This window comes from Pantherophis guttatus, chromosome 10 (assembly GCF_059756535.1).
Source record: "Pantherophis guttatus breed Tessera chromosome 10, ASM5975653v1, whole genome shotgun sequence".
In the NCBI taxonomy this organism is placed as follows: domain Eukaryota; kingdom Metazoa; phylum Chordata; class Lepidosauria; order Squamata; family Colubridae; genus Pantherophis; species Pantherophis guttatus.
In genome coordinates this window covers 28312228-28378938 of record NC_142072.1, presented here as the reverse complement: position 1 = coordinate 28378938, position 66711 = coordinate 28312228, and the positions used below count along the sequence as shown (strand labels likewise).

Below are 66711 nucleotides of genomic sequence, written 5' to 3'. Positions count from 1 at the left end.
TAAGTCAAGGAATACCTGTAATGATTTGCAAACTTGTAGCCTGAAAATATAAATCACTCTCTCACACATACACACACTAAAGTCTTTGTTGACAAGGTTACCTGCTAGACAAGCTGCTTATTTCAGACTATCCAAGGTTAACTACACCTGTCCTCTACCCGGTTCTCAGAAGCTCCAACTCTGAGGATCCCATTTTCCTTACAGGATCCTAGGGTTGGAAATTAGAGCTCATCGAGTCCAACCCCCTGCCCAGCTCAGGAATCCTTACACTATTTTTATTTATTAAACTTATTTGCGGCCCACCCCAACCACCTGGTGATTATCCGGGACATTTGAAACACTCCAGGGATGGAGCCATCTCATAATTTGGACAAAGAATCCCTCCTAATTTCAGACATGGGTCTCCCTTCTGCAAAGGGCAGGGAATCAGGTCGAGTTTGGCCTTTCCCTGAGGACAGCCAAATTCACGTAGCTTCTTTCCTGATTTCTCCATGGCCTGCTCAGTTGATGAGACCCTGGAGCATGTGTGAAACTCCTAGGCAAAGAGATGCAAGAAGGCTGGGCCACCACCAATTGTCCTAAAGGAGAATGGCCCCCAAGGAACCTTGGAGGCCATGTAGTCCAACTCCAGGACAGTGCAAATCAGCACTGTGGGTGAAGGCTGGTGCTTGATTGGGACCCTTCCTCTCAAGCATAGCCAGAGGTCAGAGCAGTGGTGAAATTCAGCCAGTTCTATCCGGATCGGGCTAACCGGTAGCACTGGTGGTGGGAGGCTCCGCCCACCCACCCGGACATCATCATGTCCCATTTTTGACCCTCTGCACATGCGCAGAAGGCTCTGCGCATGTGAGGGGGAGGCGCACATGCTCACATTTGTGAACTGGTAGCGAAGGTAAGGGAATTTCATCCCTGGTTCAGAGGGTGTTTCTAGGCTGGCAGGTACCTCCAGAGTAGGCCAAAAAGAGAGGGGAGGAGGTCACTTCACAGCATGGATTACAGCACGCAGCTCATCCTGTGGATGTTGCGGGGGCAAAGTGGGAGAAGTGGGGAGAAGTGAAAAGCCATCAGCTAGACTAAAGGATTTTAGTATTTCAAATCCGCTGCATCAGATCCTTCTCTGATGATGGCAACAAGGTTCTCATAACAACCGGGAATGGTTGAATAGAGAAGTGGGACTGGGTACTGCAGTTTCATTACACTTCTGGGAAATGCAATAATTTTAAAAAAAAATAAAACTTGTATTGACCCAGAATCTCTCTCTAACAGTCCAACTGAATTCTCAATCACCACAAGTAAAAAATTTGAGAATGCAGCTCTTCTATTGAAATTCCATGCATCCAAACTACCCTGAAATTATATTTGCTTATTGTATGATAGTAAACAATTTATTATCCTGGTGAATAATAAATAATAAATGAAGGCGCTTCTTGGATGAGAAGCGAAACGTCTTCAAAGAAAAACCATAAAGTTCAGTTGCCTCTTGAAAAAAGCACTTTTGGGACAACCGTGACCTGGAGGACGGAGAATCTCCATAGATTTCCTGGTGAATTTTCAGCTCTGGATTCATGGCTCAGCTTGGCTTGAAATTGGCTAGTCTCTCTGAGAGATAGGTTAGATTAGGATTGAAGCCATTAGAACAGTTGATTACCATCTGTCAGTGAGGATGCAAATTCTCTTTTACACCACTGGGCAGTTCAAAATATGTGCCTTATTATCTCCTTGCATTTAAGCAGCCCTTTCTCTATCACACTTCATAGTCTTGAAAGTGATCCGGAAGATGAACATTGATTGATTAGTAATTGTCTTTTCTTAGTTTTTGTTACAATTTCTGTTTTGTTAACAGGAAAAAGTATCTTAAAATTTTGTTTTATCATCTCTGTTGCAAGTCGCTTCTGAATCATATGGCCTCGAGTTATGAATCAACTACTCATTATAGGTAAGGTGAGTAGACTTAATCCATGAGTTCCAGTCTGTGGAAAACCAACTGGATGACTTTGGGCCAATTACTCTTTCTCAGCCCAGCCCATCTCACAGGGTTGTTGCCATGGGGAAAATAAGAGAAGGAAGGTATGTTGAATATGTTCACCACCTTGAGTTCTTTGTAAAAATAAGAAAGATACACATAAATTTATTTATAATCCTGGGGCCACAATCCAGAAGTCAACATATTAAAACATCCTCTACTGTCATCGTGTCACAGGGATAAAAAGGCTTGGATGAAGATCAGCTTTTATTACCAAAAGGACTCGAGGATGCAAAACACTAAGGCTGAATGAAAAGTAATGCCTCCACCTTCAGAAATTTAGTTTAAATAGGAATATTTCGGTAAATAAAGCAGGAAAATAATCATTGAACTGAGCTCTTTGGTCACCTGTATTAACTTCTCCATTTAATTACCATCATTTGCTACACATTTGCAAACAATGGATGAGCTTTTAAGTCATCATGAAAGAGCAAACTTGATCTCTTCAGCCAGCTCCTGGTAGTCTTTTCCACGTCTTCATTTGAGTCAAACATCTCTTCAGTATTTCTTCAAATAAAAGGAATTCACATGGTGCCAAGTCTGGATGGTGGGATCCAACTTCACAATTACTTCAGACTTGTGAGGTCTGAGGGGCCTAGCATTATGTTGTAGCAAATTTCTATTTCCTTCTTGTGCTTCCAAGTTCTGCTTAATTGCGCTTCTAACTTTTGAGAGTTGGAGTGTAGCTTTCTGATAGTGGTGCCAGGTTCAAAGAAATCCAAATGAATCCATTTGTGTCTCAAAAGGTTAATTATTAGTCTTCCTGCTAAAGCCAGCATTGATTTGTTTTTTGCAGGTTTTGTGATGTCATTCCACAGGTGATGCTTTGTTTCTAGCTCATAATAATGATGTCACATTACTGCAAAGACATTTCTTTCTTTTTGTGCGATGATTTTTGGAAAATTTAAACACTTGCCGCTTTTATCTCTCCTGTCAGCATATGAAGAACTCATTTTGCACAACCTTTCAATATCAAAGAACATCACTAATGTGACCTACATATTTTTGTAGAATACCAGACTTGACAACTTCTTTTTGCATGATCTGATTATTTATATTCAGTTCATTAACCTTTTTCATGTGAAACTCATCAGTTGCTCTCACAGATAATTTCTGATCTCACAAATCCAATGTTCTGGATTCACCATTGTTACATTTTTAGGGACTTTTTTGTCAATCAAAAATTCTGTCATGGTATGTTGCTGAAAGTGCACTGAGAAGTGCTCACTACAAACTTAGACACTTTATTTAATATGTCATGTCTACAATCCATGAATTGTAATAAGGGTGAGCTTTCTCAATATTAATAGCCTGGTGGTTAAAAACAAATGAGACGTCTTTGCTTTTGGTGATTCAGACATAATTAGCAAAATGATTAGAATCTAACCTCAAATACTGCAAGGGGTATCACTCAGTACTGTTTAGTTACCTGTATGGATGTTTTACAACCACAGGAAAACAATATTTTCTCACAGCAACTTCCTGTGAGGTAAGTGAAAAAACAGTTGCTAAAAAACATGTCAGAGTTTCTAATGCATCAATGCTGCCATCTGTTGGCAATTTTTGATGGCATTACTTTTCATTCAGCCTCTGAATATTCAAAGTCCACTGAAGGTTCATTAGTCATAGTGTCAATTGGAGAGATGGAAATTTCCATGTGACTTTCAATTGATCACTGGCCCTTTCTTTTCTACTGGACTTGCTAAGGAATTTGCTGGTAGATACAACTGAACTGCAAGAGAGCAGATATAAAACTTAACATGTGGCTTCTTAAAACATAAGATGAAACAAGAGAAGTACAAACCAGTTGGAGATTGCAGATGAATAAGAAAACTGCAGTAACTGATTTTATTAAAGGATAGTAAGCTTTTGGTTGTTTTTATTCTTATCTTGCTAATGTTGGACTTCTTTGTAAACAAATATTGTTTGCCCAGGGTTACATACATCATTTTCCACAGGTCTCTCCTATGAAGCTGTTTAGATAGTGTCATGGATGTTTTAATCCTCTGCGGGTAAGCATCAACTTGAAAAATAATTTATGAAACAGTGTGCTGCAATCAATGTGGCGTCAACTGTGGGAAATAATAAGTGTTCTAATTATAAGTTAAAGCACAGTTAGGGTTTGATGTTTGAATGCCAAAAACAGAATCACATAATGACTGGGTTCACATACCACACTGACATAAATAAATTAGAATTGCCTGGTTTTATACAAATCTCTATTTTGTAAACCAGGCAACGTCATTAGGGTGTAGTGTGTGGTATTCATCTTCTCTTCGTCCTTGTTGTAAGTACAGTTTGGCCATCAAGAACCTGTGGGTCTGCTTTTTTGAAGCAGGAACTTAAATGTTGTCTCTTTGTCCAACTGAGCACCAATGACTAAGTATCTGAAATTTGAAAATAATCCTGTTTGTAGATGTTGCTGCTAGGGTACCGTGTGAGCCAAGCAATGGAGTTTCCAAGCAGAGGATGGACAGAAGCAAGCTAGAACTAAGGAGAAATTTCCTGACAGAACAATAAACTTGTGGAATCGCTTGCCTCCAAAAGTTGTGGGTGCACCATCATTGGAGGCTTTAAAGAAGAGACACTGGACAGCCATTTGTCCAGAATGGTGTAGGGCCGTGATGGCGAACCTATGGGATGCGTGCCGTAGGTGGCACACAGAGTCATATTGGTGGGCACGCGAGTGTTTCTCTAGCTCAGCTCCAGCATGCATGCATGCACTGGCCAGCTGATTTTCGGGCCTTCTGGGCCCACTGGAAGTCAGTAAATGGGCTGTTTCTGGCCTCCGGAGGGCCTCCGGGGGATGGGGAAAGCTGTTTTCACCCACCCCAGGCTCCTAAAAAGCCTCTGGAGGCTGGGGAGGGCGAAAAATGAGTCTACCGGGTCCACTGTGCCATCACATGCCAAAAAAGGGAGGAGCACGGTGTGTGTGTGTCACATGTGCATGCGCGGGGGGGGCAGGGTGCATAAATTATGGGTGTGGGCACACGCGTGCGGGACCACCCCACATTCCCCCGCTTTTGGCACGCAATGGCAAAAAGGTTAGCCATCACTGGTGTATGGTTTCCTGCTTTAGGTGGTGATTACTAAAATCTTCCAACTCTCTTATTCTGTTCTGTTATTCAAGCACATTTCTTGTTTTATATTTGTTACATTTACAAGTAGCAGAACAATTTTAATGTAGGATTTTGTTTACTCTATATTATTATGCCTAATTGGAAAATCACTCAAAGCTGAAATATTTCATTTCTCACTTGTGAAATTATTTTACCAGTTCTGTGTATCAACTTTTTAAAGCTATTCAATTGTTACAAGTATTCTAGGGAGGAAAAATATCCCCATTTTGTGGGTGTATTTTTGTTGTGAGCTAAATGTTTTGTCTGCTGACCTTATAAATGCTCACTTAATGCGGTTCGGTAAAGACCTTTCTTAAATAATGCAGAGGCTGTTTGCAGCCCTCTTGTATTTTGCTCTGTCCCTCCAAACCTTCCTTCCCAGTTATGTAATATATAGTTCTTTCTTTACCAGTGTGTGCTCATAATGCATTCCTGCTTCTTTAAATCGGTTGCCCCAGTGAATCTGGGGGCTGGTTTTCATAGATTGAAAATCCCCTCTCTGAAGCACTGAAGTTGCTTTGGGCTAGCATTATTTATCCCTGGTTGTCGTTCTCTAATAGCATGTACTGCTCCATCCTTGAAATGTGCAATTACAGGAGCTAATGACAGAAAGTGCAGCACCAGCTTCTTTCCCTTTGATGCTGGCAGGAGGCTGTGTGTAGGCTGAGTGAGCTGCAAAGCTTTTGCCTCCCCATTTTCTCTTCCAATGAGGCTGGGAAGAGAGCTGCACAAGGGCCTGCTGTTAAGTGTGGGCAGGGTTTTTGCAAACTCCATTTGGTTCGTTCTCTACACCTCTGCATTGGCTGCATGAGGTCCTGGAAATCCTGCTCCTGTTCAAAGTGGGAGGGGGCTGGGAGAACTATTGACAGAGGGTCCCTTTGATTCCAGTCCTTCTTAGTGGGGGTTACATCTTTGGAGAGAATAGAATATAGAACATAGAACAGAACTCTAATTTGTGGTAAGGTTTCAAACCTGAAATGGCCAAGTGAAGGGTACTCAAGCAGAATAGAGCTGGAAGGCACTTTGAAGGTCTTCTAGTCCAACTCCCTGCTCAAGCAGAAGACCCTGGAGCCTAGACCATTTCAGACAAGTGGCTGTCCAGTCTCTCCTTAAAAACCTCCAGTGATGAAGCACCCACAACTTCTGAAGTCAAGCTGTTCCATTGGTTAATTGTTCTCACTGTTTGGAAGTTTCTCCTAAATTCCAGGTTGCTTCTCTCCTTGGTTAGTTTCCATCCATCACTTCTTGTCTTGCCTTCAGGTACTTTGGAAAACAAGTTGATCCCCTCTTCTTTATGGTTGCCCCTCAAATCCTGGACTACTGCTATCATGTCACCCAGTGGTGAAATCCAAATTTTTTTACCACCGGTTCTGTGGGCGTGGCTTGGTGGGCATGGCAGGGGAAGGATCCTGCAAAATCCCCATTCCCTCCCCACTCCTGGGGGAAGGATATTGCAAAATCCCCATTCCCTCCCCACTCCTGGGGGAAGGATATTGCAAAATCCCCATTCCCACCCCACTCTGGTTCCCCGAACTACTCAAAATTTCCACTCCTGGTTCTCTGAACTGCTCAAAATTTCTGCTACCAGTTCTCCAGAACCTGTCAGAACCTGCTGGATTTCACCCCTGAAGGACCCCTAGTCCTTCTTTTGCTTGTCATACTCAATTTCTGCAACTGTTCTTCATATGGTTTTGTCTCCAGGCCTTTAATCTTCTTAATTGCTCTTCTTTGCACTTTTTCCCATGTAACCTAAGGAAGTAAATCTAATCTAATCAGGTTTAATATTAATCCTAATTTAATCCAGTGTTGAGTATTCTGCCTCCAGACCTCTCCACATTTTAACAAATCCTGGATGGGGTTTTCCAGTGCTGTTACTCTAGTTTCTTAAGAGTAAAGGTACATCTGAGAGCCGGTTTGGTGTTGTGGTTAAAGGACCCAAGCTAGAAACGAAGACATTCTGACTTTCACTTCTCTCTTAAGTGCAAACTCAACAGAATGACCTTGAGCCAGTCATTCTCTCTCTCAGCTCTAGGAAGAAGGTAATGGCAAGCCGCTTCTGGAAAACCATGCCAAGAAAACCACAAGGATTATATACACATTCAGCTGTTCTTCCATGCCTCTTTTTGCTCCTTGCTTCTAACTTTGAGGAACCCAACCCAAATTGAAAATGGCTGCACAGTTGGCTGGACGACACCTTCTCAGGATTCCAGGCTTAGTAAATACTGAATGTTTGCAATTAAAAATGAATTCTTCCTTAAGGATAGAGATATCTGGGGAAGGGAGGTTTTACAACATTATGAAATGGTTGTTGTTCCCTCTTTATTAGTGGCTACTTCTGAAAAAATGTTTCCCATGCAGCAATGAAGTTTTAAATTGGCTTTCATTTGCTTGTTGTTTAATCAAGAGAACATGTTTAAGGGTTAGGCTAAGATAAAAATGGGAAATGGGTGGAGGAATTCTGAGCCAAGGAGAAGGATTAGGAAAGCTTGGGGAGATATCTAGATCAGTATTTCGCAATCTCAGCCATTTTAAGATGTGTCGACTTCACCTCCCAGAATTCCTCAGCCTTAATTATCCAAACAAAGGCCTCTCCCTTTAAAGGAAGTTCACAAGTGCCACTGAATCACCCTGAAGAAATTAAACAGGGCCAAATGCCCAGGTTCTTGCTACTCAGGATTTGACAATGGAAGAATGCACCTCTCAGATATTTCCAGGAGCAACCTAGAGCCAAGCATTTAGCCCCTCCCTCCAAAATGTGCCCTTATATTGAGCATTAATTCAGTGCTACCAATTAGCTATGTTCATGGCCAAACTAAGTCATAAATGGATATAGAAACCACAACTGATGCACTAAGCCTGCCTTCCTTGGGGACCTGTATACTGCATGGATCAAAGAAAAAAAGGCTGAGAAAATCTCTGCAGATCCCTCACCTCCTGAACATAAACTGGCTCAGCTTCCCCCCTCGGGACACCACTGTAGGGCATTGCCTGCCAAAACAACCAGATACAAAGACAGTTTTCCCCCCTGTGCCATCACTCTGCTGAACACCTAATTCTCACCGTCTAAAGATGTAGTACCCATGTAGTAGGGCTATATTACTGTTATCCTTCTCATCTTTCCTACTACCTTCTACTATTGGATTATATTACTTTGTTGTTTGTATGTACAGGTAGTCCTTGATTTACAACAGTTCATTTAGTGACTGTTTGAAGTTACAATGGTGCCAAAAAAAGTTACGTGAAGAGAAAATAAAGAGAAAACCAGCCCCTCGTTCCTCTCTGGCCGAGGGAAAAAGCTTTCCTGCTTCTAACCACACCTGCATCCGCTGAGTTGCACCTGGAAAAATGGCAGGAATGTTATTGATAAGCATATCCTGTGAGTGCCGCATGGGGGTTACAGGATACCCACTGCCTTGACCTGGAAATAAATGTACTTCTCGAAGGTCATTTATTGGGCCTTAATGCTGCTCCAACTGATGCAACCCTCGACTTACAACAGTTCATTTAGTGACCATCCAAAGTTACAACGGCACTAAAAACATGACATAGGACCTTTTTTCACACTTATGACCATTGCAGCATCCTCAGGGTCATGTGATCAAAATTCTGACGCTTGGCAAATGACTCATATTTATGACGGTTGTGGTGTCCCAAGGTCATGTGATCTCCTTTTCCGACCTTCTGACGAGCAAAATCAATGGCAAAGCCAGATTCACTTAACAACCGGGTTACTAACTTAATTGCAGTGATTCATTTAGTAACTGTGGCAAGAAAGGTCTTAAAATGGGGCAAAACTCACTTAACAAATGTTTCACTTAGCAACATAAATTTTGGGCTCAATTGTGGTCATAATTTGAGGATTACCTGTATGCACTGGAGACAAATTCCTTGTGTGTTCAATGACACTTGGCCAATAAAGCTATTCTGTCCTGTCCTGTCCTGTCCTGTCCTGTCCTGTCCTGTCCTATCCTATCCTAATCCTATTTTATCCTACCCTACCCTACCCTACCCTATCTTTTATCCTATCCCGTCCTTCCAAAACTAAATGAAGCCAGCTAAGTGATTTACACCCTAGTGCAATCTATGAATCTGCCCTCTTGAGTCTCTTTGGTTGTTGCCTGTCCATAATTGAGGTGGAGAGAGAGAGAGGGAGAGAGAGAGAGGAAGGGAGAGAGAGGAAGAGAGAGAGGGTGGGGGAGAGGAAGAGAGGATATTGTTGTAGCCTAACGTAAACAATTCCAAGCTTGTGAGGGCTGAGCTACTCAAGGAAGTACCCCAATTGATATGCAGCTAATCCTGTAGGTTCATCATTGACATTAATTTCCTTCCCCACCTGATCTGCCAGCTGAAATGGTACAATCCAAGAACTCCATTATACATGCCACATGTGAAAAAGGTCTCAAAAGTAGCACTTTGGTGCATATTATTAATTGAGACATAAGGTTTAGAACAGTGGTGGGATTCAATTTTTTTTACTACCAGTTCTGTGGGCATGGCTTGGTGGCTGTGGCATGGTTTGATGGACGTAGCTTGGTGGGTGTTGCAGGGGAAGGATACTTTAAAATCTCCATTCCCTCCCCACTCCAAGGGAAGGATACTTTAAAATCTCCATTCCCTCCCCACTCCAGGGGAAGGTTACTGCAAAATCCCCATTTCCTCCCGATCCACTGGGACTCGGGAGACAGAGAATAGATGGGGGCAGGGCCAGTCAGAGGTGGTATTTACTGGTTCTCCGAACTACTCAAAATTCCCACTACTGGTTCTCCAGAACTGGTCAGAACTTGCTGAATATCGCCTCTGGTTTAGAATAATTGCTAAGAATAATTCCTTCCCCTATAGTTATTTAAACCCTGCTACAGCATGCTTTCCTAAGTCCAGCTTGGGGGATAAGTGATCTTTTTAATAACTGATACGTATTTCCATTCAAATGAGATCACCCTTTCAATGTATTTTTAAAAATATGGTTTATTGCTTAAATTGTTATCACAGGTAACAACTATGTCCCAAGCCAAACAACTTGTTCCGAGCCTCCTTTTTGGTGAGTGCTGAACAGAGCAAAGCGTGTAATGGGTTGCCCCATAAATGCTGGTACCTTGTTTGGAATTTGATGTAGTAGGACCTCATTTCAAAAGGGACTCCCTCAATCTGGTGCTCTCCAGGCATCTTGGAATTGCAACTCAGAAGGGCCATCTGACATGGCCAGCACAAGGAGCATGAGGAGTAGGGAAAACTATGTCTCAAGCCTGACTCACTATTTTAGTTACCTACAAAAGTGATGCTGCTTTGCTCATTAGGACCCTCTGGATGTAACTCCCATAGCTGAAAACTGGCCAAGACAGAAATGCTGTCATGAGAGTTTCATTATGAAGATATTTCACATGTTATCATGAAACCATCTCTACTGATACTATCTAGCACTATAGCCTCTTCTGTGTGGTGTATCAGAGCAATTTACTTGGGGAAAATCCATCTAAGAAAGTTAAAAGGAAAGGTTAGAGAAGCCTAAAAAGTGCCATGTTGGGACATCTGGAGAAAGAAATGGCAGACTGAAGAGATCCACGAAACATTGTGTTGACACGACCACCATGAGGAGCAGAGAGCCCCGAGTGGGCCAGCTCTTTGTACCTCTCTAAACAAGGATTCTCTGGACTTGGGATTGCCCACAAATGCTTGTGAAGAGATCACAAGATAGCAGACCCTTCCCTAGAGCCCTGACAACTTGTTCAAACCATGGTCGGCACCTTTGAAAGGACACTAAATTTACCTCTTTTCAGCTATTAAGAACCTTTGCATTGACAAGTTTGACAGCACCTGCTAAATTTCCCTTCAATTGTTGTTGTAAACTCCCCAAAGTCACTTAGGTGATGAAATGGGCTGTGTAGAAATTTAATAAATAATACTAAATAAATTCTTGGCAAAAGAGATTTTAAGGACAAATTTAAGAACGTATTTTGGGGAGGGGGATAAACAGCAAAAAGGAGATTAAAATGTTGATTTTAGAAAGTTATAAACAGGCTAAGGTTCCAGATAAATTTGAATAAGATTTTGGAATTAAAAGGAATCCTTATGGGAAAATGCTTTTGTTTTGTGAGATATATATAATTTTAATAATTGGACATTAGAGGGAACTAAAGATTACAATTAAAGAACACATAAACTCTAATAATTACAGACTTGAGCAATATGCTAATATTAGACACTCTGAAGGATATTTTTGAAGAATGGATTCATAAATTAATTGTGTTAGCAGTGACACCTGCCTCTATGGAAAGACATCTAAAAGATGTTATTGAAGAAGAACAAATTTTACCTGACAAGGTCAAGACTGAGTTGAAAGTCAATGTAACAAATGACAGGCTACAAGAATGATATGGAATAAGATATATTGATCATACAAAAGAAACTGGCTGATGTTGTAATAATTAAAAGGCAAGTACAAACAATAAACCAAGGGGTTTATTGGGAAATTTTTTTGGATTATTTTCTTATTTTAGATTTACAAAAGAGGTTTGTTAACATTTTGAAGATTTTTTTTAAAAAGGGAAAAGAAAAAAGAAAAAAAAATCAAACTCTATAACATTATTTGATGAAATAAAGATTAGGATTGTTAGAAGTAAAAGGAAGGAATACAAAGCTAATTTATTTAATCAAGGTTAAAATAGATGTGCCATTATCTCTGGTAATCTTTAATTGACTTTTGCTGACAGAACTGAAATGATGAGGCTTTATAGATTTGTTTATAGCTAAGAGATGGGATATGTGGGGCACCGTGGCCTAGTAGTTAAGATGTGGGGCTTGCCAATCAGGAGGTTGGCCATTTGAGACTCAAATACTGCATGATGGGTGAGCATCTGTTCTACCTAGCAGTTTGAAAACATGTAAATGTGAGTAGATAAATAGGTACCCCTTCAGTTGGAAGGTAACATTTGTTGCCTTCTAAGAGGAGGTGATAAGTTACTAAAATTGTTTATACTTGTGATGAAGGGAGAACCCATTTTAGATATATATATATTCTTTTTTACAAAATTCTCCTTTATTTTTTCTTTCTTTTCTATTTCTCCATTTTTTCTTTTCTGCGCCTTCCATTCTTTTATTTTTATACTTTTTTAGTTTGTAGTAGCTTCCCTTTGTAAATACAACCTTTAATAACATTACTATTAAAAAAAGAGCCCTGTTGGATTATGATGTCCTGTCAATGTCCAGCATTGATCAGTCACCTGTTCCTGAAGGAGGTCAAGAAGTATTTCTTCAACCATTCCTCCCTGTCCATTGGCATCCGGTACATCAGGCTTCACCTTCCCACTGAGACACCTATCACAGGAGAGCATCTTAAGTAAAGTGAGCAGATTCATACAGTGCATGAAACCGTATTGCTGGAATTCTCATTACAATAGGTCAAAACTTAACAAATGGCATTATGGCTCAAGGGAACATATAAAGTGAGCACCAAGTCTGAGTCTGAGATAAAATTTAGTCAAAGATCTCAACCATCTCAGCATTTCATATTCTCTGCCACTTGTGCTTTTAGCAAAGGAACATACTGTAAACCCAGGGCTATATTAGTATGGAATGGAAGAACCAGCTGTTTGGAGCAGCATGGAAGCAGCTTAAATAATGCTGGAAAAAATAATTAGTTTGTGCATAGGTCCTCTGGAACACAACTTACGCTCCGCAATTAATGAGCAGCATTGGGTCTCCCAGGCCTTCTTTAAAATGGGGGCTTGGAAATGTGAGGCTGATTTAGTTTTACCTACCGAGATTCACAGAGATGGTTTCAAACCTGCTTCACACCATCGTTTTGGAAGGAAGAGGGGAAAACCCAACTCTTCCCCAAATACAAGGGAATGGCTTCAGGGAGCAGCATGCCTACACCTGATGAGGAAGGGCAATTCCTTTCTTAATGGGCTGCCTGTTCTTTCTGCATATATATCCCTTCATGCAGGGATCTGTTTTTAGCTGCACTAGTGCAGAAAAACAGTTGCAAACTCCCTTGAATTTTCAATATATTTCTGCATAAGAATGACCTAAAACATGAAATGCTTAGTTGCAGTTACTACTACATAAGGCAGGCACACCAGTTATTGAAAGCAAAGGTTTGCCTACTTTTGCTACACATAAATATGTAGCTTTGGATCAGTGGTGAAATGTAAAATTTGTTACTACCGGTTCTGTGGGTGTGGCTTGGTGATGGTAGGGTAATGTGACTGGGTGGGCATGGCCAACTATTTTTTTTTTTCTTTTAAAAGCATTTTTTCTACAACCTCTTCGGCCAAGGAGGTTGTAGAAAAAAATGCTTTAAAAAGCCTCTGACAATCCCAGCTGAGCCACGTGATCATCAGAGGCTTTTTTTTTTAACTTTTAAAAGCATTTTTTGGGGCTGAAGAGGTTGTAGAAAAAATGCTTTTAAAAGTAAAAAAAAAAGCCTCTGATGATTGCGCTGCTCACCTGGGCATGGGGAGGGGGCGTGCAGGGATTTTTGCTACCGGTTCTCTGAACCACCCGCCACCATCGCTACCGGATTGGGCGATCTGGTCCGAACCAGGAGCATTTCACCCCTGCTTTGGATCATTTTTCTCAATAAATGCATGAACAAATATAATTTCTGACTCATTTGGTGGAATAGATTCTCTTTATCTAGTTTCAGGACTTGAGTGGAGAAAAATTCATATATTAGCTCATATCTATGCAGAGATATTGAAAATTCTAAACGGCACCACTGTATGGAAGGCTAAGATTATCAACCCACTTTGATGAAGAAACTCTGCCAGTCATCAGACAGACTTGACATCTTCCAAATAAGCTGGGTTACAGGGGATGATGGAAACTGCAGTCTACAAAGACAGCAGGCTTGGACGGTGGAGATTGCCTGTGTTTTGGGGCAAAGCTGTAGTGATTTTCAAATAGAATGAAAAGAAATACGTTTTTAAAACTTCAACTGCAATTGCATATGTAGCAAGAGCTATATAATTAAGACCTGGAAGGAGGCAGTTTGAGTTTGCTCCTTCATCCACTATATCCTGATTTGGCTCAGTTTGTGGGTTTCTGTCATGGAGTAACCAGCATGGTGGACTTTGAATGTAGGAAAGTAGTTCCTATCCTAACCCAGGCACAAGACCCAGCCTGGCCTCGTCCTTCACAGATCTGGCAGATTGCAAGGCTGCATTGAGAAAAGAAAGGCAGGGCATAAATACATGAATTAAAAAGATTCCCCCCACATTTTGATCTTACAGCAGTAAAGTTTAACTAATTAAAAAAATATGTCTTGCTAATAAGGCAGGTGAAGGCAGCACTAACAAAATTCACAATTTTGTAAGTTCACTTCAAATCCAGTTCTTGAATCCCCTCCCTCAAACAACATCCATTAACATTCCAAGGGCCCGCTTTTCTTGAGTGCTTGCAGGAAAGTTTAAGTAACACTCCATTTATAAAGTCTCCTCCTCACCCTGCATTAATCAGGGGAACAGGACAACTTGCCACCACCAACTCTCTGTGGGACAATTTAACAATTCTATTTAATTATTTTAAAATAAATAAAAATTATTTTAATTTTTGCCATTCACATTTCATTCTGTCCCTCCTTTTGCATCATCTATTTAATGATTCTATTCCACCATTTCTTTGATATTAATGTAATTCTGGTCCAGCAGCGAATTGTCCTATGGTGAGATGGCCATGGCAAATTGCCAGAGACCTTTAATCTGGGATCTTTTCTTCCCCCAACTGAGCATTCAAACACAGTTGGGGAATGATTTCAGGAATGCAAGAACTCTTATTGGTGCCAGCTACTCAGATGTAATGCTCTTAATATTAAATTGGAGATCCTGCAAGGACTAATACTTTTCATGGACCAGATTGCAATTGCTTGGCACACAATTATGGATGCATCACAGCAGACCCCACTGAAAAGGAATAGTAGAAAGGGTGATCTGTCTGAGGAGCCAGGGAACTGGCTAGGTAAGGCCTCAATTCCAGTTTTCTGACCAAGTAATTGATTACTTTTTTTACTTGCCCTAAAATTAAGGTCCAGCCAAGAAAACAGTAAATTTAAAACAGGCAAATGCAAATGCTTTTTTGCAAAAGGAAATTAATAGGGCATGAATTGTGATTGTGACCACCCCCCCAAAAAGGGGACTAAAACATTTAATGGCAGACACTTACCGCCCTTATCTTGGATTGTTTCATAAAACTGATAACTGATATTCTGAGTGTGCAAAATAGAGGATTAACTGTTGGGGCCAAACAGGAAGTGCTTATTATGGATTCCTATGACACACCCCTTTGGCTATGAAACACGATAGTAAGTGAGACCCTCCTCTCTTTAACCTGATTTGGTGGATCATCTGATTGTATAATTTTCAGAACTACCCTAAACTATAATTGCAAAGACATATTTGAAAAAATTAAGGGGATATAAAATCCATATATTTGCGACAGCGGTGGGATATTATCCTGTCCCTATTTAAGAGGAGAAAACAGCATGTGTTCAGTTCTTCTGTATGGTGCTGTCAAACTTCATTGTTCTGTAAACCTGGAACATCTTTATCTTTTTTGCATTCTGTGTTGATTATCCCACAAATCGTGAGAATAAGATGATTTACGCAACTGCTCAAAATAATCTGAAAGCAGCAACAGCAGCTAATGGAGCCCTGAGAACCCAGGTGGAAAATGTCATGTGCTTCTGATTTGTTTTTTTGTTTTAAAGAAAGAACATTGAATGCCTCCAAACAGTTTATAAGTGCTTGATGCACAAAGAACAAGATCCTGCAATGGAATTCATCGTGAAGCCAAACATTTTGTTTAGTCCAAGGAAAAGTGTCTCCAATATTACCACCAGAAGGAGAGACTAAGGCAGTGATGCCTGAAATACAGGATAGCATGTCCTCCTTAAAAATTTAACCACGGTAGCCAAAAAGCAAAATAGCAACAAGATGGACTATTTTCCAGGAGTTGGATGTGGGACAAGGAAGAGACATATAACATCTTATTATCTCTGGCAGCAAATGTAATTCAGTTTTCCCTATTCAGGTCCCCTTCAAATGTGTGGATTTCATCTCCCATAATCCCCAGACACAAAGGTCATACCTGCTGGAGATTAGGGGAGTTATCGCTCATTACATCTGAAAAGCATGGAGTTGGAGAGATCTAAGCTAGTTCTGTTATTGAAGACTGGCCCTGGGTTTTTGGACAGTTTCATGGAAACATTCCCATTAGGCTGTTTTCCTTGCAGAGTCTTTCTCTTCATTTTGCAAAGTTTTGTCAGACTTTCTTTTTCCCACTGCAAAAATGGGGAGGTTTTAACTGAGCCAGTTGAGCAGGAAGTCTAATAGTATTTCACCTCTTGGCTGCCAGATCTTGGAGAGGAAAATGAAGAGAGGAAGGTGAAAAGAGGTGCAGCTGTCATGCTTCAATGATGTTCACTGAGGGCTTGTTTTTTGGAAACTGGAAGAGAGAAAAGGAATACAATGATAAATGTCAAGACATTGTGCCTTAGGACAGTCTAGATCAGGGGTGTCCAAGCTCAGCAACTTTAAGACTTGCTGGGGAATTCTGGGAGTTGAAGTCCAGGTCTTAAAGTTGCCAATGTTGGACACTCCTGAACTAGAATGTGTCTACCAAAAGTGTTAAGTCAGTTGAGTGCATGGCTAGAAAGAAGTCCAACTCTCATTGCTTAGGGTTTCTTCTTCCAAAATAGATTGATGGGAGGACTTAGTGTAAGGGACTTAGGGTATCCAGGTACCTGAATACACCTTAAAGCTATACTCTTAGGGAGGTGTCTCTGTGCATAAAGAACACTCACAGAGGTCCCCTGACTTGGAGCTAGCAGTCCCTGCCCCAGATGTTCAACACAGCGTGGCTGGATCAGGCCATCCAGGGATGAAGTAGATGGCCTCTGTCAATCCAGAGTGCAGCTTCCTGAATCGGGTCTCTCTACACCCCTCCATCATTTAATATTTGGCTTGGCTCAGTGCCAGGTTGTTGACATAATTAGCCTTCCTGCTTTGGGAAACTCCAGCTGCCTCTGCACCTCCAATATCAAAGGAGGAATCAAAATGAATCAGCTCCTCCATATTAAACCTTGTAGTGAAGCTTGGAATACTTGACATTTTATTTATTCATTTTTAGGTGCCAAACTGAAGAGCTTTTAGGGCACCTGATTGCTTTTATTGTGAGTGTTGCCTAGACAGAAAGATTCAGGACATTTGCACAAGAAGATGTCCTTGTTTAGCATCTGCAATTGGGAATGTTGTAAGTATGAGGACTGGTTGTAAGTCACTTTTTTCAGTTCTGTTGTAATCTCAGTTGCTAAATGAATGTTTTTAAGTCAAGTATTTCTGCAGTCTTCAAAATGCTGCTGAGCTGCAGCTGGCAGATAATGCCTATGTTGGTAAATGCACAACTAACATGCTCTTACTTATTGTCACACCGTAGATGAATTTATTTGTAAAAATGTAGCTCCTGGTCCTGTCCTCCTTCTGTGAGAATGGATGGAAAGTTACTCTTTTATAAAATGTATCAGAAGAATTATAAAATACTTTAAGTCAATAACTCTTACTGCAAGCTTCAGTAGCAAGGCCAAATAAAAACCACAAATGATAAAGAGCTAATCACTGTGTGTCAGCTCGATCTGAATGTTCAAGGAAGTAAGCCCACGCTCCGGCCAAATAGTAAAAGACAAGATAAGATAGATCCTGTTGTAACAAGGCAGGGGTAATGACGTTTGTCCTGAACACAGAATGTAAGGGATCTTAGGCGTGACATATATTGTGTGGAAATGTATAAATGCATGATGTGAAACTTGAAAAGCGCACTTCACGATCTCAATCCAAATTGGGAAGGGACATGGAGGCCTGCCTTTGCGAACACAATTCAATAAACCTTCTTTGTTTATACATCAGAGTTGTCTGTCGAATTAGTGAGTATAAATTTTGGATGTTTTAAAATCTCACACTTCCTTAAGACTTTTATTATTATTATTATTATTCATATTTCTATGCCGCCCACTCTCCGAGGACTCTGGGCAGCTTACACCAAAGACAGTATACTAAATAGCATATTGCCCCCAACAATCTGGGTCCTCATTTTACCCACCTCGGAAAGATGGAAGGCTGAGTCAACCTTGAGCCGGTGAGATTTGATCTGCTGAACTAGCTAAGTCAGCTGAAGTAGCTGCAGTACTGCACCTTCCTTAAGACTTTTTAATGGGTGCTCTGGACTAGTGGCTTCTCGCAGTTCCACCAGTGCCCAGCCAGGCCTGCTGAACTGCTACCACCGCTTGCTCAGGCCAGAGCTCCCTTCCCCTCTCTTAGCATCACAGAATCTGCTGCCCTGCAACCATGGGTCTCCTGCCAGGGCCTGGGCAGGGACTGCCACGAGGAAACCCAGCAGTAGCAGGGACATCATTCCTTCTTCATCCCCTGTGCAGCCTTTCGTGGCTGGGTGGGGCAAGGAAAGCTGGTGCACAGGGCAGAGGGGAAGGTGATATACCTGTAAGTCCCACTTTGGAGATGGAATTATGGGAACAGGTTTTCCCTGGGGTAGTTAAACAAGAGGCTAAGAGAAGACTTTCTAGAACAGTTAGGATGGTTCTTCAGGCGATATATTTTGTTCTGTTTTCTTGGATAACTGCAATGGTTAGGAGCAGCTAACCTGCATTTGGACATCTTGCATTTATTAAAATGTTAACTGTACCTGTATATTATAAAAAGGGTTTCATGGGGTGTATGATACAGCAGAATGGGAGCTTTTCATGATTAGTGACTCACACATGTCTCCAATAGGCTGGCAATCTCATTTTTATCTCGGCCCGTGGAATTGGCCTAGCCTCACTTTATGATTATGCAACCTTTCTGGCCTGCAAAACAAGCCACAGAGAAGAATTCAGAAAGGAAAGAGGAGACCTCTTCCAAATGCTGGAAGTACTTCTTATGGCCACAGCAAATGCTGGGTTCTGCTAAGGATGCCAATGGGAAAAGCCTCGGGGTGTTTTGGGACTCTTGCCCTATATATGCTGCCTCTGGCTGTAACCTATGCGTGACTCTACCCCTCTTTCTATGAAGGATGATGGAGGGCGGGAGGATAGAAATTGAATTTTCCAGAAGCTCTATTGGGAAATACCAGTTGCTTTGTGTGTGCCCATCCCTCCCTACCCTCCTCCTCACCTTACTACGCAGGAGGCCCCCACTCTGGTGTTCTGGGGTGCTGTTTTCTGATGTGTTCTTGGCTTTCTCCTTATTGTTGTTTGGTTCGTTGTCTTTGATGATGTCGTACTGCCTGCAGAACAGGGCAATCACCCCTGAGGGAAGGAAAGAGGTCACAGATCAGGATTTCCTGAAGGTCCCACAAGCACCTCCAACCATCCTCCTGGTGGAGGGAGGGAGGGAGGGGAGCTCCCAGGTGACTTCTCTGCAGAATGCTGCTTTGCGCTCTCTAAATGTCCCAAGTTCTGCAGGGCGACAAAAGCAACTGAGAAGGGGGCAGGTACACTCATACATTTAAACAGGGCTGCTTTTCTTCTCTTTTAGTGTCAAAATCTAGAGAACTGGTCAAACTGAGGGCCAATGGGATAACATGGTTCCAACGAAAGAGGCAGGTGCAATTCCACCTTCAGTCATGGAGCCTCATTGGCTGATTATGGGTCATTCTCTCGTTCCCAACCCCATCTACTTTGTGAGCAGTTGCTCTGGAAATAAAAGAAATCACCGATGATAAAGTGAGCTCTTGGAGCAGTCTTCCTCAACCTTGGTTGGAGGATCCTGGGAGTCCAGGTTCACACATTTATAAGTTGTCAGGGTTGAGAAACACTGTCTTTCCCCACTGTGCCAGGATGGCAGTGCTCTTGGTCCAGTCCTCAGATGCCTGGTTGCCGAGGCCCAGGAGGCATGCCTTTTCTGCTGTGGTGTCCACCATGTGAAACATTCTCCATAGGGTTGGAAGGGACCTTGGAGGCAGTGGTGAAATCCAAATTTTTTTACTACTGGTTCTGCCGGCGTGGCAGGGGAAGGATACTGCAAAATGCCCATTCCCTCCCCACTCCTAGGAGAAGGATATTGCAAAACCTCCATTCCCACCCCACTCTGGGGCCAGCCAGTGGTGGCATTTGCCGGTTCTCTGCTCAAAATTTCCACTACTGGTTCTCCAGAACCTGTCAGAACCTGCTGGATTTCACCCCTGCTTGGAGGTCTTCTAGTCCACCCCCCCTGCCAGTGGCAGGAGATCCTATACCATTCAGGACTTTCTTTGGGCTTAATGGGATGGATACACGTGATCCTGGAAAGAATAACAGAACAGAATAATAGAGTTGGAAGGGAAGTTGGAGGTCTTCCAGTCCAGCCCCTTACCCAACCAGGAGACCCTATACCATTTCAGACACGTGGTTGTTCAATCTCTTCTTAAAAGCCTCCAGTGATAGAGTACCCACAACTTCTGGAAGCAAGTCATTGCACTAATTAATCGTTCTAACTCTCAGGAAATTACTCCTTAATTCTAGGTTGCTTCCCTCCTTGTTTAGTTTCCATCCATTGCTTCTTGCTTACCTTCTAGTGCTTTGGAGAATAGCTTGACTCCCTCTTCTTTGTGGCAGCCCCTCAAATATTGGAAGACTGCTATCATGTCACCCCTAATCCTTCTTTTCACTAGGCATACCCAATTCCTGCAACCGGTCTTTGTATGATTTAGCTTCTACCCCCTAATCATCTTTATTGATTGAGTAGAAGGCTCTGACCCTGATAGCCTTTCATAAGGCCCTAAAGGCCTGGGTCTGGCCAAGGACCCCAAGCACGTAAAGGGTCCCAGGTCCAGGCTGTGCTAGTGATTGCCAGTTATGATGTCTTTCTTGGCTGTTGTGCATTTTAGTTTTTGTATTTGTGATGGGAATTGTTTTTAATTTATTTTAACCTTGTTCACTACTCAGAGACACTTGTCAAGATGGGCAGGCATACCACCTGAATAAATACACACCCTGTTTCCCCCAAAATAAGACGTCCTCTGATAATCAGCCCAATCAGGCTTTTGAGCGCATGGCAATAAGGCCAAGCGCTTATTTCAGGGTTCAAAAAAATATAAGGCAGGGTCTTATTTTCGGGGAAACACGGGACATGATTCTCAATCATCCAGGTCAGGGCTGTCCCACAGCTGCTTTTCAAAAGGCAACTGAACTTTTTCCTTTGAAAACCTTTCCCTTCTTATCCAAGAAGCTTCTTCAGTTCAACCAAGCCAAGAATTGAAGAAGCTTCTTGGATGAGAAGGGAAAATTTTCAAGGAAAAAAACAAGAAAGTCCAGTTGCCTTTTGAAAAGCACCTTTGGGACAACTGGGGAAGTTCATGATGGCAATATCATAATTAAATATCAAATATCATAAAACACTTTGTTACAACAAATAATCTACATTAGATTATTGTCTCCCGATATGATACACAATACACACAATTTACAACCACAATTGAACCCAAAATTTCCATTGCTAAGCAAGACAGTTGTTAAGTTTTGCCCTATTTTATAAGTTTTCTTGTCACAGTTGTTAAGTGAATCACTGCAGTTAATAACACAGTTGTTAAGTGAATCATGGTAAGATCAGTAGTAATAACTTTGTAAAAACAAATTTGCTTCCCAAACTTTTCTTTAAACTTCTTTGTGCATTTTGAACAATTTTGATATACCATATTTTTTGGACTATAAGATGCACTCCCCCCCCAAAAAAGTGGGTGGAAATGTCTGTGCATCTTATAGAGCAAATATTGCAGCAGGGGAGAGAGGGATTGGTGCGGCGCCAATCAGCTGTTTTAGGTGGCGGGGATTGCTGCCACCTATTGCTGTGGCAGTGGCAAACAGGCCGCAGCGAATGGGCCGCAATGGCGGCGAATGGGCCACAGTGAATAGGCCGCAGCGGCAGTGAACAGGCCACAGTGAATGGGCCACGGTGAACGGGCCATGGCAGTGGCAAATGGGAGCTGGCAAATGGGTGGCAGCAGTGGCAAACGGTGGCGGCAAACGGGCTGTGGCGGTGGCAGTGATCCCCACTGCCTAGAACAATTGATTGGCAGTATTCCGGGAGCCAAATCCAGTCATCAATCAGCTGCTCGGCAGCGAAGGCTCCAGCGTTCCCCAGCAGCAGCAGCAGCAGCAGCAGCTCAGTTGACCAGTGGTGGGCACAACAGAGTGGAGCCCTGACGAGTCATGTGCTGGAGCTGCAATAACATGCTGAAACTGACCAGGCTGTTGCTGTTTGCAGCAAGGATGCTAGCCAGATGAATACTGGATGGATGCTGGGAGGCAGAGGCAGATTTTTTTTTCTTGTTTTCCTCCTCTAAAGCTAATGAGCATCTTATGGTCCGGAGCATCTTATAGTCCGAAAAATACGGTACTTAGGATTGCAAGGAATTAGCTGGATAAAATGTGTTGCAAACCAACCCTCCCATCAGCATACCGGAATGACTGGGTGATAGGAGTGCATCCACTAAAATCCAATGATAAATGGGCAAACCATTGATAATGATTTGAGGTGGATACTTTAGAGTTTACCTGCAACTGCAAACTGGCAAAATGGAAGGCTGCAACTCTCCTTACTTTGCAAATCAGAGTGCCAAATCTGATGCATTTTTGCAATCATGCTGAGTTATTGAAATACTTGCATTATCACAGGATCCAATCTGGGTCAGTCACCAGGACCAGAGATTTAGTCTTCTAAGTTTTCAGTCTTGTGCTTGAGCCCATCCTCAGGGTACTTCTCTCTAACAGAATGTGTGCTTTGAGCTATTCTATGCATAGTATTTATGTGGTGCCTGGTTGTGTGGGGGTTTTTATTTGTTGATTGGAGTCTTGATGGCTGGCCAGTCGTTGGCTCTTGTTTCTTTGTGCAGCCAAGTCCTCGGCTCCTAAGTACCTAATAAACTGGTGGTAAATCAGCACACCTGTTGACTGACAAGGGGTCTGTTTCCCAGGCTTCAATCATTTCCCTGGCTATCTTTGTACCTGCTCAGCCAACACACTTAGTAGCTGTGAAATTAATGTATGTCCTTGTTCATTGCAATGAGAGGCTACCACCTCGTCTGACCATTCATTTGTGCTCTTGCAATCTGGTGGTTAGCTTCCTCCCCATCTGTCCTACATAGTCACAGGGGCAATCTATGCAGGGATTACATTAGAAGTATCTGCCACCTCCAAATGATCTTTGCAATTCAGGATTTGTCCTCGGATGCTAGCCCCTGGGAAGTGTGTGATGCCCACTTGCAGATGTCAGAAGCTGCGTTCTATTGCTTCCGAAATGTTTTTGACGTATGACAAGGTGTGCCATATATACATGGTTTTATGCCTTCTTCCTTCCTCTCCCTTGCGTATTGCTCAGGCATTTTGTAACAAATGCTTATGGGCACCCATTCTGCCTGAATTGTTCACATAGGTACCTGCTCTCCAGTTGTTTAGCTCGCTGGGTACTATAGTGGGTTCTCACCCTAACATATAGTGTTCTGGCTCAACTCTTTTTGCATGACAGTGGATGGTTACTGTTGAAACTAAGAATGTGTGGAATGTTGGTGGCCATGATAAACCATGGTTTCTAGGCTTCCGTCTTCCTGTCTGTTGACAAGCACATCTACAAATGGTAATTGCCTAGTCTTTCAGGGCATTTCTTTTGATGATGACAAATGTGTCATCCATATAGTTGCACCAAAATTTAGGTATGTAATTTTGAAATGCAGGGTGTTCTAGTTCGCGCAGGACAATTTCTACAATGACTCCTGATAATGGGGATCCCTTGGGTATCCCTTTTATGTGCTCATACATTTCCATTTTGAACATGAAGAAGATATGTTGATAGTACTAGTGTAGCTTTGTGATTTGTGTCCTGGCTAGGTTGTTCTGATTCTGTGCTGTACTCTTCTTCTTGCATTCAGAATTAATTAGGCCAGTTAAGTTCCCAGCTCAATCAGATGTGTCCAGGTAGGTCCATTCCATAAATGTAGATTTCTTTTTCCATACAACACAGCACTCAAACTAACCTCAAGCCCCCTGCATCTTTAGCATTGACATATCTCTTGTCTACTCACAGGTCTTTTGTGGTTTTAGGCCAGCCTTCTTTACTTTGGGCGGCTGAGCATTTCACCTCATTGGGGTTTTAATGCTCTTGACCAGTTCCTCATAGCGCCTGAGAAAGGATCTATATCGAGAGCAATGTTTCTCAACCTTGGCCACTTGAAGATGTGTGGACTTCAACTTCCAGAATTCCTCAGCCAACCATGCTGGCTGGAAAATTCTGGGAGTCGAGTTCACACATCTTCAAGCAGCCAAGATTGAGAACACTAGTTAGCAGCCTATGCGTCAGGATCAACTGGACTATAATTATCGCTGCTGACTAGGGTAAAGCCCTTGCCTCTTTAACATCTCTTCTAACAGTCCGATCAAGCTGGCTGCAGTTGCCCAGCCAGCCTCCAGCTTACCCACGGTGATCTCTGCCACACATGGCCAATGCTTTTCCCACATGGGAGGCGGATGGATGCCAAATCCTTTTTGGATTTGGACACTTGGAGACACCATTTCTTCTAGGAGGCATTTCTACACGTGCCATATTTAAAACTTGGACACAAGCACAGCCTCATAGCTGCAGGGAATCCTTTTAATGGCCGAAATTGTGCCCTGCATTGTCCGTTAGTGCAATGCTTGTTCTTTACTCCAGGCTTCTGTTTGGGAATCAAATCGGTTGGAAGCAACGTTCCTTCACAAAAGACACCGGTTCTTTTTCACTGTTCACTGCTTTGCAGAAAGGCAGGATTGGAGTGGGGTGGCACTTTTCTTTGTCCCCTGATATTTAGTTCTTTCTGTTGTCATTTTCACAACTCAGTTTTAGCCAGATGTCCTCTATTGTATAATATCTTCTGGTCAATTTTCCAGTGAAACAAAAACCCTTCCCAGATTGATTTTCTTTGCTTTCCCCACAGGGTCTCTCAAGAAAACACATAGAAATGTTTCATAAAACTTAAGAGAAGAATAGGTATTTCTGACTCACCCACCCCCCAAAAATATCAGCAAAAAATATACTGATTTTCCCCTGATCCTCTTAGCAGTTGAGAAAGATGATGACCCCAGCCTAAGACTAAACTACCATACATGGCTAGCAGCTTTGACTCCCTCCCTGTTCTTATGGCGGAATTCACATCACATGCTAAATACAGGTTAGCAGCAACACAACTGGTTTGTCCTATCTGCTGTAATATAATAAACCATGTTATGGCTTCAGAGGAGGCTTTTGTTCACAGAGTATGCTATGACACTGGCAAATTCCACAACACTCTGGATTATAAATTGCAAAGCCTGCTTTAGCCAAGCATGCTGCATGATTTAGCTGAAATACTGTGAAAACTCTTTGCCATGTTTAACCTCCACAATGCTTGGGATTACACATATAGCCAAAGGGTTTCACTTCCAGCAGTTCTTGCTACTTAAGATGGAGATCCACAATTTCTTTTGGGCCCATCTGTCCATTTGGAATCTAGGAAAATGTCACAAAAACACTCACAAAACATCTGGCTGTTTGTGCATGGCCAGAGGGAAAACAGTGAGTTGTTGCTTGCCATCTTAGACATAAGATGTCAGCTTGGTTTACCTTTATTTTTTCCTTTTTCTGTACAGATGAGTATGACTTCACAACAAATATTGAACTGTAGCTGGCCATGTTTCTCTTCTATCAATGTTCTTGGGGGGGGGTCAGATGTTCTAGGGGGAAAAGTTTGTTTTTGTTTTGTAGAGTGCTAAAAAATATTAAAATCGGGTAGAGTGTGGAGCCTATTTGATGCCAAAGGACATGTTATTGGGTTACTTACTGTTGTAAATCCAATAAGACTCCCTCCTTCTACTCTGTGCTGTTCTCCAGCCCCTTTGGCTTGGGGTCTTGGAGTTCCCTTCCTCCTAAGAGCTGCTGTATCTGGGCTGCAGAAATCTGAATGATCCTTAGATGGCAGCAAAAAGATATAGAAAGCCCCGATTCATTGGGTTAACCTCACTCTTCCTAATCCTTTGGCTGTGGACCCAGGAGAGATGCTGAGGCTTCAATAGGAAGTCTGTGAGATTTTCTGACAGTTCTGTTCCTAAGAGAGGTGGGATGGTTTTGCATAATCCTGGCAACAAAGCTGCTAACCCCATCACAGACCTAGAGCAATCGAGTGTAGATGCTATAAAAATAAGCAGCCATAGTCAGAGACTATGCAAAGTACCGTATTTTTAATGTGAATCCAACTAGTTGTCAGTCCAAATATCACACTTCTAAGCTGCACTTCACCATGGTAGGATGTTCTGTGGACCCAGCAATTGTGGTTTTTTTGTAAATCTTATTTAAGCAAGTGTTTTAGTCTACAGGACTAAAACAGCTGATCATTTAGGGACTGAAGTTTTGGCAGACCTCTCCAGGGCTACTTATGACCTGGATTCAAAATTTTGATAGCTGCCCCCCCCCCATGGTCACATGATCATACTGGGGCACATTTTCCATGACTTATGCTTTTTGCCAGTTTCTGGCAAAAAATGCCAATTGCCAACAATGAATTTGCTTAACTATTGTGGCTCCTGCTTAATAACAGAATAACAGAGTTGGAAGGAATCTTGGAAGTCTTCTAGCCCAACCCCCTGCTTGGGCAGGAGACCCTGTACCATTCTGGAGAAATGGCTGTCCAATCTTTTCTTGAAAACCTCCATTGATGGCACACCCACAACTTCTGAAGGCAAGCCCTTCCACCAGTTGATTGTTTTCACTGTCAGGAAATTCTTACTTCAGTTCTAGACTAGTTCTCTCTATGATTAGTTTCCATCCATTGCTTCTTATCTTGCCTTCTGGTGCTTTGCAAAATAGGTTGACCCTCCTCCCTCTTCTTTGTGGCAGCCCCTGAAATATTGGAACACTGATATCCTGTCACCCCGCTGGTCCTTCTCTTAGTTAAATTAGATATACTCAGTCCCTGCAACTGTTCGTTCTTTGTTTTAGCAACTAGTCCCTTAATCCAGAATGGGACAACTCACCACAGCCAACTTGTTGGCATCATCTTGCTGCATCCAACTTCCTGTGGGACAGCTTGCTACGTCCAACTTGCCATGGGACAACTCATCATGGGACAATTCCATGCTGGATAGCTCAACACAATATATATCCGCCACTGTTTCTTTGACAGTATTTCTGTTGAGAAAAATGGAAATAATGTAGAAGAAACAGTGGGGGGGTTAACATTTATCGTGTGGAATTATCCCATGTGGATTGTCCCACAGTGAATTGTCCATTGTGAGTTGGCTGCAGCAAGTTAGCTGCAGTGTGAGTCAGTAAGGCTTTTGATAAAGTAGACCATAATCTACTACTTGATAAGATAGAAAAATGTGGGTTAGACAGCATCACCACCAGATGGATTCGTAACTGGCTGACCAACCACACTCAGCATGTAGTCCTCAATGGAACTGCATCTACATGAAGAGAAGTATGCAGTGGGGTGCCCCAAGGCTCTGCTATAGGCCCAGTACTCTTCAACATCTTCATCAATGATTTGGATGAGGGGATAGATGGGGAACTCATCAGATTTGCAGATGACACCAAGCTAGCAGGAATAGCCAATACTTCAGCAAATAGGCTTAAGATACAGAAGGATCTTGACAAACTTGAACTATATAACAACATGAAATTCAATGGTGAAAGAAGTAAGGTTCTACATTTAGGCACGAAAAACAAAATGCACAGGTTACAGCATATGTCCCCGGTGGCGAACCTATGGCACACGTGCCAGAGGTGGCACTCAGAGCCCTCTCTGTGGGCACATGCGCCATTGCCCCAGCCCAGCTCCATTGCACTTCTCTTGTCGCATTTTCCACTATCATTTGCTGGACTAAAAAATGCACGAAATAGTATTCTGCCTTCATCGCAGTGCATTTGCTGTTGTTGCCTCCATGGCCTGCCCCTTGCACAACAATGAAATTTAGCGCACTTCACAGTGGGGGAGACGGGGTCCCGTCCTCCTCCTGGAGCCCATTACAACACGAAGACACAATGCAACCCTGCGTCATCTTGATTCGCTTTAGCCTCCTGGATGTCAGTTGCTTTTCCTGCAGAGCTGACTGTGTTGGGATGCCCTGCCTCCCTGCCAGCCAGCTGGGCTTTCTGCCTACAGCTGAGTGTGGGTGTGCTACTCCTGGTCTCCTCAGCCTCCAGACGTCAGATTCCCACCACCCAGCACCAGTTCAGGGGCTCCTTCCACCACACCGAGGGGGGAGAGAGAGGGAGGGAAAGAGAGAGAGAGAGAGGAAGGGAGGGGGGAAGAGAGAGAGGGAGGGAAAGAGAAATGATATTACTTTTTTTTCTTTTTTATTGTTGCTAAACATAATATTTCAAAAGCAGAAAAAAATGAAGGGGCATAAAATGCATTTATCACGTTTTTTTTAGAACAATTAGCTGAACTCTGCGTTGTTTATCATTATTTTAGGTAGTAACACCTCATTGTTCAGGTTAAATTGCCGTGTTGTGATAAATAAGTGGGTTTTGGGTTGTAGTTTGGGCACTCGGTCTCTAAAAGGTTTGCCATCACTGGTATATGTGGTACTTTGCCCAATAGTAGTAATAGAGTAGTAATAGTAGTAACTGTGAGAGGGATCTTGGAGTCCTAGTGGACAACCACTTAAATATGAGCCAGCAGTGTGCTGCAACCATCAAAAAAGCCAATGAAATCCTAGGCTGCATCAACAGAGGGATAGAATCAAGATCACGTGAAGTGTTAATGCCACTTTATAGTGCCTTGGTAAGGCCACACTTGGAATACTTCATTCAGTTTTGGTTGCCACGACGTAAAAAAGATGTGGAGACTCTAGAAAGAGTGCAGAGAAGAGCAACAAAGATGATTAGGGGATTGGAGGCTAAAACATATAAAGAACGGTTGCTGGAACTGGGTATGTCTAGTTTAATGAAAAGAAGGACATGGGGTGACATGATAGCAGTGTTCCAATATCTCAGGGGTTGCCACAAAGAAGAGGGAGTCAAGCTATTCGCCAAAGCACCTGAGGGCAGGACAAGGAGCAATGGATGGAAACTAATCAAAGAGAGAAGCAACCTAGAACTAAGGAGGAATTTCCTGAAGTGAGAATAAGCAACCAGTGGAACAGATTGTCAGAATATATTCATGAACTGGAATAGGGCATAGCAACAGGTCAGCCAATGAGGGCTGTTTGGTAACTGAAAGATAGTATTTGTTGTATGGGGCCATAAGAGACAGTTGGGAATCTGGGCGTGGCTTAGACTTGCTGAAATGAATAAGAGTTAGTTTGGCCTCTGTAATGGCAGCCTCTGTACAATATATTAACTTCTGTATTTCTCTACTCTGTAATGACTTGCTTCTATGAATATTGCTTCTGTGCTCCTGATTTGTATGCAGAATTCTCCTGTATGGTATTGTATATAAAGAAGTTTCTTATGTAATTTGAATCCTGCTGAAGTTTATTTAATTGTGTCTGATTGTGTGTGCTGCAACAAACTCTGACAGGTTATGGGCCCAGAGCACTCAGAAAGACTGAACTGTAATTAAGCTGAAGGACTGCCTGTGTTAAAAGAGAAACAAGGCAGAGAAGGCTTGCAGGATGGCTGTTGAATTCAGGGAGAGCTCTCTGCCTTGTTTGGGAGAGAAGAGCCTTGGTAGTACAGTGGTCTAAGGCACCCTGTTATTAAGCTGGTTATTAAGACCAGCTGCCTGCAATTACTGCAGGTTCAAATCTCGCCAAGGCTCAAGGTTGACTCAGCCTTCCATCCTTTCTAAGGTAGGTAAATTGAGGACCCAGTTGTGGGGGCAATAAGCTGACTTTGTATAAATATACAAAAGGATGAAGGCTATTGCTGAGCACATTGTAAGCCGCCCTGAATCTCCGGAGAAGGGCGGCATATAAATCAAATTAAAAAAAAAAATTGTATTATTTGGGCTGCAAAGATGGAGTGTTTCCTGAAGGCTAAGGAGCTCTGGGATATCGTTGTTAATCCACCCAAGGGGCCATTAGCAGCAGCAGATCAGAGGCAGCATGATAAAGCAATGGCCTACATCATCTTAAGTTTAGATGATGAACAATTTATCAATATGGCTAATTTAACAACAGCACAGAAAGTCTGGCTGAAATTGAGAAGTGTGCATATGAGTGTGTTAGCATGCAATATTGTGCAATTATCAAGAAAATTATACAGAGCCCGGCTTGAACCACATGATTATGTGGAGTAGCATTTTGTACACATGCAGACTCTATTTGTTGAGTTAGAACAGTGTGGAATGAATATTCCTGAATCTCAGAAAGTGCTGTTGGTGTTAAACAGTCTGGCTGAAACATGGGAAATTGTTTCTGCAGTATTTGAGCGCAAACCAGAGCAGGAATTGCATTTGGAGGCCTTAAAAGCTTGTTTAATTTCTGAGGAGCAGAAATGCCATTTTAGAAAAGGCCACGAGGAGAAATTCCTTAGGTGCCCAAGGAACAGAACAACAGACAAGATGACTACAAAGAGAAATGTAGCAGCAGAAGAATACAGCCCAGCAACAGAGGCGGTGCTTCATCTGTGGTGAAAAGACACATTTAAAGAGAAACTGTTTGCAAGGAAGAAACTATTTGCAAGACAGAAACTGTTTGCAAGGAAGAAAATCAGCAGATAGACAAATTGCTGTGGCAAAAGTCAGCTATTGCAATAGCAGAGACAAATGGTTAATAGACAGTGGGGCTAGTCCAACAATTGTTAACAATTCAAAATTGTTTTTCAGGATGGATCCAGCTGGAAGAGATGCAGTAGCCTTGGCGAATGGCCAGAAGGGTAAAGTGATTGGAAAAGGCAGTGTCCTGGTTCCATGTTTGAAGCAAAGGTTTATATTAGTGTGCCTGAAATGGAGCATAATTTACTGTGTCTCTAGTTTGGACAAGCAAGGATTTGAGACCACATTTGTAAATGGGAGGTGTCTTATAAAGAGAAATGGGAATGTATGTGCACAGAGCATAAAAGAGGATAATCTTTATGTGTTGCAGGGACAAAAGGTTCAATGTGCACAAACGTTTGGAAATGTGGCACAGCATGATTCATGTGTTCATCCCTTGCATAGAAAGCTTGGCCATGCCAGCTTCAGAGTTTTGCAAAAGATGGAACAGTTTGGAGAAGGATTACATTTAAAGGGATGTAAGGCATATTTGAATTGTGCAGTATGCAAATCATCAAAGTCCAAAGCATTCTCAGTAAGCAAGGGTAGCACAAGGCAGACAACAAGAGCTCTAGAGTTGGTACATGCAGATTTGGTTGGGCCAATGCAAGCCAGTTTTGGAGGAGCAAAGTATATGCTGGTCATTGTAGATGACTACAGCAGGTTTGGGTTCTGCTATTTACTAAAGAGTAAATAGAGGTGCTACAGAAATTTAAGCAATGGGTAAGCTTCATAGAATAAGGTATAAACAACAGGTATGTCAGCTGCAAACGGACAGGTTCAGAATTCATGTCAGCAAGTTTTCAATAGTGGTTGAGACAGTTGGGAATAAAACGCAAACACACAAATCTGTACACAGCAGCTGAGAATGATGTGGTCGAGAGACAGAATTGAGTCTTACAAACAATGAAGGATTCACTGCTAGAGGATTCTGGTCTGAGCAGGTCATATTGGGGTGAAGCCATGTTGACTGCTAACTATTTAATCAATAGGCTGTGGAGTTCCTCTATAAATGATACTCCATATGCAGTGCTATATGGGAGAAAGCCATCTCTGGCACATTTAAGGGTGTTTGGAAGCAATGCGTGGGTGCATATTCCACAGGCATTAGAAGAAAGGGACAACCAAAGGCTAGAAAGCTCAGGCTTACAGGCTATGAGCCTGGCTCAAAGCGATGAGCGATGGGAGCAAGAGAATAGTGATTTCCAGGTCTGCTAGCTTTGCAGAGCGAATTTGGAACAGAATTGATGCCAATTTTTGGAATGATCCACTTAGTGATGGTGTTCCACTTAGTGACAGCAACTCACTTAGTGATGGTGTCAGCATTCAGGGAGGAGAAAGTGAAAAAGCACAAATAAAGGAGTCGGAAGATGACTCAAGTATGGTGCAAGAGTGTGCTAACAGAGAAGAGCAATCAATGCCACACAGGTCAGAGCGATGGAACAAGGGGATTCCACCTGGCAGGTATTCTGCTAGTAAAGTAAAGGTGTGTAATGTAAGGAAGTACTGGCATTACCTAAATTTGAACAAGGAAAATGAAAAGAATCCATGGACACGGAAAAGAAATCCATGGGTGAACATAGAGTGTTCACATCTATGACTTTGCCACAGGGTTGCAAAGCCATAGGATGCAAATGGGTGTACAAAAGGAAGATACTACCCAACAATGAGGTCCAGACCAGACATAGCTTGTGCAATAAACATTCTAAGTCACTTTACTGCTGCACCAACCCAATTGCGTTGGACAGGTATAAAAAGGAATTCTTAGGTATTTGAAGGGAACTGTGAATTTGGGTCTTCAATACAGGTCTGGGAAGGATTTGACCGGAAGCGTTGCAGCGAGATAGTAGGGGATTAGCGGGCTCTGACAAGCCCTGCGAAATCCCGGGCTGACGAACCGCTGCAGAGGGGTCTTTGGACCAGATCTGTCCTGTAGGGACAGGGAAGAAGGAGAGGCACCTCAGAAGATCAAGAGGAACAGGCAAGTTCCTCGAAGGTCAGAGGAAACTCTCCCTGACTCTGCAGCGGGGGGGTGGCGGCCATTACGACTGCCAGTAAACTGGGGCAACTCGACCAAGCATTGTGCAGGAGCGGAGAACTGAGTGGAACATTGATGTCAGGTGAGTGACATCTAACTGATAGGCAGAAAGGGAAAAAAAGAGGACTTTCAAAATAATTGTAAATATCCTGGCAATATAACAGTGGCTAATAGGGGTGGGGAAAGGATGGAAGAAGAAGACTAAGTTATAAAGTGACAAAACCCGATCAGAAAATTGTTTTTTGGACTTAATTATTTGGAGAACTTTAAAAAATTAGAAGAATTAAGAACCCGAAAAGATCCTTCTTTAATTTGGGAATTTTAAAGGGAGGAAGATTAAAGAATGAAGAAAAACCTGCTAAAGATTTTAAATTGAAACTGAATTGGAATCTAACATGGAATTTGGACTATACAAATCTGGACTGAACTTTAAATTGATTTGGTGCATATAAAGGTGGAAAAGAAGAAGAGGAAAAATTAAATAAGTAAAGACTGTTAAAGCAGATTGCAAACAAAATGGATGCTTTTCTAGATTGTTGATTGCAATTGTGGATTGTAGAGAGCCATCTTCAGGAGAAAAAAATGCTACAACACTGAATCTTTGTTTTGGGGAAAAAAACTTGGACTTGTGAATTGTGAGAATGTGAGAATTTTTAAGGAGGCTTTGTTTGCTCACAAGTGCTTTGAGGATAAAAAAAAGAGGATTACAACATAACTTCAATTGGAATAATATCAACCTAGAAAGAACAAAATGGTGCAGGAACTTAAGAAAATAATGAAAATGATGTACTTATAATTGAAAATGGAAATAAGGGAAATGACCACAATGCTGCCTGGAAAGTTGAAACTTGATGATCGAAAAATTGACTTAAGACATATTCAAGCTAACAAAGAAATAACTAATGAGAAGCAAGAAAAAGAGACTGACAATAAAGAAGACAAAGACAAGGAGATTACTCATGGAAAACTAAATGATTATGTGGGTAGTAATAATAAAAAGGAGAACTTTAAAAATTACATTGGGATTAACAATGGAAAAAATAGAAAAAGGGGAAAGAAAGAAAGAAGGAAAAGAGGTTGGATTAGAAAGAATATAAAAAACTTAAATGATTACACTGGGATTATCAGTGGGAAAATAAGAAAAATGGAAAAGGTATGGAAAATAATGGGAAAGACACAGCAAAATAGAAGAGTTTATGATTTTAAAAAATGATTATACTGGGATTAACAGTGGAAAGATAAGAAAAAGGGAAAAGAGAGTTCAGGATTTTATAGTACAAAAGAAAAGGAGAAATAAAAATAAAATAAAATAGAAAGATAGAAAGGGAGAAAGAAAGGGAAGAGGAATATGGGGTAAATGAAATGAATACTAGAGAAAAGATGAAGTTGTGCTATTAACGAAGTAATTTTAAACTATATGGATGTATGATGAATGTAACAATTGGAATACTTTGAACTAATGAAGGGGATTGTAATAACTGAAATATTCTTAATTACATATTTGGAATTTAACTAAAAAAGAAAAGAAAGCTGAAATGATATTGGATTATGAATTAATTAGATATATTTAATTGGTTTTTATAAATATGTTGACAAGAGAATTTAAGGAAATAATTGGGAATTGTATTATGTTGTATGAATTTAAATTTAAGGGTACTGGATTAAGATTGATACTCAATTGATTTTTTATTGAATATTCTTAATTAATGAAATTATGATAAATGGATTATTTTTAAAATAAGAGATAAGAATATAAATAATTGATGAAGTAATAGAATGATAATGATGAATTATTTAAGTCAATATGAAGAAATGACAAAATGTAGGGATGTTTAAGAATTGAAATAAGACACAGAAACAAGAAGTTTAATATATGAAATTGTAGTAGTTGGAATATCTGGGTTAAGATACATACTTAATTGGTTTCTACTAATATGTTGAATTGTATTATTTGGAATAGATGATAAAAGAATCATTTGGGATTAGAATAAGAGAATTTAAGGAAATAATTGTGGATTGTACTATATTGTGTGAATTTAAATTTAGAATATATGCTATGATAAAAATTGAACATATAAAATTGTGTTAAAGATGAACAAAAATCTGTACAAATTTAAGACCGGGCCAATGTTCTGTTCAGAAAAGATGTATTGTATGTTTGTTTGTGTTTAAAAATAAAAAAAACTTTACAAAAAAAATTCAGGTCTGGGAAGAATATTAAGATACTCAATTTTATTTCTATTCCAGTTATGAAGGGAGGAGTGTCAGAGTATATTCATGAACTGGAATAGGGCATAGCAACAGGTCAGCCAATGAGGGCTGTTTGGTAACTGAAACACAGTATTTGTTGTATGGGGCCATAAGAGACAGTTTGGAACCTGTCTCTTATGGAAGCTATTAAAACTGGTAGCCTCATGCACTGGAAGTGAGCCAGTGCAGGAAGGTCAACCCAGTCAGAGGGTCCAACCATCTCCACCCAGAATGCATGGTCCTAGCGGTTCTTAGGATCCCAATTATTTATGCCCATATACTTCATCCCCTTTAGTCTTCCTCATTTGTTATTATTTTAACAGTGGCAGAAAGTGATGCCAACAGAAAACTAAATATTTTATTTATTTAGCATATTTATATATCTACCCATCTTGCAAGGAAGTGACTCTGGGAGGGTATAACTACTACTTTTATAAAAGACTGGAAACGCTTTATAAACGTTTTGCTGAAAATGATAAAAATGACCTGGATTTCTGGATTTACCAATTAATAAGGTTGAATATGGGGAGAAATTACAGCGTTATGTAATTCAGAAGGGAAGAAACTGTTTCAAGAAGGCCTATAACCGCTGTGAAAAATATCGGAAGTAGCTTATTTCTTTCTTTTCACTTTCTATTGTTTTCAACACTTACTCATTTATATTTATATTTTTTTCTATATTATTTTCTATTTATCTTTTAACCTTGTAAAAAACTTCTTTAATAAAAATTACAAAGATGTGACCCTGGTAGTATACAAACATAGCAACAGTTAAAAACTACACAGCAGTCTAAAAGAGTCAAACATAAATAAACACATTAAAAACCCGAGATTGAAGGAAAACTAGTCACCACCTCATAAAGCCGCCTGCTAGCCTCCCCATGGGATCCAGATGGCTGATGAAAGAAAACTTTAACGTCTTTCTGGAAGACTAACTGAGATGGGACTAAACTCACCTTGGGGAGAGGGGGCAATGAAGGGGGAAAGAGCCACAGCAGAAAAACATGCCCCCTGGATCCCCCCAGATGGAGCTCCTTTGGGGATGGGACCCACAGCATATCCCACTGACTTGACCTGGTGGTAGAAAGTTGCAGTCACCAGGGAGGCTGTTCCTCAATCTGGTCCCATTCCATACAGAGCTTTAAAGATGAAAACCATCACCTTGAATGGGACCCAGGAACAACCTGGCAACCAATGTAGCTCACAGAACAGAGCTGTAACATGCACCCTCCAAGGGGTCACACATAACTGCCACATTCTGTATCAGCTGACACTTCTGGGCACTCTTCAAGGGAGCCCAAGTACGGCATGTCACAGTTGTCCATTCTGGAGGTGACCAGAGCAGGAGTGACTGTGAGGAACCTCACAGTCCAGGAAGGGAGGCAACTGGCACACCACATAACACTGTTGAGAGGCCCCTCTAGCCACAACTGTCACCTACATCTCAGGCAGGAATTGTGAGTCTAGCAAGACCTCCAGATGATGCTCTGCTTCTGTCTAGCAAGGTGAATCCAGCAGTCAGCACCACATTATCATTATCTGAATCCCTCCCTCTGCCCATTTTCTGCAGCAAACTTTGTTGATATTCATAAGTGCTTCACATTTGTGAAAAATGATATCTTGCATGAGCTCACTACATCCTTGGTTATGTTCTACTCTGCTTCCTTTGGAATGGAAGAGCATGTAGAACTTTTTCTAACCCATTCAGATGGCCATCACATCTGCACATTGCTACGTATCTTCAGGACCAGACCATGCCCAGCAGCCCCCGACTGAGATCCAGAATCCCTTTGTCTCGCCTTTCACATGCTCTCAGGGACTCCCACCAACCTGCCCACATGAACAAGACGACCACGATAATCAGGATTTCACCGGCTCGCAGCTGTTGATTTTTGTCTCCCATTTCCTTCATTGTTACTTCATCTGCATAGAGAGGAAGAAAGCAGAGCAACGGGGAGAAGGTCATCTACCCACAGTGATTTTGTCTTGATTGATTATGTGGTGTTGGTACATTAAGCCAGGAGTCTACAACATTACTACAGAATAGTGGTTTGGCTGCCTAAGATTGTTAGTTTGTTCAGCTTCCACTTGCACGTTATCAAGAGTGCACCTAGGGAGTGCCCCTAGTTCTGCACACAGAGCAGCTAAGAGGGTTCTGTGGGAGCATCAGTGTCTTCCAGGGCTTTTTTCTCCATCAATTTTCACCTTGCATCTGGGCAAGTTTTTTGCTTCTGCCATTAGTCTCACCGAAATGGTACCTATTTATCTACTTATATTTGCATGAGGTGGACAGGAGCTGAGGCAAGTGACAGGAGCTCACCCCACTTCATAGGGTTTAAAGTGCTGGAGAGCCGACCTTCTCTGGCCAACAAATCCAGCATCTTTAAGCCACTGAACCTCCATGCCTCTCATCTCCTCTAAACAAGGGGTAAGCCAAGGGCTGTTGAGAAAATAAATGTAGGCCACAAAACCTCCTAGGGTAGCTACAGGAAGTTTGTGGATGCAGCCTAGCCAGGGAGAGAGGGAGCCCCTTCAGAGATGTTCACTCCATCTCTGAGCTTGATGCTTGATGTTCTCCTGGAATCCCAGGAGTTCCCAACCTTGGCAATTTTAAGATGCGTGGATGTCAATTCCTAGAATTCTCCAGTCATATTAACCATTCAGATCATGCAGAAAACTACAATGTCCATAATTATTTACTTGGCAGGGAATTATGAGGGCTACATGTGGACAGCTGTGGTGAAATGTAGTCTGGATTGCCAACAGGAAGGGACTGCATTCCAGAAGCCCAGTGAATTTTAGATAGTTTGGTTGGGAAAAAGAGGGTCACGATAATACCTCCCTAGAAAATATCAAGAGTACACTTAATTAACAATGCAAGTAGTTGCATCGTCACCTAATCTATAAGTGAGAATAAAGGAAACTGCTTGGAAATAATCTTATGTGTCTTTCTTGGGGCCCAACATCAATTTTGCCAAACTAAAGCATATAAGATATTCTCTGAGGATCGCTGGGGAGGCACCATCTTGGCTCTCTTTCTCCTAACCAACCCACTTTGCTGTCAGTTCCTCCTGTGGAATGCAGCCCCTCCCTGCTGGGAATCCAGATTACTTTCCACAACAAAAGCGTCCAGGTGGGGAAGGGAAATTCCCCTTGAAGGGCCATACGATATAACTGTTGCTGAGAAGTTATGTAGAAGGGCAGATGGAGCTTGGACTGTCTTCTACTCTTTTATTACATGTTAAACATTTTACAATTCAAACATGAAGATTCCCCCCACCCAACAATATGTTGCACACAAAGGATCTTTATAGATACTCTACTCTGGACATCACAACTACAATAGAAGGATCATGTTGTAGAGGGCTTGAAAACCACACTTCTATTCAGCAACAGGGCAATTCCTGGCCCAAAGCATCAGGAAGAACTGTGAACTTCTAGGAAATGGTAACATGTGTGCATCTGGGCAAATGAGGAATAAAAGCCATTGCAAATGGTATAGTTCAGCTGCAAAATATTTGAAACCAGCTTTCTTCTGTATCTAAAAATGTATATATTTTATGCCTTCGAGTCAGACTCCTGACAGTTCTCCTGGCCAGATTTCAGACATAGTTTGTGCCCCCAGCTTCCTAGGGCTGAGAAAGAGGGACTTTCTGATCAACTGACTTCCTGACTCAGGCAGGTCTAGAGCTTACAGTCTCCTGGTTCCTGGCTTGCGGCCTTTCACCAACCTTAGGTAGGGTTTTAAAATATGGTTTTGGAAATTCTGGGCTTGACAGTCCTTATCTTTTCTGCAAGGTAGCCAAAGGAGACTTTTGCAGTTTGCTCTGGGGGTCCTGAGAACAGGCCCCTGAGCTGCCCATTTCTTCACCTGCCCATGACTTATTCCTCCTCTTTTCTCTCTTGGTAGATGAGTCCACAGATGGAGACAGAGGAGGGGGAATTTTAGCAGCAGCAGCAGCAGCAGCAGCAAGTTTCCCATATCACATTTGTCCCGATGCTTGACCCAAGGTCCCCCTTGGGCATTCCTGATGCTCCCCTCTCCCAGGCCCTCTGACCCATCTCCCTCCTCCCCTGCCCTCCCAACCACCATGTCCCTCTTAGCAGGTTGGCAGGGTGGCAGCTGTGCCGCAGGCCATCCCGGGGCTGCTGAGCCCCTGAGCGAAATGCAGCAAGCCGTTTTCTGATCTGGAACAGGTGCTTGACGAAGGCAGGTAACCCCAGCAGCCCCTAGCAAGCAATCTCTGTCAGACTGACAGCTTTAGAGAGCTGATGGCCAGGCATTTGCCAGACAGGGTTCATTTTTGGTGGTTAATTATGACTGCTTCTTGCTTCCAGCTGAACTGAAATGAGATTTCTGTTTGTCTTTCCTGTGCCAGCAGAATGTAAAGGTACCTGAAAAAAATGCTTTCCTTTTCCTGAAGGAGGTGGCAATTCATTTGTCCGCCTACAGCCTTCTCCACTGAAAGTTGGGGGCAGAATCTGAGACTTCCCCCAATCTCTCCCAAAGTAGGGCTTAAATTCTATTTCAAATGTGATAAAGAATACAATTATGAAATGTAGTGGATTTATTTGATTTAGCTGGGTTAAATTATTGGGTTTACTACACTGAACTATAGATAAATGGAAGTGCAAATTGAACTATTATTGCTGTTGTATTTTTATCTCTTCCTCACATATATATAAAGTTAAAGTGAAAATATCTAATACTCCTTCCTTCTCCTATGATCTCAACAACAACCCTGTGAGGTGGGTTACGCTGAGAGAGGCCCAAAGTCACTCAGCCGGCTTTTATGCCTGAGGGGGGAGTGGAATTTGCAGTCACCCAGTTTCTAGTCTTCTGCCTTAACTGCTAAAATTAAGCTAATTTAAATTAAAAATTATTTTCTACCCTTGTTTTGCCAGTCTTGGGGACAGCTGTGCCAGCCCTCAAAGGCCGAGGTTGCCCCTGGTTTCCAAAACATTTTACAGGTCTGGCCTAACGGGGCAGCTGAGGCTCATCCTGGCTTCCTCTTGGTTGGTCATGACTTTGCCAATCCTGCCCTGCCACAGCCACCCTTCTGCTTGCCTTTGTTCTTTGAAGCCAATTTCTCTGCCTCTCGTGGGGTCTTGAAGTGGACTGGCTCACTGGCTGGACTCTGGCCTTGGATGCTGATGGACTGGACGTGCACGATGTACTCGGTGTCCTCCTCCAGGTCCCAGAGGGAGCACGAGCGGGTGGTGGTGTTCACTTCCTGGATGAAACGCAGCATCCGTACGTCCTTCTTCTGCAGAGAGAAGGATGACAAGCAGGTTGTGCAAAGGGTGGAAAAGATTTCCAACCGATGACTGGTTGCCTCTCCCAATCCCATGTAAGGAGCCAGAGAGAAGAAGATGACTTTCCTCTCTTGCCTCCCCCAGCGCAGGGATTCTCAACCTTTAAGACTTGTGGACTTCAATTCCCAGAATTCCCCAGCCAGCTCTGGGAATTGCCCTAGAAGTAGCCCCAAAATCTATCCCCAGGCCCCGACTTGATGAGAGAAAGGCTCTGAAACAAATCCTTAGTGCTCTCTGCAGTTGGTTATTTTCTTGCAGACATTTCATTACCAACTAGGTAAAATCATCAGTCGTCTATAGATGTTACCTACCTGGGTAATGAAACATCTGCAAGAAAGCAACCAAGGTCAGAGAGCACCAAGGATCTCCCAGATATCCGTGCATTGCTCTTCAGGCCCAAGAAGAACTGCCTCAACATAATTCTGTTCAAGATGTCAGGTAAAAAATGAGAAATCTGGCTTTCCTTTTTCTTTCTAAAAAACTTTATTAAATTTCTAAAGTATAAAATACAAAAAAAGAAAAGAAAGTAGAATTAGAAAGAAAGATGGAAGGGTAAGGAAAAAGCAAAATTTAGGAGTACAGAGAAAAAGAAAAAAATAACTTCCAACTTCCTTTGATACAGATAAAAACCTAAAAATCAGTGTTTGAACTAGCATGAGCCGTAACAAACAGGACTTCTATCATCAGAAATCTGTGATTTCTTGACACATCCTCCTTTACCATTGTCTTGTGGGGACTGCTGAAGACAGTTAAGGTGAATTCTGAATTCATCCCAAGAACCCAAGAACGAAGAGGAAATTCGGGAGCAGCCCGGCCGAAAGCTTACCTGTTGCGAAATAGCAAACCCGATGACCACTTCTTCTTCCAAAACATCCCAGGTCACCACAGCTGAGTTGGCCTTCAGGAGCTTCACTGTGACGTTGACAGGAGCGGAGGGGCTGTCTGCAAGGAGGCAGGGTGAGGCTAGGGTACAGGTAGCCCTCGACATACATTGATTCTTTTAGCAACCATTCCGAGTTATAGTCGCACGCAAAATGTTACTAGGGCTGCTCCTTCCACCTGCAGCCTTTGCAGCTTTCCCACAGCCACGCGAGCAAGATTGGGCTCTTGGCAACCGGCATGAATGTCTGACAGCTGCAGAGTCCCCAGGTCACCATTTTGCAACCATCCCAGCTGGCTTCTGACAAGCAAGTCAATGGGGGAAGCCAGATCCGCTTAGTGACCATGAAATTCACTTAACATCTGCAGTGATATGCTTAACAACTGTGGCAAAATAGGTTTGCAACTATTTTGTGTTGCAAAATGTGTTGCAGCTCACTTAACAACTGCTTTGCTTAGCAACAGAAATGCTAGTCCTAACTGTGGTTGTAAATTGAGAATTACCTGTTATGGTCAGTGGAGAAGCAATTCGCCCATTGATGCTATTTATTTATTTTTTTGCTGCTGCTGCTGTGTAGAAAGCCAGGATGATCACTCACTAAGATGGCTTAAGGAAAAGCCATTTGCGATTTGGAAGCTAATATCTTCCTTGGTACTTAGAGTAAGCCAGGGCATCCCCAGCTCCAGCTAATCTGTGGCTTCTACCACGTTGCCTCTCACCTTTGCCAACCAAAAGCTCTTCCTGGTGGCTGAATCCATAAGCACAGACCTCAGAACAGGACCCATCATGCTTGCAAGCAGCCTTGGATAGAAACTAATCAAGGAGAGAAGCGACCTAGAACTAAGAAGAAATGTCCTGCCAGAATAATAAGCCAGTGGAACAGCTTGCCTTCAGAACTTGTGGATGCTCCATCACGGGAGGTTTTCAAGGAGAGATTGGACAGCCATTTGTCCAGAACAGGGGCGGTTTCAAAACCCGTTGCTACTAGTTCGCTCATGGGCGTGTGTGCACTTGTGTGCAATGCTCCGGGCGGATGGGCGGAGCCTCCCGCCACTGCCGCTACTGGTCCGCCCGATCCGGGGCGAACCTGAACAACCCACCACTGGTCCAGAATGTTATAAAGTCCCCTGTCATATGCAGGGGTTGGACTAGAAGGCCTCCACAGTTCCTTCCAATTCTGTTATTCTATATTCTGTATTCTATTCTGTAACTTAAGACAAATGGCCAGATGGCCACCTTTCGTCCTCGTGCAAAATAATAATTTATTTAATTTCCGAATATGTTATGGTTGCAGACATGAACCCTGATTTTTCTGAAGGAGCTCATGCATTGTTTCAACCACCTCCTTACGAGAGTCCTTAAGGCCAGATTCTCTCAGCCTCAATGTTGGTTAGTGAAATTTATTTATTTATTTAGGGTTTACTTGAGCATGGTGACTCAAGGTGGCTTACAGGACATAAAAGCACAATATAAAAGAACTAAAAATAAAAATAATAAAAAATAAAAATAATAAAATAATAAAATAATAACCCCCATCCCCACCCTGGCGACAACACACATTCATTCCAGCCATTTAATGGGCTCCATCCCGCTTTGGGTTCCCCAGGCCCGTTGGCAGAACCAGGTCTTCAGGGCCTTCCAAAAGAATGTCAGAGTGGGGGCCAGTCTAATTTCCGGAGGAATGATGCTCCAGAGGGAGGGAGCCACCACGGAGAAGGCCCTTCTTATGGGTCCTGCTAGATGTATCTCCTTAGGGGACAGGACCCACAACATTCCTTGCCTCCCTGCTTTAATGGGTCGGATAGATGTGACTGGCAAGAGGTGGTCCCTCAGATAACCTGGTCCCGAGCTATGAAGGGTTTTAAAGGTGACAACCAGCACCTTGAATTCCACTCAGAAGAAAACCAGCAACCAATGCAACTCCCGCAGGAAAGGTAATACATGCGCACACCGAAGTCTGCACAAAACCATGCAGGCTGCTACATTTTGCATCAAATGGAGCTTCCAGATGCTTTTCAGGGGCCGCCCCATGTAGACCACATTACAATAGTCAAGAGGGGAGGTGACTAGGGCATGAGTGACTGTGAGTAGGAATTGCTGGTCCAGGAAAGAGCATAACTGGCCTACAACCCGCAGTTGCACAAAGGCCCTTCTGGCCATGACTGCCACTTGCTCTTTGAGCAGGAGTTGTGCATCCAGGAGAACCCCCAAATTACGCACAGGGTCTGTTTGGGGAAGTACCACCCTATCCAAGACCAAAGGTGGCAATTCTCCATGGGCCAAAGAACCCCACACCCAGAGCCACTCGGTCTTGCCAGGGTTCAGTTTCAACCCATTGCTCCCCATCCAGCCCCTAACAGCCTCCAGGCACTGTGAAAGGGAGGACACAGCATCACTTAACTCATCAGCCCTCAGATATACAGCTGAGTATCGTCAGCATATTGATGATATCTCAGTCCATGGTGATGGATGGTCTCACCCAACGACTTCATGTAGATGTTGAATAGGAGCGCAGAGAGCACAGAGCCCTGCAGGACCCCACAAAGCAGGCTGGATCTCTTGCCTCCTATCAACACCGACTGAGTGGCCACATAGGAAGGAAATGAACCAGTATAGCCCCCCACTCCCAACCCCCAAAGCCGCTCCAGAAGGATACCATGGTTAATGGTATCGAAAGCCACCAAGAGGTCAAGTAGAGCAAGGATGGATGCACTACCCCATCCCACAACCAATGCTGTTTCTGTCCCATATCCAGGCCTGGAAGGGGAATCCTGACTGGAAGGGGTCTAGATAATCCGTTTCATCCAGAAACCTTGGAGCTGCCGTATAACCACCTTCTCAACCACCTTCCCCCAAAAGGGAAGATTGGAGACAATTATCCAACAGGCTGGAATCCAGTGATGGCCCTTAGGGAAGCATTAATCACTGCTGGAGTCCACCCACATGTCACTTCCCGGGAAGCTTTCACAAGCCAGGAGGGACATGTGTCTAAAACACAGGTGCTTGCATGCATATTCCCTAATATCCTGTCCACTTTCTCAGGAATGTCATTGTTGTGCTACACCCTGAGTGTGTACAGAGTGTATAGTGCTACACCCTGAGAGCACTTAGTGCATGTCAGAGAAGAGCCTACCTTCTGCTGAACCTCTAATCTCAAGGCAAAACAAGGGGAGGGAGGAAGAAAGCCTTCAGAGCAGCTTCGTCCTAAAAGGGCATCACCAGTCCCCATTCTCATTTGTGCCAACATTTGTAATTGAGCTCAGTCAGAAAACCAGCTGTGAATCTAAATTTGATTTTTGTCCCTGGCTTGTTCTCTATTGTCTCTGAGAACCAGATCTGGCCTCATGGATTTAAGTAACAGGAAGAAAGTCAGATTCATAAAGGATATGGATGAGGGAATAAAAGACAAATTCATCAGATTTGCAGATGACACCAAGCTGGCAGGAATAGCCAACATCCCAAAAGATAGGCTAAAGATAGAAAAGAATCTTGACAGAGAAGAACAACAAAAATGATTAAGAGGACTGGAGGCTAAAACATATGAAGAACGGTTGCAGGAATTGGCTATGTCTAAGTCTAGTAAAAAGAAGGATTAGGGGTAAAATGATAGCCCTCCAATATTTTTATTTATTTATTTATTTGTCAAGCATATATAAGATAACAGGTAAAAGTATAAACATAATTCAAATACATGAAAAGAGTAAGAGTAAAAAGGAATATTAGGACAGGGACGGTAGTGCACTTATGTTTGAGGGGCTGCCACAAAGAACGGGGTCAATCTATTTACTAACCTATTTTCCAGTTTTCCAGAAGGTAGAACACAAAGCAATGCTTTTAATAAAAGAGTGAAGCAACCTAGAACTAAGGAGAAATTTCCTGACAGTGAGAACAATCAACCAGTGGATCTTGCCACCAGAAGTTGTGGGTGCTCCATCACTGGAGATTTTTAAGAAGAGACCGGACACCACTTGTCTGGAATGGTATGGTATGGGGTCTCCAGCTTGTGCAGGGATGGAGTAGAAGATCTCCAAGGTCCCTTCCAACTCTGTTATTCTGCTCTATACAAGAAAAATATCATAGTAATGGATATTTATTAGAGGAGGCAGAGGGGAAAAATTCTGAAAAGCAGTAAAGCATGTGACTTTTATCATGACTTGCTTGTATGTTAGAAAATACTTCTTAAGCAGGAGAGCAGCTTGACGGGGGAACTAACTCCCAAAAGAAATGGTGGGCATTCAAACCAGGGATGGGCAGCCCTCTACCTGGAGGGCCTTCCCAGGGATCCTTGCCCTGAGTGGGGATCGGCTCTGTGGCTCCAGTGATTCTCTCCAACTACAGCTTTCTAAATTCTGCTTCAGAACTAAAGAAAACTTCTCCTGGATGTCTGGGTATATGATTTCAGGTGACAATCAGTTGACATAGGATTGTAGCCTTCAGACAGGGACAAATTTTCTGACTGTGATGGTTACACATTGGATCACAATTCTTGTCCTGAGCTTCATGAATCAGGCTCTGAATGCAGAGTCAGGGTGGTGGTGTTTGCCCTTGAAAACAGTACTAAGATTTCTGGCATTTGCATTAATCCCAAACAGTTCAGATTTTTCCTGTCCTACAGCTTCAAACCTTCATTTAGCAGCCTTTCAGAGCTGCAATAGCACTGAAAAATGTGACTTACTGTCAACCAGACCTCACACTTACGATCATCACAGCATTCCTCATAATCATGTGATCAAAATTTGGGCACTTGGCAACAGGCATGTATTTATGGTGGTTGGAGGGTCCCAGGGTCAAGTGATCACCGTTTCTGACCTTCCCAGCCAGCTTCCAACAAGCCAAGTCAATGGGTGAAGGCAGGTTCAGTTAACAACCACATTATTTATTTAACAACTGCAGTGATTCACTTAACAACCCTGGCAAAAAAGCTTGTAAAATCAGGCATGACTCATTTAACAGCTAAGTAGGGGCAAAAAGTGATTTGGAAAGCTATTGACTCTTGAGAAATCGGATATATATTTATTTTTATGTAGGAGCACTTGAAAGTTGCCAGTGATCTCTTGGGAGTATGAATCACATTCTTGGAAATCTTTCCTATATGAGAAAACCATTTTGTCTAAATATTGTGTGGCTCAGAGGTCACGATTTTACATCTCCCTCGTTCAAAGCACCCTTTGACTCAATTCACAGTCAGCGCCGCTGCCGGCTCCCCACCTTCCCCCCTTGAACGCTGCCAAGTGTTGCAGGCTCCCCCAAGGGGAGACCCCAGGCTCCCCCTCCTTACCCTGGAGGAATTCTGGGAGCTGAAGTCCGCCCACCCTCAAGCTCTCGAGGTTGAGAGACGCCGGCCGGTCGCAGGGACGTCCCCGGGGAAAGAGCTGTGGCGCTTAAGGACTTGGCGCGGGAAGGGGCCGCCACGGCCGCCGCTCCGGGACCTTTGGGGCGGAAGAGAGCGCGTGGGACTGGGAGCCGGCCCCCTCTTCTCGTTGCCCTCCTTCGTCCGGCCCGGCGGCAGCCCCTGCCCCTTCTCTGGAGCGGGAGGCGGCGGAAAGGCGGCTTCTCCCCCCGCCCTCCGCTACTTTCTTTGCGCTCGCTCGGTTGGAGTCCCCTCGCCTGGTTTGAAATTGCTGGTCGCTTTAAAGGCCGGGAAGCTGGACGGAGGGGGGATGTGGAAACGGCATGGACCTCGCCCTCTGCCCAACTGCTGATCCCCCGTCGGGCAACCTTAACGGATCAAACCTGAAGGGAGAGGACTCTTCGGAAACAGCCGCCTTCCCCAAAAGTAGAGCCCAAGTAGGCAGAGCTCACTCACTGCCTGTGTTTTTGGTGTCTCTGTGTGTGTGTGTGAGAGAGAGAGAGAGATTTGTTAGGTCTGTTTTTTCCTTACATTTTACATCTCTTACATCTGTTCATTTTCTTAGGATCCAAAGGGGGGAGGGGGGAGGGTCAGCCCTCCTCACAGCTTGGGTTTGCTGGGTTCAAGGCCAGAGGATTGCACCCCCCCACTCTTCCTCAACTTCCTTCTCTGAGTTGCTCCTCTTGATTTTCCACAGCCTTGCCCCTTCCCACTCCTCCTGCTTCGATTAGTGACGGTGCCCACTCTTCCTCACATGAGGTGCCTCTGCCTCTTGGTTCCCAGAATGGGAACAGAACCTTTCTGGGGCCATCTCATATGCACGCCTTGGTGAAGGGCCACTGAAGGAGAAGAGAGCCAACTCCAAACAGCATGAGCAGAATGGGAGACAAGCATCCTTATGCTCTTGAAGAGAGTGAGAGAGATGAAACATCATCCTTGGTGGAAATGTAGACCATCTACATAGATCTCATGATCAGGCGACAGGAAAAGTCATTGTTGGTTCACCAAGAGACCCTTCCCAGAATAGACACAGTTGGCATAGCAGAAAACTGCAATGAACTCGGTGCCTCTTGCTTGCTTAGTAGCCACTACTTGCAACATTTCCCCAGCCGGATTCCAGTTCTGGATTCATAACGGATGACACCGGATCCCTTTCAATAGTCTTCTCTTCAGTGGGGACCCAGACTGTGAACTCGGAGACCCTCATTCCAGCCATGTTAGTGAGCTTTTCATCAAATTGTATGTCTTGCCTTAATCAAGGAATCAGGTTGTTCCTCTCTAAGACGTATTGGCAAAAACCATTCATTTAGCTAAAATTCAAATGCCTTGATGAGAGAGAGAGAGAGAGAGAGAGAGAGATTGTTTTCCAGACATCTCTCTGCCTACCCATCATCCATATTTCTGCCCCAAGGAGGATGCTTTTAATTCTTTTTTTTAAATACCATGTAGATCAGGGCTGTCAAACTCGCGTCATCACGGCATCATGTGATGTATTGGGACTTTTTCCCCCTTTGCTAAACTCGGCACGGGCGTGGTCAGTGCGCGATGCATCTGGCCACGAGTTTGACAGCCCTGATGTAGATGTAAACTAATTGCAAAGGATCTGAAATACCTGTTCAGGAAGAGATCTTTCTCTCTAGGTTCATTTACACAGATGCTCTAGCAAAACCCATGTCATGTTGTAAGTACTGAAAACTGTTGTCATGTTATCCCTGCCCACTACAAAGTTCTTGATTGCATTGGTTCTCCTTGCCCAGTCCAGCTTCATAGCACTCAGAGGTACCATATTTGGATGTTTAAAGCACAAACTACCCCAGAAAATGCTTCTCTTCCTGGCCAGGAATATTCGTGAAATGTCACCAATAGGGTTCAACTATTGTGATTGCGTGCACAAAGGCTGTCTCTTTGATGCCACCCTTCAACCTATCCATGGTCTTCTAACCAACCATTTGTTGCCCATTCAAAATATCCTGCCTGAAGTGGTTGCCTCATTTTGCAAAACCCGCAGGAGGAAATCTCATATATGGATCTTTCTGGGAAAGGAAAGGCGCAAAGCCCGAACTAATCAAGGAAGAGAGCAGGAAATGTATTTGCAAGAGACAAGACCCAAGCATGAAAGATAAGAGAATTTTCTCCTGGCCCACTCACAATTGCATAAGAGCTGAATGCAGGTTCTCAAAGAAAATCCCTATGATGGGATCTTACATGCCTTCTGCCACGGAGCCCAGGAATATAAGCAGAAAACGAATAAGATAACAGAAAATCACTACAAGATTATGCATATTTTACTTATTTATTTATATCCTGCCTTTATTACCTTAACTCAAACTGCCAGATACTTAATCCCCCTTCCTCCTATTTTTCCTGCAACAGTCCGGTGGGGCAGGGTGGGCTAAGAGGGAATGATTGGCCCAAAGTCACCCAGCCAACTTTAAGGCAGGACTAGAACTCACCACTGTTTGTGATTGGATCAAAGTCACCAACTGGTTTTTATGCCTAAATTGGGAGTAGAACTCATTGTCTCCTGATGATTGGCCCATAGTTGCCCAGCTGGGCTTAATGATTAATAAAATAGTAACAGTAACAGTATATCAGGTTAGGGTTGGAGTTGGGGGTCTTCTAGTCCAACCCCCAGCCCAAGCAGGAGACCCCATACCACCCCAGACAAGTGGTGTCCAGTCTCTTCTTAAAAATTTCCAGTGATGGAGCATCCACAACTTCTGGAGACAAGCATTCCACTGGTTTATTGTTCTCACTGTTTGGAAATTCCTCCTTAGTTCTAGATTAGTTCTCTCCTTGATTAGTTTCCATCTGTTGTTTCTTGTCTTTCCTTCAGGTACTTTGGAAAGTAGGTTGGCTCCCTCCTCTTTGTGGCAGCACCTCAAATATTGGAACACTGCTATCATGTCAGCCCTAGCCCTTCTTTCTAAAAGGCTACACATACCTAGTTCTCTGCACTGTTTGTCATATCATTTAGCCTCCAGACTCTTTATCATCCTTGTTTCTCTTCTCTGGATACTTTCCTGGGTCTCAACATCTTTTTTGTATCAAGGTGACCAGAATTGGATACCATATTCCAAGCGTGGGCTTGCCACCATGCTGTAAAGTGGTACTATCACTTCTCGTTGCCTTGATGCTGTCCCTCGGTTGATTCAGCCTAGGACTACATTGGCTTTGTTTGGCAACTGCAGCACATTGCTGGTTTATATTTAAGTAGTTGTCCACTAGGACACCTAGATCCTCTCCCTGTGAGGACCCTGCTCACTGGTCCAAGTATTACCTATTACCTAAACACCTGTGCATTTGGTGTTTCTTGCCCAAGTGTAAATACCAATAGCACTTAAGACTTATATACCGCTTCACGGTGTTTTACAACCCTCTCTAAGCAGAGTCAGCCTCTTGCCCCCAACAATCTGGGTCCTCATTTTACTGACCTCAGAAGGCTGGAAGGCTGAGTCAACCTTGAGCCAGTCAGGATCAAATTGCTGAGTGGGCAGAGTCAGCATGCAATGCTGCACCACAGCTCCTCCAAACCCTACTCTTCTTGCCACTGAATTGTATTTTGTTCAGATCTGTCAAGATCCTTCTGCATTTTATGTCTATCTTCTGGAGTGTTGATTATTCCCCCTAGCTTTGTTTCATCTGCAAATTTGATGAGCTCCCTTTCTATCCAAATATTCAATAACAGTTTAATAGTGTTGGGACAGTCTAATAATTTAGGAGAAACATCCTGCTGTTGCCCCTTTCTTGGTCAAGCCCTTCACCACAGTCCTTGAATGGCCCTTCCATGGCTCAGCTATGAGAGTCAACAAGCCAGAATTAAGGTGTCTCTCATAAAATCCAACTTCGCTAAAGACTCCCGCTCTCCAGATAGAGAAGGCTCATTTTCTGAGCCTCTTTATAAATGTGGCAAGTCTTTGGCCACAATTCCAGCTGAACGTTAAGCGAAATGCCCCTGCAGTGGACCAAAGCAGAGAGAAAGGGATCTGAGATTTTGAAAGTCGCTTTAGCCAGGGGCAATTGCACTTTCCTCATCCTCTGCACCCCAGAGTCCCATTTGTGTTTTGCTACTCCAGAGCATCTCGATGCACTTTTAAAAATAATCCACACAATTCACTCTCCCCTTTTATTAATCTTTGAATAATGTGTTCCATTCCACCAGAGCTCTATAGCAGCTCAGGAAACAGGGCCAGGACAGGTCACCGAAGCCTTGGGGCTGGTATTATTGCAAAACTAAATCACATTTCCAAACTCTAAAAATGTCTAAAAGATTATGTGGGCAATTGCCTCGAGCAGGGGGCAATAGAAATTAGAGGCGGTGGGTGGTGGAGAGAGCTGCTAATGGAGTCCCTGCAAGTGCAATGATTGTCCACCCCCATTGATTGCCTGAGGAGCAACTGCCCAATTAACTCCCCCCCTCTTCCTGCTTCCTCCTCCTCTCTACCAAAAGGAGGTTCTTTCTCTCCTTCACTTTCATTTTCCAAGCAGGCAAATAAAGCGACCTAATTAGCTGACTGCTTTTTGGCAAAACGTGCCCAGAGAAAGGGGGGGGGAGAGCTTCTTTTTCCCTGCCCCTGCTTCTTACTCCTTATTGTTGAAACCATCAAAGAATGAAAGTGTATCCTTGTGCCACAGGCCAGCTTCTGCAACCTGGGATCTACAAATGTGTTGTAGTTCCATAAGTTTTGGCCCAATTTAAGAGAGCTGAAGTCAGGGAGGACACTAAGTTGGGGAAGGAAGGAAGGAAGGAAGGAAGGAAGGAAGGAAGGAAGGAAGGAAGGAAGGAAGGAAGGAAGGAAGGAAGGATGCTTAAAGTGATTAACAGGAGCTCTACAAGCTTCAGATACTGCTATACTGCATGCCAAAATCGAACAATGTATCCCAGGAGAGAGAATAAGAACAGAGGTCTACCCTAAACTTACTTTCTCTACAGAATGGTTTATGGAGTGGAGCCAAGAAAGGTGTCAAGTTTCCATCAGGATTTGAAAACAAATCCTTTCCCTTGTTAAGAAGGTGAGAGATGTAGTCTTTATATGCTTATTACTTATTGTTGTCAGAAGCAGCTGTGGTGGTAGGAAACGATTTCCTTCAACTAACTTGGCTGTTGGCTTCTGGCTCCCTTTCTACCTTGGTTGGTCCCAGGAGGTCCAGGGAGATGCATAGATAGGGATGTAGTCAGGAGGAGATAGGACAGCATATTAAGATTTCAGACTGTTGCACATTTTGCTGGGGAGCCCAGGAGACAAAAGTCCCTCCCCTGGGACTTTAAGATCTCCTGCATGGTGGTTCCAAATGGATTTATACTCAGGACATGGCAGCTAAAATTTGTGGGGTTGAATGTGAGATGGAAAGTCTCCAAAGTGCTTTTGCTTAGGAGGAGAGTGTAGGCTACGTTGGCTGCTCTCCAGGTGAGGAAGTGTGAGTGCCTGAATGCTGAGTTGGAGGGACAAAGTGGGCATTCTGTTTGTGTACTTAACAATCTGCTGTCTGGTGGAGTGGCTGCCTGAGATCTAGGCTTGACCTCAGGACTGATCTTGAGTCCCCTTACTTTGGGATGCTGTTGGGAAACTGCCAGCTAGGCTAGAAGGAGGGGTCAAGAGAGGGCCTAGCTTAGAGTCCTTGCACAGTTGGAAGAGGCACAAGCTTGACCTTTCCTTCCGGCCTAGCTGGCAGTTTTCCAACTGAGTGGCTTCAGTTCCCATGCCCTGGTTGCCATGTGAGGGATAGCTGTGAAAGAATGGTCTCTGTGGTGACAACATACAAGTGTTCATAGGTTAGAGCTCACCTATACTTCAGAGCAGTTATGTGGTGATGGGAGGCATCTCTTGTAGCCTTTTACCATTGGCCAGTACATTTTCTAGTCCAGATGAGATGAACAGCCACTCAGGATCTCTACAAATGGCCCACCCAGGATGTATGGATTCTCTGGACCCTTGGAGGGGGTGCATTAAGTTCTGTTGATTGCCTGCTTAATCCTGGCAACAGGATATAATTTTGGTTTTGGGGTGCTTGTTCCTGGGTAGTGCCTGTCTCTTCATCAATCCAAGGCAGCTCCTTGAGATCCAGAAGCAACATCTGGAGTGGAAGATGAAAAGCGACCCTGACCCAAATTCTGAGATGAGAGTGGCAGCAAGAGACGCCAAGCGCTCGGAGTTCACCTCCCTTCCTGCATTGTCTGCTGGCTTTGTTTAGAGCAGCCAAACTCCCTTTGGGGGGGAAATGAGCAAAAAAGGCTTCACCCCATTGAGTGGCAGGGGAATCACTGAACATGAGCTCATAAGAAAACTCAAGAGCTTGGAATATTTATGAAGAATGTGAGGAAGCCGTAACTGAAAGCATGTTCACAAGTGCAATGATTCAAGAAGTAGCCCAATTTATACCAAAGTCTCTTGCATTTCCTTTTCCTTCTCACACCAAATAATGGATCACACGGCCCCTCTTTGGAGAAGGCTGGCCAGCTTCTATTTGCATTTTGTTGTTTGCAATTATCAGATTAATTCTTGGTTTCTTTTACTGATGGTGTGAGAACTGAGCCCCACCCGTGCCTGGCTGCTGTGAACATTTGGCATAGAATCTTGCCAACAGATTCACCAAAGACTTGATTCCTTACAGGAGGGTCTAATGTGGTTATTGGAGTTAGATCTTGCTGTATTAGCGGAGACCCATTTTGCTCTGTAGACACTGATCAAATTGACAGGAGTTCTTCAGCAGAGTCAGCCTTCTGCGAAGTAGATCTGTGCTCCTCCTCCTGCTTTCTATGTGGGGCACGGATTGGCTGGGTTTGGAAGAGGGTCAATACTTTGTTCCAGGAGGCGATGCCTATGACCTTGAAAGAGGCGATCATGCCGCCCTTCCTCAAGAGGTCTTATCCAACCTCCCCCTTCTTTTCATGAAGATTATTGAGAGAACACAGGGGAGCTTGCCCTAAAGAAGTAACTTATCTGGACTTTATTTGAGCTTATCTCAGTTCAGGCCAGGAGAAGGAAGGGTCAGGAAAGATCAGGTGAACATGTGGCCTTTCTTGGGACCTGACGTTTATTTACCATTTCTTTGGTTAGCTGAGGGTACAGTTGAGGCTTCCAGGGGGGCTGACAAAAAAGGAAAAATGGCAGCCATCATCATGTGATTGAGGCCTCATCACTTTTGTACCTGTAAGTACAAAATATGGAGAAATTTCTTGAACAGTTAGAACAATTAATCAGTGGAACAGCTTGCCTCCAAATGTTGTGGGTGCTCCATCACTGGAAGTTTTCAAGAAGGGATTGGATAACCATCAATTTGAAATGATATAGGGTTTTCTGCTTGAGCAACGGATTGGGCGAGAAGACGTCCAAGGTCCCTTCCAACTCTGTTATTCTCATGTATGTGAGAACAGGGCAGGTAGGTTGGCAAACAGTATTTCAAATTCTCTGTCTCAGCCCATTAGTTTAATTGCCATACTGCGGGAGGTGACACTGCCCTGTTTTTGCCTCCTCTTCACTACAGAATGGGATGGGAAGGGAAACTCCTTAGAGAAGAAGAAGGGGGTGACTAGCTGTCCCTGAGCCGTCCTACTTTCACTCCTGACAGGTGACCCCCTTGCAGCTTTTTGCCTTTTCCAAGTGGAAGCTATTTTCTTTTTCCCCCCAAGAGCATTTGGAAACAGCCTTATCAAGCAGTGAAGGAAGGCAGGAGCTGGGCCATGACTAAGGGTGGTGCTTGGAAGAGTCTATGCAGGTAAATTTCTGAAGGCTTCACAGAGAGGATGCCTGCTGGGCATTGTGCTTCGTCTGCTGAACTCTCTTGAATGGCCTGAATGCACAAGGCTCATGATCCTCCCTCAAGAGAATGCCCCCCCCTCACATCTAGGATGGCTAAGGGGAGAGAGGGAAGGTTAACCATGAGGGAACGGGGCCAGGAATGTGAGAAAAAGTGCCAGGGCAAAGCAGAGACTCTTCCTTCCTTCCTTCCTTCCTTCCTTCCTTCCTTCCTTCCTTCCTTCCTTCCTTCCTTCCTTCCTTCCTTCCTTCCTTCCTTCCTTCCTTCCTGATTTCTTCTTTGTCTGGGGTGAGCTGAGGATAAGAGGGGGGGAGGAGCAGGAAAGAAGGCAGGCAGGTGATTTAAAACGCCTTTGGTGTGTGAGCTGAGCGTGCAACATGTCTCTCCTCTGCCCCCCTCGCACTGGCATGTACAACCATATTAAAGGCACCTTCATAAATCTTCCACAGTGTCTCTTAGATGCTGCCACTTCCGGAGTCCCACATTGTTTCACCATCTGAATCCTCAAGGACGGTTGTGTGAAATGTAAGGGCACCTTTAATTTTGGTGGTTGTGCTGTGTGTGTGTTGACTCCTAACACAAACAGAAAGAAACGGAGCAGATGGTCTGGCCCAGGGAGAGAAAGGTGCTGTGCCTGGAGAGGCAGATCAAGTCACCCCATTAAACTGGAAGCCACAATCAACTGAAAAAGGTGGCGATGTCTGCAATTTCTTAAAACCACATGCCCTCTGTTATTAATAAACCATTCCCTTGTTTCTTTGTAGCAATGGGACTACCCAAGACTTCTGGGTTGCAAATTATGTAAGCTAATTAGCAGGAGGAGCACCTGCTAGTTATAATAATGTGGGTTATTTTATTTTCACAAGGACCATGTGAAGGACTGATGTCAAAGTCTGGTATCACATCAGCTTGATTGCTTCAGTCAGGCCTAGAAACTGCAAGACCTTTCCCATCGAAAGGGCAGCTTCACACATCTGCAGCCCCAGGGCCTGTTTGCCTATCTACAGTTATATGAATTGCAGCCATCAGCCTCAACAAGATATTGCAAATGAAGCAGATAAATTGTGTTCGTTTGGACAAGTAAACTTGCCCCTCTGCTCTTTCCCTTTCCCAATCTCCTTTCCTTGGGAACACAAACTCCCCATATCAAAGTCAAAGAAACATTTAAGACACAAGGATGTTGCCTGGGATATCAAGAGACAGGAACAGCTGAGGAGGATAAGTTCCCAGGAAAGAAGATCTAATAGAGGAAGGGGCACATCCAAGAGCACAGCCTTTGCTCAATTTAGGGGACCATGATCTTTGGAGTCCCATCCTCCTTGCTTCACTATCCTGATTTCATTGGATTACAGCATAACCAAGCAGTTATGCTGCTGTATTCAATTCCAAATGTATTCTAATTTGCATAACTATATATAGTGGGCTTGTATGCCTGGCTCCTTTTTGGATTCTTGCTCTCCAATCTATGTTTCAATGTGTTTGATCTCCATTACTAAAGAACTCTTTGGAGATACTTCTCCTATAAAAATATATCTGTAATTTAAAAACAACAACAACAACAACAACCCAGCAACTATACAATTTAAATCGTGACCATCACCACTTGAAACCAACATTCTATTTGGAAAAAAACCCTCTGAAAACTGTTTGGAAAAGCAAATGGTTGAAAATGCATAAATCAACCTGAAGTATAATATAGAAATAGTACAGTGATGTTGCTTAACCAAAATTCTTAGTTATAAAACATAGCCCAATCCAGATATTTCCAGTGTGACTATGAAGACTAGAAACTCTTAAAAATACGAATGAATAAAATCTGCAGTTAGCAAAACTCTTCAGTCATGTTTCCTCTTAGCAGGATTTAAATCAATTCTAATTTTAAAACAAACAAACAAAAAACCTCTTTTGAAATAGGTTCAAAACTGCTAACAGCAGTGCCCAGGTGATTACAAGGCACCAGCAGGTTCACACTAAGAGAATCTGTATGACAGCTGAGTTGGAAGTGATTTGCATTCTTTGTACCAATTGCAAGAAGAGGGAAGGCTAGACTGAGGCTTCTCAGAGTTGGAAAAGAGGCAGCAGATCCTCTGAGGAACCAGGGGACCCTTCTCAGGCTTTTTAAAGAACTGGACAGGCTCATGTCTCTCCTCGCGTCCTCACAAAGCTAGTCCTACAAATCCCGTGCTTGCCTTAGAATCCCAGTTCCAGCAAGTGCCAGAGCAAGTCACATTTTTGGGCTCTTTGGTCAGGTTTGGAGATTCTTTGGGTGCCTCTCTAGGGTCAATTGTTTGCCTCTGGCCCTAAGCCCTGGCACGGTTGCATGTTATTGCCAGACATTGGCATGCTTGTATCTACTGAAAAGGCAGACTCTAACCTTCTCCAACCTGAGGCTCTTCACTTGGGCTAGACTTTAGATCCTAGAATTCTCACTTGCATTGTCACAACAGGCGTACTCAGGAGCAGGAGAGGCTCTCTTATAGAACAGATGGATTAGCATTTTACATGCAATCGAAATGACAGCTGCAGAATCGGCTTGAAGACAACAATCTTGCCGTGGCTTTAAGCAAAGCAGCATCTAAGTGAAACAGAGAGGAAGCCATGGGGTCCTTGATGGGGCCACCAGGATCCAGTCCATCCCTTTCAAGAGATGAATCTGGCTAGAGGGGAATCATTGAGCAAGCATATTAAGGACGTAAGGTGTTTCCCAGCATTTTCTTCATTTCGATGCAACAAATGACTCCTCTGAAACCACATTGATTTTGTTATTTCTAGGCTACATTCGAATTTCTTGGCTTGAAACCAGTTGACCTCAGGGATGATCTTCTCCCACCCTGCCCTGCACAGCAGGCCTGGCCCCAAACACTTTGCATCTTCCTGCCTAGTCGAAAATGGGGTTTCAATGGATCAAACCACAACCTACCTTCCATTGTGGGAGCCTAACGTTATATTAGCATATTGTATGAAGCAAGTCAGCTCACTGAGACCTCATATCGTTTATTTGGAAGTTATATGAAGAAAAGAATTGGGTTTTTCAGGTTTAGGATTGAGTGTATTGCGTCAATGCATTGGATCTGGACTTAGTCGTTTTTTTAAAAAAAAAGTCCACTGGAATCAGTTCATTGTAACTAGAACCCATTAATTTTATAGCTTTGTTTTCAAACCTAGATTAAAGACAGTATTTTTTCAATAACTATCAAAAGATCTTAATGATCAGTAGTATAATAATTTCAACAATTAAGGAATTTCTACCTTTGACTCCAGAATCTGCTGCCTGAGGCGACTGCTTCACTGTGTCTCAAATGAAAGCCTGGTCCCCGGCTGTGCTGATAAGTCAGAACCTCCTTGGATTTTCAGCTCATTTTTTTCTCATCTCTCTTCCCCAACTTTTAATGGCTCCTTCTGGGAAGTTCATAGTCTGTTAAATTTCATTTCCAGTCGATCTGCTTTTAAAGTGAGGACTAATCTACTTGCTGATTTCGGAGGTCCTGATAATTTTAATGTGACCCTGTGTACATGGTTTTTTAAAGTCTATTTTTCTGAGAGAGTTTTTTTTAGCTTGACAAATAGCAATAGATCAACAATGAAAATACTAGAATAATAAGGACTGAGTTTCCAATATTGTAAATATTCTTGGTAAATTCTGCGACTCCTTGTAACAGATTTTTGAATAAGCATTATGCTTTATCATTTTACATATTTTCACTGACTCCGTGGCCAATGTGACCTTGTGAAGCAGCCCTTGCAATGTGTGCCCAGTCACCGGAGTCCAAACTCCACTCATTTCTTTCTTTCTTTTTTTGTCTTCATCTCTTAGTGCTGGATGCCCCCCACCAACCTTCCCAGGACTTCTTTAAACAATTGGAGCTCCTATTTTATTAAGACCTACAGGTTTGTATTGGTTTCATAACTCCTCCCCATAGAGAACAGCTACATTGTTGAGAAAGAGGGGGGACCCAGAGCGGGTTTCCCAGCTCTCCATCTACAGACCTGTGTTGCTAATAATCTGGAAAATCCCTTATGTGATGGGAGACTGGTTTGACTCCAGCTGCTGATGCCTACTTCACTAGTTCTGGTTCGACTACCCTGCTGTTCAAAATTGTTTGGTTCTGAGGAAATCGCTGTTAACAGTTATATCTGCCGTGTCTCTTCCCGTATCTTAGGAATCCTGTTCAGATCTGGGGGTTTTCTTACAACCTGAGAAGATCCACCCTGGGCCAAGTGAAGGTCCAGTGAGTGGCAATTCCTTCCTGAGAGAGGCAAGGGAGTTGATTGTCTTCACATGAGATGGCATCAAATGATCTCTCAATGAATCACTTGGCTGACTGGAAGGACAGTCACCTGGGCCACTGATTGGCTCCTTTCTCTCAAGCCTAATTGAATAAACAGAATTCAGTACAGAGGCCAAATCTCACAGCAATCAGCAGCCAGTAACATCTCATTGGGCTCTGTGCACTCTTAGGAGGTCTTCTTAAACTATATTACACAAATTGCTTCCCATTTTTTTTATTTTTACACAGAATCTTTAAATAGTACAGTCCCAATAGAGTATTATTCGTTGTTCCAGAAACATGCAGCAGTGAGTGCCACAAGTGAAACGTGTTGTCCTCTCCAACTACCGCAACTGTCTCCCCACAAATACTTCTTTGTTGAGTCTCCTCCACTCAGCTTATCAGATAGATGGTGCCCCAGCGAGTGAAGCAGTTGGCTGAGAAATATTCAAACACTGAGCAGCAGCAGCAGCAGCAGCAGCAGAGGTTCTGGGCAATTAAACCACCAAGAACAGAACAAGACCTGCTTTCCACTGCCGACCCCCCCGCCCTGTCATGGGTCGCAGCTACCCGCTCCCCACCAGCGCCCTCTTACCTGCATCTGCCCAGGACAGGCTGGCACAACTGAAATAAGCCAGGAGGGCTGCATTGATGTAGAGGAGCAGATCTGCCATCCTCCTCCCGCGCGAGTCCATGGTGCAGCCACATGGAAAGGGGGGCCCCTTCAGCCCCGGAGGCCCAGACCCCGCATGGGCGGGAGGAGCCGAGGGAGCCCTGGGCCCCGGGGGCGCTGCCGATCAGAACGACGCCAGCCGGCCCCGCGCCCCTGCGCGGACATTCCAGCACCACGGAGAGCTCCCGCCGCCGCCGCCTCGCTTCCCCAGCTCCTCCCGGCGAGGAAGGGCGGCAGCTCGGAGGGCCCGCGAGGGGGTCTTCTCCCTGGGCCCGAGGAAAGTTTCTCGGAAGCGGTGGGAGGCGGCTGGCTTCGGCGAGGCAAAGCTAGAGAGAGGCGGCCGGGCGGCGGCGGCGGCGGCGGCGCTGGGTCTCTGTAGGCTGCAAACGTGCCGCCTCCTCCCGCATCAGTCAGGCGGCTCCATTCAGGGGAGCGCGAGGGGGAAGCGGGGAGTCCCGGAGCCTGGCCACAACGCGGCGCCCCCCGCCCTCCCCGCCAAGCCGACTCCGACTTCCTCCCACCATCCCCGGCCGAGTCACACCGCCCTCGCCTGGCGTGGAGATGTGTGCGCCGAACGCGCGGAGGGGCGGGGGGAGTCCTCAGACGGCCCCTCCCTCGTTAACCTGAGCCGGAGAGCGACAGGATTTGAAGGGGACAGGGAGCCTTTGGCGACGGCCCTTGCGCGCCGAGAAGGAAGCGCTCGACAGAGGCTCGCCTGCGGGTGTCTTGGCTGCCTGGAGGCGGAAGGAGAGCGAGGCGGGCAAGGAGGGAGCCCGGCTGGCTAAGGGAACTCTGCCTCCTCCTTCCTGGTGAAGAGAACCTCCTGGACACCCCCCCCCCCTTTGGGAGACCATGCCAGGGCCAAGGGCAGCAGCGCACATGGGTAGCCCGGGCATTTGAGCACGAATAAATCCAAAGGGGTTGAGCACTATGATAGATAACAGCCTGCTAAGAGAAAGAGCAGTCAACTCGGCAGCACAGCCCCTTGTAAGGTTTCTCCCAATTTGCACCAGGAGAGGTAGAGGAGGGCAATGGCTCACATTTGGAGGAATCAGTATAAAAATTAAAAGCTGGGCTCATCAACCAGCCCAAGAAGAAGATGTGAAAGGCATTGCAGGGAGATGGGGCCAGACAGGCTCAAATTGCCACATGTTGAGGGCTTGATGAGTTCAAACTTGCCATGCTGAACTGTCAATTCCTTTCCCTCCAATAGTTCCACAACGGGGGGGGGGATTCAATTGTCTCAGTGGCCACATCTGTATGAAGCTAGCCTGGCTATATGGAGCTTCTGATGATAAGGGAGAGGCCAGGGCCTTGAAAAGTACAGCAAGGCTGTAATAAAATATGGCATCCTTTTGTAAGGAGCTTCTTTCTCAAATGCACCAAGTGACTGGGGCACATGCAACAGAGAGACGCAAATAGCATCCTCAAAGGAGACCGGGAGCGGCATGCGCCCCCTGGATGGTTTGTCATGCGATCTGAGGACTTGCTTATTGGACCTGTCAGATCCTGGGGGTCCTGCCAGGAAGAGTCGGACGACAGGAACTAGGGCTTCATCTGTTGCTTGCTCTCAATTCAAGAAACATCTCCTTCTTAATGCAAGAAAGAGGTAGTCTTAAAATGCCTAACTTAAGATTGTATTATGAAGCCGCTGCCCTCTCAGCAATTACAGATTGGATAAATTTAACGGAGGAAAAGATATTGAATATTGAAGGATATGGTCTGGTCTACGGCTGGCATGCTTATCTATTGTATGACAAGAAAGTAGATAAGACTTTTAAAAGTCATATATTAAGAAATGCTCTATTGTGTGTCTGGAAAAAGTATAAATATAAATTAAATGATAAGTTACCAATATGGACAGTACCCAGACACGCGATAGAGAATATAAATTTGGAGCAAAAGCAAGATAAGTTTACATATAAGGAACTCCTTTATAAGGAAGGAGTTAGATTACAATTAAAATCTATGGAGCAATTAAGAGAAGAAGAAATTATTAAGACTTGGTTTCAATATGGTCAGCTGCAGACGAGATGGAGAGAAGATCAAAAAAATGGTATTTTGCAGCAGGATGAGAATTTGATAAAGCAAATAAGAGATAAAGGTCAAATGCATATAAAAAGGTTGTATAATGTATTAGTGGAAATAGATTCAGAAACAGAGCTAGTCAAGGATTGTATGATAAAATGGGCACAAAACATAGGTGAATCAATAATGATGGAAACATGGGAAAAGATATGGGTTAGAAATGTAAGATTCACACAAGCTCAAAATTTAAGAGAGAACTTTTATAAAATGTTTTACAGATGGCATTTAGACCCAAAAAAACTAGCCTGTATGTACCCAAATTTACAACCTAAATGTTGGTGATATGAGTGTGAAGATGCCACATATTTTCATATATGGTGGACATGTAAAAAAATTAAGGTGTTTTGGATAAAAATATGGTGGATTATTCAAAATATTTTAAGGAAAAAAATTAAATTTACACCACAGTTTTTTCTGCTGGGAATAGTTACGGATTGTACTGTAATAGAGACTAAGTTGGTTTTGAACTTAATAACAGCTGCCAGGTTACTGGTGGCACAGTACTGGAAGAAGGAAGATCCACCCACTATTGAGGAATGGACACTAAAAGTTGTGCATTTGGCAGAGATGGCAAAAATTTCATCATACCTTAAAGACCATTCAAATGAAAGATACATATCGGAATGGAGAAGATGGATTGACTATATACAAGAAAAGTATCCGAACAAGAAGATACATATAGCTTATGAATGAATTATTTTTATGTAGTTCATGTTTATAGTTTGTTGAGTTATAAGGAGTTAAAGACTTAGGGAGAATATGAATGTTATAATTTGTTAGCATATTTTAGCTTTATGTTTGTGAATGCTATACCCTGTGCCTGTTCTGGGAGGTCTAGGGAGGGGAGTGGGGGGGGGAAGGAGGGGAAGGGGGGTGGGAGGTAGGGGGTGGGAGGAGTTGAGGGGGGAAGAGTGGGGGGGAGAAAATGTTTGTATTTCTTATAAAACTTTTCAATTAAAAAAAAAAGAAACATCTCCTTCTGAATATAAATTAGGCCAAAATCCAAAGTTTTATCTAGTTTGATATACCTAGATCAAATTCTATAGGCCACTTGTGTCACCTTTAAATAACAGCTCTGACCAGCACAGAAGAAACAGACAGAGCTCACTCTCTCTTAAGCAGGTCTGGCTAACATGGGGTGAGCCCTGCTGGATCACACCAAAGGCCCAGCAAGTCCACTGTTTTGTCTCCTGAGAGGCAACCAGCTGTCAACTGCGGACAGAAGTTGCCCATGTCCCCTGTGCTCCCCAGCCAATATTCTCAAAGAGATGGAAGGCTCCTCTCTCCATCATGGTATCCAAAATAAGTTTGGCTAATATCCTTTTCAGGCTGCCCAATGACAGTGAATTGCATAAAATTTGGCTAGATGCCATGCGAAAATGTTGCCTCTTTTCTTTTTCTCTTTTCTTTTAAAATATTTATTTTTTTCCTATTCCCCGAAGCATAAATGTCTGTTGAAATTATCCTAACATGCACCACGAAAGCACAGGAAAGCATCTTAACAGCATTTTAAAAGCAACTAATTAAAACTATCTGTCATAAATCTCCCATCATTCAGCTTCTCTCAACTATGAAAGAAGAAAAGAAAGAAGAAAATGTTTTTTTCTCCACTTTCTATCATGTATTATTTACATTTTCATTATATTTCTTCCTATCACATACACTTTCTCACCTTTTTTGGAAAGGAATTTTTTTTCAAATTTTCTCACCTTTCCTGATGAGAATTCCAGCCCCTTAAAAATTTGGTTTTTTGGTAATTTGCTGGTTCTAGAATATTATCTTTATCTGTTTGTTTGTTTGTTTGTTTCATCTTACCTTATTATTTCTATAAGTAACTCAAGGTGGTGAACTTACCTAATGCTCCTTTTTCTTCCTATTTTCCCCACAACAATAGCCCAGAGAAGGACTGGCCCAAAGTCACCTAGCTGGTTTTCATGCCTAAGGCAGGACTAGAACTGACTGTCTCCTGGTTTTTAGCCTGATGCTTTCACACTGGATTAGATAATTGTCTGTTGAAGCAATTATAGCATGAAAAAGCATAAGGGTGCTGGGATGGTGACTTTTATTTTCAATTTCTTCTTTAACATCTCCAAGCTGGGATCATTTTGCACATCTCTTGCACATCTGCTGCAACTGGGCCATTGAACTGATTGGTCTCCTAGCTCCACATGAAGGGCAGAGTTCTGTCCCTGGGTATGGGGACGCAATGTGAGACACACGCACACACACACTCCGATTCCCCCACAGTTCCTCTTCCTTCAATATCAGGATGGCCCCCTCCCTTGGCTTTTGCAACTCCAGAAGGGCTGGGAGAGCTTTCCCTTTTGCTTGCTGTGACTTCAAGTGCAGCAAAGCCCACTCTCCCAATCTACATCCCCACCAGCACCGGAGAACAAAGGTTTCCAGAAGCTGCTACAGTGGACAGAGAGGACTGAGGGAGGTGCAGCTCTCTCATTAGCCACATGCTGCTCAGCACCCCGTGGCCAAAAGGATCCAAGGGATCTATTCTTTTTCCATTTCTTGTTGAAACTATGTAGTTCAGTTGCTATGACTCCCTTCCTGAAAGTATCATTTCATCCATGGGGGTCTGTTCTTCTATTTGCGCGTGCATACACACACACACACACACACACACACACACACACACACACACACAGGCCTTCCTTCCTTCTTAGCTTCCAGGTACATTCCTTTTGGCAGTTTCCTGCTCCTTCAGTCTCTCCTCATGAAGGTAAGGTCTCCACTTTCCCAAAGGAACTTCCTTGGCTCCTTCTGCTCCTTAACCACATCGCTCCATTCCTCCCAGGGCTGATTTCTCTTCTGACCTGATGATTATCTGTTCTTCTGTTTTTCAGAGGTTGACATCTCTGGAAAGAATTGGCTGTTTTTGCACTTCTCTTCTGGCAAAATTCCACCCAGGAGGCCACCCCTCTTTCCAAGGGGCAATAACCAAGGGAATGAGAATGAATCTCGGCAAATGTTCAACATTGTGATGCCAGGAAAATGCATGGGGGGTGGTCTCTGTAGATCAAGGGTCGGCAACCTTAAACACTCAAAGAGCCACAAAGGTCCTAATCGGCAGCCCCCCATTCAATTCTGGAGCTGACTGGAAGTCCAGTTTCCCCACCCTAGAGACTCCTCCTAGTGCGGCGTCCTTTTTCCTCTACTGAAAGCCCTATCAATTGTGGAGCCGACCAGTGACAGGGAGCCACATGCGGCTCCATAGCCTCAGGTTGCTGACCCCTGCTGTAGATAAATGGTTAGATGATTTACATTTTGACTCTTTGAGTGGGTTACTCCAAAATTATTCCTTCTCTCAAATTCAGCACTCTCACAGAATGATCTGAGAAAGGAAGATGCTTCACTGCAGACCCAAAGAATCCTAGTTCAGAAGACAATTAGCTTTTAGGAATGGCTTTAGAATCTGGTGTATATGCATAAACCTCAAAGTTAGTGTCCTTCTCTTGCCCAGTTTATGTAACATTCTGCTTCTTCATTCTGATTTTGCAGGTTGGACCTGCCCTGTGTTTATAAAGTTGCCACACTTAGTGCTCTGTCCCTCATTTCTCCTCTTGCTGGTTTCGGCCCTCAGATTATCTACCTTTCTGTTTCTCATGAGCCAAGAAGATGGCTTTCCCTTTCAGCTTGATTATTCTTTGCTCGAAAATGCAACTGTTGTCATTGTTTCTAACTAGGGTCTTTTTTGCTCTTTTATTTTTCTTGTTTTGCCATCCCTTGGGATCAGTTCACTAAAAGAGATCTGGAGGTGATTAAACCAGATTTTCTCCAAAGTGGTGCTCCCCAAATATGGTCCCTCTAATCCCTAGGATTCCCCATGGGATGGGGGAGAAGTGGTCATGCTGGATGGTAGTTAGGACAACTGGAGTACCAAATCCTCTGAAGAGCTCCAGGTTGGAAGCGGTTGTCTAGTTCAGTGGCTGCTCAGCGCAAAAAGGTTCTTCAGCTTTTCAGCCATGTGGCTTCTCAGCTTTTGCTTTAATGCTTCTGGTAAAGAATCAGGATACTGGAAAAGTGGTGGAACAAGCAAGGTCAACTGCTGCCTGTGAGCTCTGCAGAGCAGATGGACCATTAGATGTCCCAGGCACCTTAGAGATCTGAATGGTTTCCAGAGGCCACTTGAGGAATTTAGGCACTTTAGCTGCTTTCCAATGCCTGATGAGGCCTTGGCAATGAAGACAAGTGTTGGGTGGGATCTTTTCTCTCCTACTTCTCTCCGATTCTAGTTTGCTCCTTAGTTTGCGAGGGCCTCCAGAAAGTGCAGAGAGAGAAGCAGTGAGAGAAAGATGAAGAGGGATTCTGACTGAGCAGGGTGCATGCAGGATTCTGACATGTTTGGGCAGCCTCATCGTTTCTTTTCCCCATCAGAAGACTCACCCTTAAGCCTGAACCAGGGGTGAAATGCTCCCAGTTCAGATCTGATTGGCTGATCTGGTAGTGATGGCGGTGGGTGGTTCGGAGAACCGGTAGCAAAAATCCCTGCCCCCCCAGCCCATGCCCACCCCCCGCCCATGCCCGGTCACCTGCTTGCTGCTTCTTTTAAAAAATGCTTTTACAAAGTTAAAAAAAGACTCTGACAATCCCAGCTGAGCTGCCTGATCGTCAGAGCCTTTTTTTCTTTTTACTTTTACAATCATTTTTTACAACCTATTTGGCTTTTAAAAGTAAAAAAAAAAAGATCATGTGCCACAGCTGATCACATCCCCCCCCCCCGTGCTGTTCTACTTGCCACATGCCTCCTTTTGGCATGCACTGCACATGCACACCTCGCATTTGGTGCATGGTGTGCATTGCGCATGCACGGCATGAACCAGTAGTAAACCGGTTCAGATTTCACCACTGGCCTAAACGTATAATGGAATGTGTGGATGACCTTGGGGAAAGAGGGGAAGAAATGCTGCCTGGGAAATAGGCAAGAGAGGGATGAACCCCTAAATGGTCAGAGGAAGAAACTTAGGAAAGACTTGCCCCAGTGGATCAAGCAATACTGGCAGGAAGTTTGTACCTTCAGACTTGCAAGATTCTCTTAATATACCCTTAGGATATAAAGTAGAATTATGTCATCTAGTCCTGTTTCCTGTCTGGTTTACCTGACAGGGCTGACAAAACAAGGCCTCCAATTCCCTGTGAGGGAAAGGTCCATGGCAAACTCTTGTGCTTTGCCAGGGACCTTTCAGTCAGTTGCTCTGACTAGCCTGCTTCCCTGTGAGTCTTTGACATTGTGTTGGGCATTGTGTTGTTGATGTGTTGTTACCTGGGACT

General features: G+C 43.5%; 1 protein-coding gene across 2 annotated transcripts; it reads right to left on the bottom strand.

Annotated features, from left to right (window-relative positions):
* Positions 1 to 10087: 10087 nt before the first annotated feature.
* On the bottom strand, positions 10088 to 60043 carry FNDC5 (fibronectin type III domain containing 5). Of its 2 annotated transcripts, none has more exons than XM_034413226.3 (6): positions 59266 to 60043; positions 41241 to 41356; positions 40167 to 40365; positions 36929 to 37021; positions 19302 to 19435; positions 10088 to 16581 (listed from the first exon to the last, which is right to left on the bottom strand). In XM_034413226.3, the coding sequence occupies exons 1-6, from the start codon at positions 59363 to 59365 to the stop codon at positions 16540 to 16542; spliced, it is 684 nt and encodes a 227-aa protein (XP_034269117.1). In that variant the 5' UTR covers positions 59366 to 60043; the 3' UTR covers positions 10088 to 16539. The 2 variants fall into 2 exon arrangements, 1 of the variants encoding a protein (XP_034269117.1); XR_009622513.2 differs by lacking the exon at positions 10088 to 16581 and adding an exon at positions 27143 to 28352 and having other exon boundaries at positions 59266 to 59949.
* Between the last annotated feature and the right edge of the window lie 6668 nt (positions 60044 to 66711).

What these genes read in the sequence shown, in the direction of transcription:
- FNDC5 (XM_034413226.3), bottom strand. Translation starts at nt 59,365, where the DNA reads ATGGACTCGCGCGGGAGGAGGATGGCAGATCTGCTCCTCTACATCAAT. An exon ending in CCTGTCCTGGGCAGATGCAG is followed by an intron (nt 41,357 to 59,265) that starts GTAAGAGGGCGC and finishes GCCTCCTTGCAG; the next exon opens with ACAGCCCCTCCGCTCCTGTC. An exon ending in GGTTTGCTATTTCGCAACAG is followed by an intron (nt 40,366 to 41,240) that starts GTAAGCTTTCGG and finishes TTCTCTCTGCAG; the next exon opens with AAGAAGGACGTACGGATGCT.